Source organism: Papaver somniferum, chromosome 3 (assembly GCF_003573695.1).
Source record: "Papaver somniferum cultivar HN1 chromosome 3, ASM357369v1, whole genome shotgun sequence".
Taxonomy (NCBI): Eukaryota; Viridiplantae; Streptophyta; class Magnoliopsida; order Ranunculales; family Papaveraceae; genus Papaver; species Papaver somniferum.
Window position 1 is genome coordinate 139,155,579 of NC_039360.1, and position 72,089 is coordinate 139,227,667.

The following is a 72,089-nucleotide window of genomic DNA, read 5'->3' on the forward strand; positions in this document are numbered from 1 at the left end:
TATACCTGGATTAGCCCAGCTTATCGCTTCATTCACCCCCTTGCTGAAAAAGGAAGCAAGCTTTGTTTGGGCCACACAGCAACAAGAAGCCTTTTGAAAGATTCAGCAAATATTGTCATCACCGACCATTATGAAATCTCCCATACAAGGGAGGTCATTGTGCCTCTACACTGCTTCCAGCGATGCTGCTGTTGGCGCGCTCCTTGCTTAAGAAGATGATGAAGGGATTGAGCATACTATATACTATTTCAGTCGTACTTTAATAGGTGTTGAACTCAGGTATCCTAAGGCAGAAAAGGCGTGCCTATCCCTAATTCACGCCATTCAGAAATTCAGACACTATTTGCTGTCAAACAAAGTAGTGCTAATAGCCAAAGCTGATCCAGTCAAATTCTTGCTCTCAAAACCGGCCTTGATAGGCAGGCCGGCCAAATGGTTACTCCAAATGTCGGAGATTGACATAACATGCACTCCTCCGCAAGCTATTAAAGTACAAGCAGTAGCAGATCTACTAGTAGCATTCCCGGGAGAAGGTACTACTGCACTGCATGAAGATCTCCCTGGAGAGTTTCCATAAATTTCTTTTGTCAAAAAGTAAGCATGGATACTGTATTTCGACGGATATGCTACCCCTAGCAGTAATACTAGAGGAGCAAGTGTGGTTCTAGTGTCTCTAACTGGTGAAGTCTTTTCGCATTCTTTCAAGCTAGACTTTCCGTGCACCAACAATTCAGCAGAATATGAAGCTTTCCTCATAGGACTGTTGCTAGCCAAACAAGCAGGAGTCACATATCTAGAAGTAACAAGCGAATCTAAACTACTGGTCAACCAGATGAATGGAGTATACTCGCTCAAAGAGGTAACACTGGCCCCCTATAGATCTGAGACGCATAAGCTATTGAACTACTTCGCCGATGAAACTATAACCCATATCGGCCGTAATAACAACAAACACGTCGATTGCTTAGCTACATTAGCCTCAAAACTGCAATTCGAAGGTCTGGAAGATACTTTGACAATGAAGAGGCGGACCGTGGCGTCAACGTGGCTTTTACAATCCAAAGATACTAAAGCTAGCGATTGGAGAACTCCGATTATTCAAGAGCTTAATAGTTCGCTTTCCCAGGGAAAGGTTAGTCTCAAAACCCTACAAAACTTCTTCATGCTTCACGGAGTGTTGTACCATCAAAACCCCGATGGATCCCTGTCAAGATATCTCAGAGACGAAGAAGCACAGTTACAACTTAATCGTATTCATGGAAATATCTGTGGACAAACATTAGTGGTGACTCTCTACCGACGTCTTCAACGCCTTGGCTACTACTGGCCGGATTTGAAGACCCAATCTCGATCACTCCAAGGTTCTTGCTCCAGTTGTCAAGCATCACCGCATCAATTGGAGATCTTTAATGTTGGCTATGCTGGGGACTGGCGAGAACCATACATCAACCATCTTCACGACGGTGTGCTGCCTGCCAACAAGAAGGATGCAGCCAAGATGAAACAAAGGGACAAAAGATTCGTATTTCATGAAGAAATCCTATACAGAAAAAGTTTTGGAGGCAATCTTCTACGATGTTTAGAAAAATCTGAAATCCCGACTATATTAAAAGAGACGCATGAAGGCGAACACCAAAGAAAGAAGAATTTGTTCCTCCAAGTACAGCGAAAGGTGTTATTGTCCAACTATGGAGGATGCATCGACGTTCGTTCAGAAATGCCATGAATTTCAGACCCACGGGAACCTCATCCACGTGCCTTGTACCCCGCTTCATTCAGTAAGTAGTCCATGGCCTTTCTACAGCTGGGGACTTGATATTGTTGGGAAAATCAATCCACCATCATCAGAACAACATGAGTATATCATAACCGCGACGGAATACTTTACCAAATGGGTTGAAGCCATTCCTCTTCGGGGAACCACTGGAGCGACAATTGCGGCATTTATTAAGGAATACATCATTTTTCGGTTTGGCGTTCCTAAACACATCATTACTGATAACGGTACTCCTTTTGCTAACAAGCAAGTACAAGAATTGCTCGAGGAATACGGAATTAAGCAAGTCTTCTCTACTCCTTATTACTCGCAAGGGAATGGGCATGCCGAAAGCACCAACAAAACTCTGATTCGAATTCTTAGTCGAAGAGTGCACGATAATCCCAGGACGTGGCACAAACAACTACCAATGGCGTTGTGGGCATATCGGGCGGCGCCTATGAGCTCTACTGACGTTTCTCCTTATTCGCTTGTCTATGGTGCGGACGAAATTCTCCCAGCAGAGATTAAAATCCCATCATCTAGGATTGCAGCAGCAAGTGGAGTCCAATGGAATGAGGCCGAAGCATCAAGTTCCAAAATTGCAGAGTTAGATACTCTGGACTCCAGGAGAGTTAAAGCGGAAGAACACGCTCAAGTGTACATAAATAGGATCTCCAGAGCATACGATAAAGTTGTAAAACCACGAGTTTGTTCAATGGGAGATATAGTGTTAAAGACCGCTAAGCACACTCAGCAAGACATGTCCGCACCAAAGTTTTCTCCAAAATGGGAAGGTTCCTACGTGATCACCAAGGCTTATAATAGTGGCTACTACAAGATTGTCAAAGAGGATGGAGGTAAATTGAAGGCAATCATCAACGGAAAGTGGCTCAAGGCATACTACGCCTGACCATTATTCCATCCCTTGCTGTCTCACGACACGACAATCAGGCATTTTTCATTCTTCTCATATCTAAGTTATCAAGTTCTTAATTAGTTAAAGCATATTAATGTAAACTCCATTCGCTTACCAAAACCCAATGCAATTCATTTTCCAAAGTAGTGTTCAAAACCTAAGACAAAATAAGAACGATCAAGCATTCTCACACCTACTTATTCAAAACAAAAATATAAGTATGGCTCAGAAAAGGCCGTCCAATAAGTTGTAGTCCCTTGAAAGCATCATCTTCAGCCTATCCTAATACCTTTCAGTCCTACTTTTCAAGTCTTGGATCGCCTGCTCCACCTTCTCGGATTCCGCAGCCAAAGCCTTCTCCTCCTCCAATATAGCTTTCGTAGCGAGAACGACGTTGGAAATAATACCAGCTCGGTCAACTTTGATGATATCAAGACGCTGCCGCAGCCAACCCACGTTGAATTCCATGGATTCGCATGTAGATAACATGTTCTCCCACTTTTCAATAGTTGATTCAGCAACATCACGAATGGATGTATCTCCCATCTCTGCAACCATGGGCAGAAGGCAGTTCACCGTAGTGACCAAAGTCGACGAACAATGCCGCACCACATTCCTGGTAGCAATGTGGCCATACATTCTCCATATTTTTGTGTATAAAGGCACAAACTCCTTCCTTACTAAGAACTTACCAACAGTTCGGTAACTAGAAGATAAACACTTCATGTGAATATCAAATGGCAAGCCTGCATTGGGGTACTCGTACGAGGAGATACCCAAATTAGCGTCTTTTAGGTCTGCAGCAGTAGGTGTGTTTGATCTTGAAGGAAGAGGAGTAGCCAGATCATCATCATCAATCACCGTTAAACATGTTCCAACAGGGTACCTCTATAACAACAAGAATTTTTTTCACCTACAACCATGACAAATAAAAACTTATTCACCAGTGAAAGGCATACCGGTATGATCTTCTTAACTCGGAGGATCCGGACAGGGGACTTGTCACGGAACCCAGGGATTCGTCCACTCTGAAAATGGTGTTAGACATCAAAAAAAAAAGAGAGGAGATAATCAAAGTCATACTCTGGATACAAGCCGCCTGCGTTTAGTAGAAGAGTCTGGCTGAGTCGAAGAGGATCCACTTCTGCCTGACATAATGAAAGGATATGGATTCAGCAGGAGAGTCTTTGTTCCAAAACGAGGAGACTGTTTTAGTTTCACCTGTATATGTATATACACTGCAAAAACCCTAAGAGGAAGCATATGCTGAACGGCTGAAACAAGATTTATCCGATAGACGGGGATTCAACGCCGACCAAATCGTATTGAAACCCTAATTAAAACCGGGAGAAGACTGTTAGATAGTCAAAGGAGAATGCTTTCAGCCCAGCAAAGCTTACTGGCAGAGCATGCATGCTCGCTGGTATGACCATACTGAAATTAGCGTACCCGAAAGACACAATCGTGATCCGGCTATCAGACAACTGTCACTTCCCTGGTAATGTTTATTCACCTTAACTTGATCATTTTTTCTCTTGACTGTCACCATCTAGTGCTTACCCCACAACAATGACATTGTTACGTACTAAGCAGGGGACTTAATATTGATGGTGGTTTTTAGTTCAAGGGTAAAATCGTAAAATCCTGTATTTAATGCGTTGTCATCCTGCAAAGGAACAAAAGCCATTTGAAAATAATGAGTGCATAAACCTTTTCGCTCACAAATTTATTGAGTAATTCAGTATGTTTGTATATATATATATAAAATTCACTCATAATGGTGCATATAGCAACAATCCCAAATATTTTATGAGTTTTATTTTCCACCAGCATTATTCACTAATGCATTACCCGCCTAGTATTTTCCTATGCTATGTTCCCTAGCTGAATTCTCAATATTGACATGACATGACGATTAATGTTCACTTGCAGCGAAGTAACACAAATCTCCCGAAGTGTCAGTATTGAGATCTGCATGAAAACACTCACACAGGCTGCGCCAATATCTGGTAAAGAGATTTTCGTGTCAAACGCGCTTTTAATTAAAAGTTAGAACGATCGACGCGTTTAAATTCCTTAAGGAAAACCTAGACAGTCTTAAGGAGCAATCACGACCACACGATTTGGCCAGACAATTCAACAAGCTTAACTTCTTCCCAGCAGAACTAGGAAACCTCCATGATGTCCACCGGCGGGCCCACTAGCATCCCTGCCGATCGAAATCCCTTTAATTCACCCGCAACACCCTTGATCGTTAGAGAGAACCAGGGTGATCGCGCTGTTGAAAGAAAGCTCAAACGAACTAAGACCGACCATAACAGTCTCAAATTCATCACATCCGCCCAATTTAGCTAGCCTAGTTGGACGGTATAGATCTTCCTTCGAATGATCAAAGAGGTGTTGGCGTGGTCATCGGCGACCCATCTCCATCCCTGGTCGATCGACCTTCCCACGGCAAACCAAGAGTGCATCAAATCGTTTGCTCAAACTAGGGTGAACGTGTTGTTTCGGAAACCCTAAAGTTGCGTTGCGGCAGCATGCCACTGTCGCAAATCGATCACAACCGTCTATCTTCACCATCCAAATTGAATGGTTTAGATCAAATTTTAGGCAGCCCAATAGATGTCAGCATGCTCACTGGCAGCTCTCCTTTGCGTCTGGCCAATCGACCTGCTCAAACTAGCGCCCAGTGCTTTCAATCGATTAGCCAAAATAGGGTTGGTCGCACGGCTTCTAAACCCTAATCAACGATAGTAAGTAACTTCTGCAAATTATCTCGTCCATCCAACTTCGCTAGCCTAGTTGGATGGTCTAGATTTATTTTCAGGAGACCGACAGGGTGATGCCGCGATCACCGGACATCCCTCCTTCATAGGGAACGATGGCCAAGTCATGGATCGTTCATAGGGTTCCCAAGAGATCACCCAGAAGTGGACATTCATGCTACTTACATGATTCAACAACAGTCATTAACTGTCGCAAAACGTCTCAGTCACCATTCAACTTGGCTAGCCGATTTAAACGGTCCAGATTTAACTGGATCGACCAATAGGATTTTAGAATGGCTACCAGTCGCCACTCTCCTATAGAGCCTGATCGACCATCCCCTGGAATGCGTGCGTAGTTCATACCGACTCCTTGAAAAGGGTCGGTCACGCTCTTTTAAGACGTTCAACTCGCGACTAATTTGGACGAGCTCTAAAATAACGAAGCTTCCTGCACATCGATTATTTTTAGCAGCTTGTTTAAAAGCGATGCTTCATGTGCATCGATTATAAACGATGTTTTATAAATATTGATTCCACAAATAATTTTGTTATTTGACTTAAAAGCACTATGTGCTGCTTTTAGCGGCAAGTCTCGTGACTTGACCCATTTACTCGAGACATCAAACATGTTACAAACTGGGGGATGCTTACTGGGGTATTGGTCTGGTGGTTTACGGCGTGCGGCTTGCAACACGCCCATTATGAGAAAGTGTCAGGAAATGATGGATGGTTAACAACAATAAGGAAGTAGTGGGTGAAAGGGTGACTGGTCTTCCCACATAATGGAAACGTGATTGTCACCACCTTTTGCACAACCCCACTTCTCCACTACTTAACTGCCTCCACTTCATACGAGATCAAGGGTGCGCTCAATGACTTGTATAAATAGGTTTTTCAACCCATTTTCAAAGGAGAGGGTTATCAACACAAGTAGCCAGAAACCATATTTTGATACAAGTCATAAAACAGCCACACCTTCATAATTCAACATTCTGATCTCAAACACCTTCTTCGCTTCCCTCCCTAAGATCAACCCCATTCCTTCACTTTGTGACCGAATTGAATATGGAACGGCCATTTCTTGGTTTAGGCCAGAGTCTTACAGATTGATCTCTCGAATCTAAAAGTACTCATGTGCAGTACATTTGTTTAGAGTTTGAATTCGTTTCTCATCAACACACCCAAATTTACCAAAAACAGCAGAATTAGTTTTTACCCCAAAACAGGTATGTAAGCGGCCTGAAAAGGAGAAATAATTTTGCTAAGTAATGGTTTCATTCTGTTGACTACAAGATTAGATATAATCCTGTAATTTTTGTTACACAAAGAGATAAGTCTGAAGTCAACAGGTGATGAAAGGTTATTTTTCTTAGGGATGAGAGACATAAAAGTGTGATTCATTTCTTTAAAAAGATGTTTGTGCTCAAAGAAATTTTTAGCTGTTTCCCAAACATCTTCTTCAAAAGTTCAAGATTTTCTTACCATCCGGGCCAGGTGCAACCCCAGGATTTCATTTGTTTAATCGATTCCCTAATTTCATCTAGAGATATAGGTTTTAACAACATCGCATTATCCTCATCAGTGACACAAGGAGTTATACAGTTAATGAATTCTTTATTATGTGTAGGATATGATTGGTAGTAGTACCAATATCATTAAAGTGATAAACCAATATGTCTTATAGATGTTGTCTCTCTTTAAACCATCAACAATCACTAAGTTGCAAGGATTCCATGTGATTGAAATATGTTTTTTTGTTCATAGAAATACGGTAGAAACTAGTATTTCTATCATAGAATTTTATAATCAGTTCGAGACTTTCGTGCATTGAAATTCTCCTGCACTTTTTTCTAGTACTCAAGATCAAGTTCAACTTGTTTGATTGCATCTACATTCTGAATATATTGAGGTTGATTATTCAGATTATGGAGCTGTTCATTTAGTTATCGAACCTTGGAGTCTATATTTTCAAAATGCAAAATATTCCACAATCTAAGCTTATGCTTCACATTTCTAAGGTTGTTCTTAGCATAACCACTTTGAATTAAATATTTACAAGTTGGATCTCTACTCCTAATATTTAAAGTATTTATAGGGTTTAAAGCTATTATGGGATTGAAAGTATTTATAGTGTTTAAAGCTATTATGGGATTGGGGGTTAGTCACCAAAATAATTGGGATGGTTTGAGCCTATAAAATCAATATGAAATACATTGGCAGTATCATAGTGATTAAGCCATAAATCATTATATTCTTAGCGTAAGCCTCTTACATTTTTAGCATAAGCACTTTAAATTAAATCTTGGGGATCCTAATAAAGTGCCACACTTTCAATTTCATATTTAAGAAAGTGACATCATTTTTTTAGAATTTATTTAATGCCACATAATTAACCTTTTCCATCCTGTTTTTTATTTCTAAAATTGACATCCGTTAGTGCATAGGGGCAGTTATTCAGCTTAGTAAAAGACATCAACGCACTCAAATCGTCTCACTAAACTGAGTTAAATCAAGTCATCACGGAAACAACACTCAAGCTCGAGTTCAATGGGAGCAACAGAATCAAGTTCTCTCTTTATCACAGCAAACCCCAGTCTTATTAATTTATCTTCTTTCAATATCTCTGACTGACTCGGCTGATTAGGTTCTAGGCCACAGTTGCAAAGTCCTGAGCCATTTGCACGGCCTTTACCTAATGTTGCGCCATGTTTGGCGCTTCATTGCTTCCTTAGTCAATTATTCTATTTCCGCAGCTCATTCTCAACATTGTCAAATCCTGCAACTTATAACTAGCTTCAATAGCTCAACACCTTAGCCCGCACTTTCACAATAACCACTGCACCACCTCCATAAACTGCATCAACCTCTATTCAAATCCATGCTGCTAAATTAAGTTCATTATCTAGCACCACCAGTGTACATCTTCAACTCCAGTTGCTGCAACACTTCAACCTTATTCAGCATAGTTCAAGTTCATTTACTTCCAGCCAAAGTCACGGCTCCAATTCCAGCATTATGCGATTACACCAGCATCATTTTAGCTCATCTTGACTGCAACAACAAGCGCAACCCAGTCCTTCCAATCCCATCACTTGCAAAGCATTCATTCCATTCCATAGTCTCAGCACCTCAAACACATTCCATTTGAGTTTCACTTCAGCTGCAATATCAATCTGCACACAACCATTCCCATGCTCAGTTCAATTCCTGCAATTCTAGCTCAAACATTCTCCCAAATCCTTTTTTAGCTTCTGCAACAGCTGCTATATAGCCTTCTGCAAACTCACAACTTCAATCAGCATCTTTAATTATCAATACTTCCTTCACAACCGCCACTAACATACTTTCCCTAAACTCACAGTCCAGCAACAACTCAAACAAGCATCTATCCTGCACCAGTTCAGCCGTAATGAGCATCCACCATCTCCCTATAAATCATATCTCCTCCTTTAACTGCAGTTGTAATTCCCTCTCCTAAACATACATCTAGCTTCAGACATTCATCTTAAACTTAGCCATTACAACTTCTTAACTCAAGAGTAAACAACCACAAACAGAAACAAATTGTCTTCATCTGAACCCTAATTCTCTAATCTTCACCAAAATTTGCAAATCATATGTTGATTATCTTATTGTGGTTCTCACATCAGAAAACCCATCATTTATGGATCAGTAACACTACTAATTTTACGTGAACCCAAAGTAGAACAGAAACCCTGATTCTAAATATCTGATTCACCTTTAATTTGAGGTTAACTCGTCTCTTTTCTCAAATCAACTTTACCCCCATCAATAATTACTGGATTCTCCTCCACTTCTCTCGATCTAAGCCTCATAATCATCATCTTCATCCTCGATTCTCAAAGAGATCCTAACCCTAATTTATTATTCTTCAATTAACACAAACTCTGACCAAGAACATCTCTACAATCTCATCAATACTCTCTTGAAATCACCAGATTATAAAGTTCTTGTGCAAATTACAGTTCAATTCTTTGAGTATTGAAATCTGAAAAGAAAGGATATGAAGAGCAGGTGAAGAAGAAGAGAAAAAGAGAGTTGCTTTTCTCTCAAATATATTTTGCTGCGGCACCTGTACATGCAAATATGGACAGCCGAATGAACAAAGAAGGATAGTTAGGTAATTGCAGCGTGAAAAATTGACCAGGTCAGCCATAAATGACCAATCATAACGGAACTGGTAACGACAATGACATTCTGGAAAAAAAACGGTGTCACTTTATTAAACCGAAAACCAAAGTGTGGCATTTTGTTAAAATTCACTTAAGTTTTTACAAGTTGGATCTCTACTCCAACATTTAAAGTATTTATAGGTTTTAAAGCTATTATGGGACTGGGTTCGTCACCAAAATAATTGAGACTTATAAAATCAATATGAAATACTTTGACAGTAGTGATTAAGCCACAAACCATGATCCATAATCCTATCAAGTCTAACTCTAATGATGTTATCATTGAATTACCTGTTAGACCATGTGTAAGGTGTACTAGAGAAACCCAGATCATTTAAATTAGAACCAGTTATTGATTCTTGAATAAATGAAAATTCATAAGTAACAGAGAAACCCAAATCATTTAAATTAGAACTAGTTGTGACATTTAAAAGAACGTAATGCAAGAATTCACCGAGGAAGAAGTACGGCGTGAAAATTTGATAATTTAATTCAAGTGAGTCTTATTATATGGTTTTCAACAGACAAGTTGTTTAAAAATTTCTACTTAACTAAGTTCCTTTTAGTTCAAAGGATACCAACAAATTTTAATATTTAAATATTCGTTTGATTTTTTTAGATGTTGTTATATTTTTCTTTGATTTTTGTACATTTATTTTTCTCTCTGATATATACTATATTTTTTTATCAAGGAAAAAAAAAAAAACCTTCCTTAATAGGAATCTACCCCTCTGGCCTTCCTTCTGTGCGAAAGGTGACAATATTAAAACGTGAAACTTCTTAGGCCTTGGCCCTTGATTATTTCACCGGAAATTCCCCTTGCATGTCGTTTAAAAGAGAAAATAGCCATAAAGATATCAATGGACCTTGATTTCCCAACACTGAAACTAAACGATTATTCGGCCCAGATCATGAGTTTTAAGATATAACTCTTGCACGCTTTTAGTACTTAACGGGTGAAACCAATTAAAAGCGAGTTATCTTTTTTTTTTCCATTGTATTTTTAAATTTCATGTTTAATTAAATATTTATAAAGGAATAACAATAACTATATATGAAAACAACTTATATTTAAACTAAAACGAGGAAAATGAATTATCTTTTTGTGAAGAGTTTCGTGTATTTGTTGTGAATCCGACGGACACCCAAATCCAATGGGGCCCGTTTATTAGTTTTGAAGGTTTTGATTTCGCTAGTTTACCAATCACACCTGAAACCATTAGAACCTGAAACAGACTATTGTAACCACTTTTTGTTTCTGTTTTGATTCCAGTAGCACCAGGTGGAACCGAAATCATTGACACCCTTAAATTCAGATGGCCAAAAAAAATAAACTAGTATGTACACTTTTGTAATGTTGAAACCGAAACTTCTTTATAAAAGTAAAGATATCATCCATAATAATTGTTTGAAAATTTTTGTCTGAGTTTGGATGCTTGTCCTAGTAAAATAACAACACATTTTGTTACACAAGTTGTGTGGGCTGACATTGGGCTTCAAAATCATATATACACTATGTGAGGAGGCACATAACTCAAATCTTCTGCAATGGAATATTTGTGAAGAGAAATGTCTAGATCCATGTAGGGTACACTTCTATATATTTTCTCTAAATTCCTTCTCCAACTTTAACTTGTTAAACCAGTGAATAGTGGCGTGGCCTAACTGTTGGTAGAGGATGTCAAAGCCAATGTCTATAATTAGACATTCACACATATTGAATTAAAATGAAAATAAAATTTATACCTAAGCAAAAAAAATCGTTAAAAGAACGGTTGAAGATCAGTAATTTTTCTCCCTAACTTTGGGAAAAAAATTAATGTGTCTGAGGAAAGCTAGCTAATCAACAAGCTATGTTACAATTATTATTATTATTATTACGTAATGCATATTTGGTTTCGTGGAGGCAACTAATAACACAACAATTTTTATTTTATTTTAGACAACTAAATAGAGTAGCATAAAACCATGAAAATAAAGATCCCAAACTTACATCATTTTTTTATTTTTCTGGATTTGACTTGTCTATATTTGACTGACATCGCCTGGGTTATCTGGGAGTTAGACCCGACTTAACCGACTCAAAAATGCATGAATCAGTGAGTTGGTCCCTCAAGCCAGTAGTATTTTGTTTCCTGATACAAACAAGGCCAAATCAAGGATTAAGGTTGAGTCAAAAAACAGGTCAGATCTGATAAAAACCGAAAAACAAACTATTTGACATGTGTCGAGTTGGAATCTAAGTCGGCCAAAAAAAAAAGATTTTTTTTTTTTGCTTATTCACATGCTAAGTACATGTTACTAGAGTAACAAATGAAAAGAATCTTAGTTGAAAACACTGCTAATTAAGAGTATATCCACCAATTATCCCATTCTTGTACACAACATTGTTTCCATGATAGGGATTTCTATTTCTAGCTTTATCTATTTATCTTCTTTTTTGAACCCTACCAAACTTTGTGCTTTTGGCAAAATAGATTTCAGGGGGAAACCAAATCCTATTTTTGCTCATGGAACTGCATCATTGGGGTAAGCCGTAAGCTCATGCAGAAGCTTATATCAAAAAAAAAAAACATGATTGATAACTTGAAAGCGATTGATTCTTTTAATTAATTCCCAAAGATATAAGCACACAATGCAAGAAAATTCACATCCAAAACCGAAATTCATGTTGTAAACAGTAGCTAGCTTAGCTATGATGATCTCAAATGGAAACACGAGCTAACAGCTCAAAACCGAAATTACTAGGCTAGTTTGTTAGGTTTCCTATTCCGGAGCAACATTCTTGGAACCAGTGAAAAAGCAACAAGGGCATTCATGTCATTTGACACATGATCTGTCTGTACGGTTATTTTATTAGAAACAGTAGACTTTTCCAGAATTAAACTTACAAACTTTCGGAGGATAAATCCATTTAGTAATAATATTTATTCAACAACAAAATTAAAATTAATATTGTAGCAATTTTCTTAAACAGTAAATAAGTAAATTTTATTTTTCTAGTGAGTCTAGCCGCAACGAGAGGAGACAAATCAATTTCCAAACTTACCCTTTTGATGGATATGCAATAAATTAAATTCGAGGAATCAGAATATAATCGTAGATTTTATTTTGTTTCGCCAAAAATAAAAAATAAAAAGGTTTCTTCTTTTATCATTTGATAAAATCTTTTTGATTTTGGCGGACTTTTAATGCATTTACCAAAAAAGTAAAAGTAAATAAAATAAAAAATAAAAGGGTAAAATAGTCCATAAAAGATGGAAAAAAGAAAAGAAAACACAGCTTCTTCTTTTGTCTTCTCTTCTAACATCAAAAACCAGACTTTGTTTTTCTTTTCTCTCTCTATGCAAAAATCGAATCGAGCTCGAAAGAGAGCAATCGAGACGATCTATATTCTCAAAATTTTAAATTAAGGTTTTGATTAATTGATTGTGGGGTTTGTTTAGATTTTGCTTAGAGAGAGGGAGAAGTTCTGATTTTTTTTTTATTTTTTTTTTTATTTTTTTGATTTTGGGGTGAGGGTTTGGTGAAAAGTTTGAGATTGAATCCGATCATGATAGTCGTTAATAAATTTTATTAGTGATTATATACGGGTTTTTGATTTAATCAAGTGGGGTATTTGGAATTTTGATTAATCGATGTTGGATTATAGAGAAGTTTTGATTGGGGAGAAATCAAGGGTTAATTATTGATGATTTCAGTTGGGAGAAGAGGGGATGATAGGGAGGTATTAGGGTTAGGGTTTGGTGGTGGTAGTAGAAACGAAATGATGGAAGAGGAGAATGAACTTGAAGAAGGTGAAGCTTGTTTTTATCACCAGGAAGATGGTGGTAATGATAATGGTGATAATTTTGACCCAGATGTTGCTCTTTCATACCTAGTAAGACTTCGAATCTCTGAAATTTTGGATTTCTAATATAATTTGTTTAATTTTTAATGTTTTATAATTTCTTGTGTTTGTTTGTTCAAATTGCATGTGATGTCTTCATTTGAAGTAGTTAGATTCGTTTGATCAGTTAGTTTTGAACAGTAGCTGACAGTGTAGATGGTGAATTTTGGTTAATCAAATCGAGAATTGAAGAATTTAATGGGAACTGAGAGTTTGTTTCCTTGACTTTTTATAACTCTGGACCAAATTCTTGTTTAGAATTCATAAGAGTTTAAATTGATCGTTGATAACAAAATAGCAAATTTGGTTCTACTTGCTGGATTTTGAATTGGTTTGTTTATGATAACTTCCTTTGTTCATTAGTATTTTAAGTTTGAGTTATAGAACCATTGAGTTTTTCTGTGACATTACCTATTTTGATGTGTGCAAGTACGCCTATGAACCTCCTAGCACTGCTGTTTCCTTTATTGAAGGTGCACGTCTTTGTGTTTCAACTTAAGTATCTGAGATCACCGGGGAATTCACTTAAAATCTTGTATCACTGTATCTTACCCAAATTCAAGCATTTACAAAATGCGAGTCTAGTTTCTGCCTTTTCTAGTTAGAGTTCTCTTGCTAGTTTATATATGATAGGAGTGCGTGTACCGTGTTTGTTGGCAAACTTTTAATAGTTTTGTGTATACAGCCTGTTAGTATCACTGGGCTTTTCTTAGTATCGGGGACCTTAGGTCGCCCAAATATGGATCTCAAGCCTTTATACTTAGCTGTAACTATTCAATATAGGTTATGCTCACAGCTTAGTCAATCATATGGCTCTGTTAGGAAGGGAGATTATACTTTAATCTAGAATATGCAATAGGACTAACACCAATTAGGTTAATTGTTTAGGCAACTTATTTTCCTATCTACAATTAAATATTACTAAAAGCTTGATTCTTTTTCACTTAGGATGACAAAGTTCGAGATGTCTTGGGGCATTTTCAAAAGGATTTTGAAGGTGGGGTTTCTGCGGAGAATTTGGGTAAGTAGCACATGCCAAACTTGTAATCAAGTATATTATGATGACGTATTACTGTACTCCGAATATGATGGTCCGGAAAAAACACAATTGTTTTGGCAGGTGCAAAATTTGGTGGTTATGGTTCATTTTTGCCCACTCATCAGCGCTCTCCTTCCATCTGGACTCATCCAACTCCACAGAAAGTTCAGAACAATGGCACACCACCATCTCCAAACAATTTGCCCTTGGAGGTAATATCAGTGAATTTAGGACTTTTTGTATTGGATCTGGAGACTGAATTTCACTGAAACCTGTTCCACCACAATACAAATTCTACTTCACTGAAGTAGTGTGAGTTCTTTTACTGTACAGGGTACTCGTCAGAAATCCACAGTCCCATCAAGTGCGACTCTACCTGAGAAGCTAGGACAAGCCTCTACAAATGTTCTACCACCACTTATCTCAAGAGCCCCATCTGGCGAAAACTCATCCAAGAGAGATGCTCGCATATGTTCCATGGGCTCTGGGGAATTCACTTCCAAACAAGAAGCTGTCAACAGACTGAGCAATCCAACAGATCAGAAAACACTGAAAGTTCGGCTTAAAGTGGGTCCTCGCGATAGTATGACACAAACAATTTACAGTGACTTCGGCCTTGACATCTCTCCATCCTCTTCGCTCGAGGACAGTCCGGTTGAAAGTGGAGGGTTTTCTCCTGAATCTCAAAGCACACCTGAGAAATCACCCACAAGTATACTTCAGGTTAATATTAGACTAAACCACACAGCTTCTCGTCACATCTTTTATATTTGTCTGTTCAAGGGTTTTGATTTACCTTGTAATTATAACGGTCTATTAAAATTTGATGGACCAGCTGATGACGTCTTTCCCAGTTGCGGGTGGCTCTTTATTGTCTCCACTTTCTGATAGTCTTGTGAACTTGATGGAAAGGGATAATCTTCGGAAATACAGTAGGCCTGGCATTGCATGGAAAATTAAAGAAGAGGGATCTAGCTTGCTTGAAGATGAGCCTCATTTTACGAGAGGGGAGGAGAAAGTTTCCGGAGAAAAGAAAATGAAATCGCTTGAGAAAAGTGGTAGGCTCATGGGACTGAAGAACGGGCATAGTAAGGATGCAGGAAATGATATTAGTGCACTTTTAAAAAAAGAAATAGACATGGAGACCCCAGCAGGCAAGGAACTTGTGTCTAACCCATTGAAGCTTCCCATTCTTTCCAGTTCACAATCTGCTACTGACTCAGGAAACGGCACTTCTAGGACATATGATATGGCAAGGGAGGTCCATAAGTATACTTTGAAGGAAAAACCTTTTTCCTCTGATCATCCAAAGGATGAAGTGCGAGATTCATTGGGAAGGCAGGATGTGAACCGGGTTGGAAAGCGTAATGCAAATAGCTTGTTTGACGAAGTTTCCGAAGATAAAAACTTAAGATCTAGTAATGATGTCCCGGATCTCTTAAGGAAAGATCATAAGAAGAAATCCGACAAAAGTGATAACTCTGTGCCATGTGATGGTGTAAAGGGAAGGAAGGATGTTAGTGGTGAACCCACCGATCGAGCAAAGGAGAAGGTTAGCAGGAAAGCTACATCATTGGATCGTAATGGGACTAAAATGGCTCATGGGAAGGACCAGTTGTCATCTAAGGGAAGAAAGAAATCCAAGGGAAGTGAAAAGAACGGAAACCTGTCTAGGGACTTCCATAAAGAATGTTTAAAGGTTGGTTCTTCGGCTACATTAAAAGATAATCAGAAGATTGATGGTGATATTCAAACTGAAGCTAAGCTAGAGGGTAATACAGCACACAAGGATTTAGGTCAGAGCAGAGAAAGCCATAGAGATTACGCTGCGGATGTTAAAAAGGAACCTGCAGAGGGTTTGCTGGAAACACCTTTTAGAGATAGACCTAACGAAATTAAGTCCGAGGTCGGTGAGAAAGAAACCCACTCATATGCTGGAAAATCAAAAGAGAGACCAAGTGGTAAGAAGGTTGATGTCTTGGAGGCCAGTCCTAAGGGGGCTCCATCCGTTGCTTACCGTTCAACACTAAACGTTCCTGGTAGTGATCCAGTTCCTCCTGTGGTGCCTCCGCTAGTTATAGAAGAATGGGTTTGCTGTGACAAGTGTGAGAAGTGGCGTCTACTACCATTTGGTATGAACCCGAGCCAGCTACCCAAAAAGTGGTTGTGTACTATGCTCACGTGGCTGTAAGTTCTTTTTGCTCTTGTTTTTGAATAATTTTTAAGCTTACCTGGTTAGATATGTAATATGTTTGAGTTCAAGAACACTAATTCAACTCTTAAGAGCATATCTTGTTCTGAATGGCTTATGTTTCTCTTTTCTTTTAGGATCCTAATTGGTTAATTCTGTTGAAATTGGTCTGCAGGCCTGGAATGAACAAATGTACTTTCACTGAAGACGAAACAACCAGTGCACTGTATGCCACTGTACTTAATTCTCAGAATAATCCTCTCACTCGGCCGTCTATAGTTGCTTCAGGAGTGGCATTGTCTGAAGCGCAGAATCCTGACCTTATCCGCCAAGAGAACAGTGTCCATTCGATGCCTACTGTTGGAAATAAAAAACCAAAAGATAGATCCAATGCAGCAGGTAGTTATACGGGTCTGATACCTCCGTCAGATCTTACCAGAAAGGACCAACAGGCATCTAATAGAGGCAGGAGCTTAAATGAGGCAAACCTCATCTCCTTGGAGTCCAATCAAGGAAACAAAGGTGGGTTTCAGCAAGTAAGTAAATCAAGCGACTCAGGGGGTGAAAAACAAACACAGAGATCAAAGGAGAAGCGCAAACTGGATAGAGGTATTATTTATTTTGAGGGTATCTTTCCTTTGGATCTCGTTCTCCTTTATTTAGATAAGTGTTCATATTTCTTTGGATAAAATGTCTTGCAGGTGATTCTTTCAAGCATTTAAAAGTAAAAAGCAAACGGGAAACTGACAATGATGGATATAAAGCTGTTAAGAAACTAAAAGCTGAAGGCTTATCTAGTACTTGCGAGGATTGGAATTTGGATAATGGTGGTACTGGGAAGATGAATCCAAACTCAAACAATGGGTTACCAGAGAGGCTGAGCGAAAAGAATGTGGAGATACACGACGAATATCCAAAGGAGAAGCATATGCAGGTCTCTTTGGATGGTGGCATCCTGGATATGGGAAAATCTGGTACAAAGGATGTTGTTGGTAAGAAAAGAAAAGCTACAGATTGGCAGGAGAGTCAGTCCTATCCGCCAGAAACGATTCTACACCATACAAATCACCATGTCCAGGATAATAAAGCATCTGCAGTTAAAGAGATGACTAGTGAGAGTGAACGCAGGAAGGAAAAGAAGGCTAAAGTGCACAAGTCTGACAGAAAGGAGTCCAGAACTAGCAAAGGTGGTGATAGAACAGATAAAAAGGGGAAAACTTCCCGAATCGTCATGACAGGTGGTAGAGATCTAGTAGGGAATGCAAGAGAAGAGGAGAGTCGAGGGCCCATCAAGGACCAACAACTCGGATATGAAAGAGAGAAAACAATCTCTCACCGAACCCAGGATGGTGTAGATTCATTGAAAAGAGATATTGGATACGGACAATCATCTGCTGCTTCTACTTCAAGCTCTTCTAAGGTTTCAGGCTCCCAGAAAAGTAAAGCCAACTTCCCGGAGGTCAAGGGATCCCCTGTAGAGTCGGTTTCTTCTTCTCCTTTGAGAATTTCTAACACTGATAAGAGAAGGAAAGATGATGCAAGAAATAATTGTAGCCCTAAGAGATGCTCAGATGGCATAGGGGATGATGATAGCAATAGGTCAGGGACAGTAAGAAAGGATAAAGCTTCATCTGTTGTGCATCGTGAATCGGTGGAGTCATCTGTTCTTGGTTATCAGGGAAGGGATGCCAACCACGTGTCTGTTGGCAATGCAAGTCCTTCTTATAAACGCGACCATCGTCTGGGTGTTGGTGGTGTTGATTCCTTAGACCAACATAACCAGTATTCAGGTGAACCGACTGGTAAGGAGCACCGGTATGATGAGGTGAGAGTGAACAGCAATCACCGCTATGCTAATGGGTCTCTTCCAAAGAAGTCTGCAAAAACTTCCTCTTCGAGGTCTGAAGACCAGACAAAAGTTTCAAAATTTGATTTGGGTAAAGGTAAAAACAAAGTCCCCAATTTATTCAATGAGCAAGAGGAGTTGCATTCGTCAAACCACTCAAGGTATGTGGATATAGAAGTGAACAACCGCACACCTCATCAGGGGGAACCAAGAGACATAAATAGTAACCTCCAACACAAAACCGGTGTTCAGCCTTCAAAGGATGAGCTTAATTTATCGGACAAAAAATCTGCAGGAAAGTGGTCAAGTGAAGTTAGAAGAGAGAGATTGTCTAAAGTGGTAAGTCATGATGGAGATCTAAAATCCGATGTTGCATCCCTCAAGTTTGGCAGGTCTAATCCTAACCGACCGCAAAATCTGATGCAGGACCATGAAACTGAAAAAGTCACTAATCAGATTTATCCAGAAAGAGCTGAGCAAATAGACATAGTTTCTGGGAAAGGTAAGTCTCAACTGTTACCACATTCTGGAGATAAACAGGAAACACTTTCACGGTGTCCCAGACCGGTAGCTGGACCTTCAGGTGGAGGTGATGCATCTAAAGTGCCAAAACAACTGAGAAGGCCTGATAACCAAAATGGTACCCATCACAGTAGTTTGAAAAATTGCACAATTAATGGCTCTGTGAATGATCGTAATGCCCCTAGTCCAGCTCGAAAGGACCCCACAACTCAGGCTGCTTCAAATGCCTTGAGAGAAGCCAAGGACCTCAAGCACTCAGCTGATCGTGTTAAGGTGGTTATATTTATTTTGTTGTATTGATTGTTTTCGTTGCAGAACTTACAATAAGTTTTATGCCTGTTCTTTCTTCTGATGCTATGCTGGATTCTCTTTGTAGAACTTCGGGTCCATTCTTGAAACTACCGGGCTATACTTCCAGGCTGCGTTGAAGTTTCTTCATGGGGCCTCGCTTTATGAAGCTGCCAGCAATGACGGTGCTAAACATGCGGAGATGGCTCAGTCACTGGAGGTGTATAGCAGCACTGCTAAACTCTGCGCGTAAGTTACTGAAGCCTGGATTGTCATTGTGATGCAGTTGGCTTACGATTTCTTGTTTAGTTCGCTTCTCTGGTATAAGTGATAAGAATGTAGTGAAGTTGAATAGTAATTTTTAAGCCTCTTGTTCTGGATATATATTAATTCTACCTTCCTGACTTTGGGATTCTCTTAAATCCTCCACAGGTTTGTCGCTTACGAGTATGAAAGATGCAAGGAAATGGCTGCTGCTGCTCTAGCTTACAAGTGCATGGAGTTGGCGCACATGAGGGTTATTTATTTCAAACATTCGGGTGCAAACAAAGATCGAAATGAGTTGCTAACGGCTCTACAAATGGCTCCTCCAGGTAATTAGAAAGTGAAAGTCAACCAATTACTATACCCTGGGAAGAGCTCAATCTAGCTTATGCTTGTTTTATGTGTTTTATTCTTATGGCAAGCAGTTTTATTTATGTTATGTTTTCTTATCAGCTTTTGTAAGAGTGAAGTGAGTCGATTTTCTGATACAATTATTGGAAGGCATTAGTTCTGAATATACTTGTAGTGGATGTGACCTAATCAGTTTAGTTGGCTTTAGGTGAATCTCCATCATCATCTGCGTCGGATGTTGATAACTTAAACCAGGGAGCGCTGGACAAGCTTGCTTCAGGCAAGGGTGTGAACTCTCCCCATGTTGCTGGAAATCATGTCATCGTAGCTAAAAACCGCGCCAACTTTTTGCGATTGCTTAGTTTTGTAAGTCTACTGAAGTTCGTGTAGTTTAAGTTGGTGCACATTATATATGTGGTATATGTAAAACAGAGTGTAATGACAGTGTTCTTAATGCAGGCGGAGGATGTAAACCTTGCAATGGAGGCCTCGAGAAAGTCACATAGTGCTTTTGCAGCTGCGAAAGTTAGCATGGTAGAGGCAAAACATGAGGATGGTATCTCTTCCATAAAAAGGGTCCTCAATTTCAACTTCCATGATGTACAGGGGTTACTACGTCTTGTACGACTAGCTATGGAAGCCATTAGCCATTGAGGGTTTTCCCATGGGTTCTAGAAATTATCAGAATCTTATCTGCTTTGATGCGTGAGCATATCTGAAGGGGGCAAAAAAGGAATGTCAAGCTCAGATCTTTCCCTACAGTACAATACTTCTGAAAGAGGACGTTTATCCTGAGCATGGTTCCTACCTGTACATTTGCACAAATATGATTTCCTTGCAATTTTTTAGTAGGATTCTTTGTGAGCCTTTGGCTGGTTTTTGACATTGATAAAAGGGGGAGCATGTTGACCTGCAAGTTTCAAAGAATGGAAGAAGTAAAGTGTTGGGTTTCCTATGGGTTAGGGCTAATAGCACAAGTCTGAAAAGATGCAGAAACTGCAGTGTTTATTGCTCCGCTGGTGTTGAAGCTGAAGAAATCAAGAGATTAATAACATCTGTAAATGGGTTGAAAAGGTTAAATACCCAATATAGTTAGTTATAGTTGGTGCCATTGTTTTGGCCTTTCCGGGAAGGACATAAGAAAGGAAAGTTTTGTTCTCTTTTTGTATTTTTTGATTATGGGGGAGAGGAATAGGTGAACCTGAGGAAGAACAAACGATACTGGAAGAGGTTGCTACAAGTTCATCGAATAAATTTTGCTGTCCTGTTAAATTTATGCCTGTGCGTGTGAAATATTGGCTTCCCAATCATCTTGTTACAGATCCAGGAGGAAATGGCAGCATCAGGTATGTCTTTTTGTCCCTCTTATCTCATTATCACGTGCCTTCTATTAAGAATTTCTAGTCGTCATTTTTTTTCACCTGTTCAACCAGGACTTTGTTTTTCATTTGCAGGTAGGTTGTATCATACGCTTTGTCATCAAAATTGTAACGTTAAGTCTATTGTTGTTGATAACTGGGAGAGGTTAGTTGAGATATACACATACCAAACAAACATTACATGGAGGTTGCTTCATGGAAGAGTATCTTTACCTAGGAGGACTGCAGTTACTCCTTTACAAATAAAGGTACTTAAAACTCTTAACACATGTTGATGATGTTTTCTTTTTGTTATCGACTCAAATTTTGTGAAATCTTGGTAATTGGCTAATGACTTCTTGTCTCTTGGTGCAACTGTTTCAGGGACTGCATAATTTCCTTATAACTCTTTACCACCAGCTTCGCTAAAAGTAGCAGGCCTTTGGCGGGCATAAGCATTCCTGAGTTGTCATGGGGTTCCAAAAATTTGGTGGCCCCATTTTCTTCTTCTTATATATACTTCTACATGTAAATGTAGATAAACCTATAGGAAACCACAGTTGTTGATGCATCTTTTGACATTTTATAAGGAAAGATGATTAACAAGTTTAAGTCATTGAATTTGAAGGTTTCCAGTGACATTTTCTTTTCTTGAAGCGGATCTTCATGATCTTTTCTTAATAAGACTTGTCTAAGACGTCCCATTGATTGAGAAGGTTTTTCTCGACCTATCACACTGATCAAACTTCTTGGAGTTTCAGAGAGTTTTTGAAATTTAACTTTTTTGTCTGTGGAGGAATGAGTTTAACAAAGAAAAAGGGTATTCTAGTCTGAAAACGTAGATAATGTGTCTTGGTGAATCCCGACTGAGTTGTCAAGTTTGAAAAACGGGTCATGGCTCAGTTCACGGTGTCATGTGGTTGCACTTATATCTGTTGGGTGTAATTAGTTAAATTTTGGGTGCCTTTATAATTTCTGTTTTTCTTTTTTATTTGGACCGCTAGGATATGGACACGTGTCAACCTATTTTGAGTTGGGTTACTATCTTATCTATGTAAGGAATGCGGACATGTGTCAACCTATTTTGAGTTAGGGTTTGCCATCTTAAATATGTAAGGAACGCGGCGTGATGATTTCCAAATTAGAATTATCATATATTGTTAATAGAATTCTGCTCTTAGGATGATTTTCAAATTAGAGGTTATTTCCGGCTAAATTTGTGTTTCAAGAACAATTGGTGTCAGAGCCGTTCCTTCCTCGCACCATGGGAGGACAAGGAGTTCAAGCTACAAAGGACTTACAAGACACACAAAAGAAACAACAAGTTCACTTGGAAAAGGTGAATCAAGATGTCTTTGAAATGAAGGAACAACTTAATCGTATAGTTGTTCAACTAAAAAACTTGAATAACATAGATAGTGGTCAGGGTGAATCAGGTGCAATTACAGGATCTGTATCTCAGACAACAAAAGGAAGTAATGGTGCAGTTTTTAATCACCACACTAAGAATCAGGGTTTCAACATCTACAATTGATTTTCTAAGCTGGATTTTCCGGGATTCGATGGGAGCAATCCAAAGGGATGGATACAAAAGTGTGACAGATTTTTTCTCCTACATAATATCAAAGATGAGACTCAAACGGTGCAGATGGTAGCAACGCATATGGATATGGCTGAACATGGTTTCGGTTTTCCGTCATTTCCGGACCAAACCAGACCGATAAGGAAGAAACCGAACCAAACCATTTACTAATGGATTGGTTATGGTAAAAAAATTGAAAACCGACGTTACTGGTTCGGTTTTGGTTTGACCTAAAAAACGAACAAAAAACCAATGGAAAACCGATAAGTATAAGCCGTTGATTAAAATCAGATAGATTTAATCTACCCCGTCCATCTCACACTTTGAATATGGAATTTGGATCATGCAGAACTTGGAGTTTATGTATTTTGAATCTGTAATTTTTATGTTTTGAACTATGCTTATAAACTTGAGTTATGAACTACACTTGTATGTTAATTACATTCTGCAGGTAGGTTAAAAACATTCAACTGTGTTGTTTTTTTTCTAAAGATTTGAAATGTCAGTTTCAGAAAACTGACGTGCAGTCGGTTTTCCATTAACCCAATGGAACAAACCGAAACCGGCTAAAACCATTTAGAAACCGAACCAATGGTTAATGGATTGGTTTGGTTTAGATTTTTAGAAATCGATAATATTGCTTTCGGTTTTGGTTTGGCTAGAAACCGAGACGAAACCGACTATGAACAACCCTACATATGGATGGTAAAGCTGAGAGGTGGTTTTCTAACTTACAAAATTATGGATCTATCTTATCCTGGTTTGAATTAGCCGAACAAGCTTGTTTTCGTTTTGATAACCCAATTAATGATAATATTGTGGGTATGTTTAATAAGTTATCTCACACCACCACATTGGATGATTTTTTGATGAGTTTGAGGTTGCTAAATCTTTAATGATGAGTATACACCCAGAATTTCCTGAAAGCTACTATGTGATGAGTTTCTTTGGAGCATGCTTTTTCTGGCAAGGATGTAAGAACAATCTTTACCTAACCAACGAAAAATTACAAAGCCCACTATAAAAACCTTCTCAAATACTTTTTCAATGAGAAAACCAGCTTACCAGTCACTTTTTCATCCAAAACCAATACCATCCCACCAACAACTAACAAACCACCACGAATCACTCCTCCTAAGACCATCCCAACCTACCCTCCCATTAAGAAACTCACTCCTAAATAACTGAAGGTGAGAGCAAAAGGCATTTGTTATAATTGTGATGATATGTATAGATCAAGACATATCTATAAGAAGCATCAATTATTTTGGATAGTAGCAGGGGAAGGTGCTTAGGAGACCATGATAGAAGAAGTTGTTTCTGCCAGTTGAAGAAGTTGATTCTCCACTAAACAATGACATGGAAATATTTCTTCATGTACTTACGGGTAAGGCCAATGCTATCCAGCATGGCCGCTCATATTGTCATTATAAGCTAGCGATTCCAAAACCGTTATATCTCCTCGTATCACGTTATTAGATTAATAGGATTAGATTACAGTTGTACAACAACAAACTAATTACAATCAGATCTTTAAGCACATTAAATATTTAATATTCAGGCCAAAATTTAAGTTATGTTCTTCCTTCTCTGTCTTTAAAAGCTTTTTTTCTTCTTCATGGTGTAACTTCCCAACGCCTTTCTTTCGTCCTCTATAAATTCTTGACATAATCCAGTATCCGCAACAGATGGATGTATCGTATGTGCATATATATGGGTTGTAAGTTATAAGAAATCATGTTATTTTTACACACAGTTTACCGTATAATTTAATCTAGTCTAATGAAGGTTCATGATTCAGTTGAAATTTCATCTTCATCATCACTAAGTAACTAAAGATTCAAAGAATAAGAATCAGGATCTAACGATAGAAAATGATGCAAATCTTAACATGAGATTGAAGATTTTTTTAAAATCGATTTAAGTAGATTTAAATACCCTAACCTTCTAATCAGCCACAAATATCATATGATATATGCTACAAAAAAAAGCCACGCAGAGTCGGTTTTTCATGTCTCAGAGCGGGAATAAGAGGGGAATTCCTTCTCCTTTCAAAGATTCTGATCTAATTCGTTCATTATTCGAGGAAAATTATATTAGACCTGCTAAATGAAGTAATAATGAAATAAGGATTAAGTTTGAGGATCCAAAAGAAATTAGATACCTTTTTGCCAACTGTCATAAATTATTAAATTTATGAAAGAATCACAAGATATAAAGATCTATTCCATCGACGACTACCAACTTGCTAGCTTATAAACCAAATATACACTTTCGTACGGAGTAGCATAGCCCTACGGGTAATCTTAGTGGAGATACTATTAGAATCCTTGGTTTCCTAAAGAAGCAACCTATTTCCATACTAATTGACACTGGTAGTACTCACAATTTTTTGGATTGCTCATTAGCTAAGATCTTAAACTGTAATATCCATCTTACTGCTCAGTTATTGGTCACTGTGGATAATGGTGAAAAGACAGTCATTTATGGTATTTGAAAATCCTTACAATGGATAGTGCAAGGTCATGACTTCTCTGGAGTTCCCAGGTTACTTCTTTTAGGTGGCTGTGATATGGTGTTAGGGGCTGACTGGCTCAGACAACTGGGAGATGTGCGCTTCAACCTATCTAAATTTTGTATTTCCTTCAACCACAAAAGTAACACAATTACTCTCAATGGTATCTCTAAGTCTCTTACGTGTATACTGATCAGTCGCAAGGGGGTTCAAAAGATTTTCCTGAAAAATCCTCATGGAATTTGTGCTCAACTATTCTCTATTTCTCACATGCCACCACCCATGCCCATTCCACCTGAAATTACTTCAGTACTCCAAGATTTTCAGGATGTTTTTTTGTGAGCCAACACAATTGCCCCCTCATACAAGTCTTTATCATACTATCCCCCTCAAACCCAACTTTGCACCAGTTAATCAAAGACCTTACAAGTGTCTTATGTTCAAAAGAATGTTATTGAACAGTTGGTTCAAGAAATGCTTCACAATCCCTTTGCCTCTACAATTTTACTTGTGAAGAAGAACAACAATAGCCGGAGATTCTGTGTTGACTACAGAAAATTGAATGATATCACCACTAAATATATATTCCCAATCCCTATCATTGATGAAAATTTCGATGAACTACATGGTTCTGCAATTTTCACAAAAATTTATCTTAAACCAGGGTACTATCAAATTAGAGTTTATTTATCTGACATACACAAAACTGCATCTAGAACTCATCAGGGTCACTATGAGTTCATTATCATGCCATTTGGCCTCACAAATGCTCTTGCTACATTTCAAGCAATAATTAATGATATTTTTAAACTTTTCTTGAGGAAATTTGTTCCGGGCTTCTTTGATGATATCTTGATTTATAGCCCAAACATGGAGTCTACAACATTTACAACTAGTTCTCTCTGTTTTGAGACAACATCAGTTGCATGCCAAAATTTCCAAGTGTTGTTTTGCTCAATCATAATTGGAATGTCTTGGTCATATTATTACATCACAAGGTGTGTTAGCTGATCCTACTAAAATAAGTTGTATAACTTCTTGGAAAACCCCAATATCCATCAAGGAACTCAGAGGCTTCCTAATTCTTACTAGCTACTACAAAAAGTTTTTCAAGGGATATGACGCTATCAACAAGCCATTGGCTGAACTTTTGAAGAAGAATGCTTTCTCTTGGTTTGAAGCTGCAACTGAAGCTTTCAACAAGCTCAATTTGGAAATGACTAATACTCTAGTCTTAGCACTTCCAGATTTTTCCAAGAGCTTTGTCCTAGAAACTCATGCTTGTGATACTGGCATTGGAGTTGTTCTTATGCAGGAAGGGAGGCCCATAACTTTATCAACTTATGAAAAGGAGTTAATGGCGGTGGCATCAGCTATTACAAAATGGAGACATTATCTCCAAGGTCAACATTTCACTATTAAAACTGATCATGAGAGTAGCAAGTTTTTCTTTGTGCAAAAAATCACTACAGGGTTGCAACAAAAGTGGCTAATGAAGTTGTTGGGCTTTGACTATGACATTCAATACAAAAAAGGTGTTGAGAACAAAGTTGTTGATGCCTTATCCAGAAGAGCACATCCTAAAGCAAAATTCCACTTCATCACACTATAAACCTATTTGGATGCATGAGATTATTACTTTCTATGTCAATGATCCTAAAGCTCAACAACTTATCTCTAATTTCTTCCTATGCAGTTCCGAACTTCTCATATCAAGAGGAAATCCCCAGGTACAAATCCAGGCTATACATTGACACTAACAATGATGCCAGATCTTCTATTCTTTCTTCTTTACACTCATCAACAGTTGGTGGCTATTCAGGTATTCATGCAACTTATAACAAAGCCAAGACACATTTTTATTGTCCAAAAATGCAACATGACATTTTGTCTATGGCGACTTCTTGTGATGTATGTCACAAAAACAAACATAAAAATACTCAACCTGCCGGTCCTTTGCAGCCTCTACCTATCCCTGATCAAGTTTGGAAACATATTTCAACGGACTTTATTGAGGGACTTCCCAAGAGTGAGCACAAAGATGTTATTTTAGTGGCGGTTTATAGATTGACAAAGTACAATCATTTCATTGGACTTCAACATCCTTATATTACAGTCATTGTGGCCAAATCTTTCCTGCATCATGTATTTAAACTACATGGCTTACCCGCATCCATCATCTCTGACATGGACAATTTTTTTACCAGCAATTTCTGGCAAGACCTTTTTCAGCACTTAGGTACCAGCCTCAAGTTGAGTACTGCTCATCACCCTCAAACTAATGGTCAAACAGAGAGAGTTAATTCTTGCTTAGAGAATTATTTGAGGTGCATGACAGGATTTCAACCAAAATAATGGTTCAGCTACCTTGCTCTGGCAGGGTAGTGGTATAATACTAGTATTAAAATGACCCCTTTTAAAGCTTTGTATGGCTATGATGCTCCTCTCTTAGCCTTTCCAACTACTATTAATACTTTTATAGCTGCATTTGAGGAATAGTTACACCACAAGAATGCCATGATGGATATCCTCAAAGACTCTTTCTCTCTCTCTGCATCTCAATCCAGAATGAATTTTTTTGCAAACCAGAAGAGAACTGCAAGAAAATTTGAAGTGGGGAATCTGGTGTACCTCAAGTTATAACCCTGTAAACAAGTCTCTGTATCTCTCCGAAGAAACTTCAAACTTTCAACTAATTATTATGGCCCTTTTCCTATTATATCCAAAGTGGGTAATTTGGCTTATAAGCTGCAACTAGCTCCAGAGGTTAGAGTCCACCCTGTATTTCATGTCTCACAAATCAAAAGGAAGATTGGTTCAGCTTATATTTCCCCACCTACTCTTTCTTTAGTAGATCATGAAGGACATGTCATAGTTACTCCTATTTCAGTTATGGGATACATAACATCCACAAGAGGGGAGCACTATGTTGACCAAGTACTTAGTTATTGGTCTAACACTACTGCAGAAGAGGCTACATGGGAGGAGATTGCTAATGTCCGAGCTCATTTTCCAGCTTTTGTCCTTGAAGATAAGAACAATTTGAAGGGGTAGACAGTCTCAAGTGGTTGAACTTATAACTATTGGGTGTAATTAGTTAAACTTTGGTTGCCTTTATAATTTACCATTTTTTTTATTTTGACCGCTAGGATACGGACACGTGTCCGCATAGGATTGAACATGTTTTGAGTTAGGGTTTGCTATCTTAAATATGTAACAAATGTGGCTGAAAACAGTTATCATTAATTGTTGAATTTAATATAACTCTGTTCGTAGGATGATTTCCGAATCAGAGGTTACTTCCGACTAAATCTGTGTTTCAGTTTGTTCAATATAGAACACACGGTCACTGGGCGTGACTGTTATAATGCGTTTGACAGATGGGAGCATGTTTCGGGCCAAAGCCGCGTTGATTAGGTAAAAAGACGCGTTAACGTACGTAAAAACAGTTATAACTATATTAATGATGTTGTCAATTTTTTTATATTTTGTTACTTTATTCTTTTACTTTTTAAATCTTTATTATAATTTTCAATCTATAATTCTAAAAATAAAAAGTCATGTAAGAGATTATTTTATTTTATTTTTTTTATAAAAACAGTTATAATGGGCGTGAAAACGGGAAAAGTAGTCTAATAAACTCATGCTAAAATGTTATTTACAAGAAAAAAAATCTAAAATAAAATTTTAGAAAAACGGTTATAACGTGCGTGAAAATAATGATAACGGATCTAAATAACACCGTTATTTTTTATATGGATACGGGCATCGGCGATCCTCACGAGCACACTACATAGGTATGACCGTTTTAGCTGCTGCTTTCTCGGAAAACCTTGCTTCTTATAGAGTGGAAAAATATCCTAAATTATTATTTCTTCTAGTTAAATAGTAAATGTGGCAAAAGTGTAATCAATTTGGGAGATTGTAATACTTGTTTGTTGCATAAGGATCCTTTCAGCTTCAGTCAAAGGGGTGGGGACTAAAAAAGTTATGCACACATGTACATGGTCGTATTCCATAAGCAAATGAACAAATAGAGTATAATGGAAATGAAACGAGTTTCCTCTGCCATTCAAACTGAATGCTTGAGGACTGATTTTTAGTTATTCTTCTTGTTCAATCCCTCTCCATGTTCTCTGAAATTCTCTTGCTAGCATCCATCAATTAGTTATTCTTCTGGTAATCATCATTGGTAGTTATATCATTTATACAACTTATTACTTTTTTAGTACTTCCTTTGATCTAAATCAGTTCTTATACAAGTTTTACTTCACTAAATGCAAGTTTAAAAAAACATTCAACAATCTCCAGATCAAAAATAAAAAATTCATTAAGTTCCATTCAGAAAGTTTCAACACAAGCATTCATCATTACATCCCGACTTTACATTCTAACAGTTACATTACCACAACTTCTGAACAATCTAGCATTTGCTCTTACCAAAAAAACCTGAACTATTTTCTCCATTTCCTAATCCACCACTAGTGGATAATTGATTTTTTACCACTTCCTGGGCTTTTCAAAAACAACTGTTATTGGGCTGAAGTACTTACCCATGCTGTCATTCACAGTTGTTTTATAAAAATAAATAAAAAGAAATTAAACTTGTTGCAATATCAGTTGTTTTATAGAGGCGAATTTTTGGTGGTCTCTGGTAGCTTTTGTCTGAGTTGTAAAACGACTGTGAGGAAAAGAAGATTCTATGATGCATGTTTTTGGCGGGATTTTTCGCGCCAGAAGCAATGGTTAGATGATGAGCCTAAATGGATCAACGGTGACAGATGAGAATCCTCGTTTCTATCGACTCTATATATCTCTTCTCTCTCACCTTTATCTTTTACGTTTCTATCACTTGTTCTTACACAGGAAAGAAAACTCAGAGACAAAAAGAAAAATCAAAGATAGAAAAATGATTTCAGATTGAAAAAAACCCTGACTAACAAGTGATTCAAAACCCTATTTCTCTTCTATATCCGTAAACCCCTGTTCTCAAAACCCTATTTTTGTTCTGTGTCTATAAACCCCTTTTCTCAAACCCTAGTTCTATTCGTATCTTCAAAATCCCTTTTCTTCATAACCCTATTTTCGATTTCAATTCTCATCAGGTAAAGTTATGGTTTTAGAAGTCAATTTTTTTGTTTTGTTTTCAATTTCTTTGATGTTAGGGTTTGAATCTAATTTTTGTGTGTGTTCTTTTTTTTGAATGTAGAAGTCCTTCAGGTGCAGATTAATCTTCAGGTATAACAACTCCTTCACTTTGATTCTATTTGATTTGAATTTGGTAGAGGTTAATTTCGTGATAGATTGTCCAGTTCCTGTCTTCAATTTCTCTATTAGGGTTTTAATTGAAGTTCCTTTGTTTTTAATGTTGTGTAGAAGAGGTGCAGTAATTTCTCAAAGATCTTCAGGTATAACATCTCGATCAAAGATTTGTTTTAATTTTTCTATGGTTTCAGAATCTTGAATAGCTTTTCATACTTTACTTTGATTCGTGTTTAGTGTGTTATCATGATGTTCTTATAGTTGAATTAGGATCTTTTTCATGTTCTTACAGTTGGCTTTTGATTTTGTGACGAAACCTCATGTTCTACTTTGAGGTAGTTGTGTTCAAGTTATGAAATTGTGTTTGTATATCATGGATTGATTTATATTGGTGTTCTTCTTCATTCTATCATGATTTGTTACGATTTAGTTGCATGGATAGAAAGATTATTTGCAGATGTGTAAGAAGTGATTGTTTGTAGTTTAGTTTTGTACTTAATATGCTTTTGATAAGTTGCTTTGAACCACTGTTGCATTGTTTAAATGTATATGGTTAGATATCAATCTCTTACATGTAGGTTTTGTGTCATGATATTGTGTACCACTGCTGCAGTTTTTGTATTGTTGCTTATTATGGGTTTTTTTGATCAGATAATATGGCTAGGGGACCTAGAAGTAGCAGCATATCTCGTCGGTCTGGAACTCCTACCACAAATCAACCTACATGGACTCCTTTGGTTGATACACGAAGTTCTCCATCTACTAACGGTTCAGACAGTCATGGAAGAAGTCTGAATTCAAGTGGAGGGTCTGGGTCTCATCCATCGTCTCAGCGTGAACATTCTCCTAGTGGAAGTTTAGAGCCGTGGCATGAGGCTTTATGTCAGACAAATAGTGATAGTAAACCTGAAATTAGTGAAGAAAACATGATTGGTAATGTAGCTGTTTTATCTTGCTTCCCTAAATATGTTACTTATTTCAAGTTTTCTTAGAATTTTAATGATTTTGTATTGTTTTGTATAGGTGATGATCAGTGTCTGTCAATTGATTTTAATGACATAGGCCAACCTATAGGACCTACCAAAAAGACGTATGCCACCAAGCTGGGGAAAATAACCATAAATCTCATCCCACCATCTATTAAAAGTTGGAAGCAAGTTCCTCTGCCATTGAAGGAAGAAATCTGGAGGAGTCTCTCCAATGCATACATGGTTCCTGAATATCTCAAGGCCAAAGCTTTGAAAATGGCAAATCTGTTATGGAAGAATGCCAAGACTAAACTAAGGGCGATATGTGATGACTGTTCCAGTTTTGCTGAAATGAGAAAAAGGATACCCAAAAATTTGAAAAAAGAGGACTGGGATGCCTTCGTTGATATTGTGAGTAAAGGCGAAGATAAGGAGGTTAGGGAAAGAATGAAGAGAGCAAGGTCAAAGCTAAAAGCTGCACACAGTACCAGTAGGCGTGGTATTGCACAATGCCGACATGAAATAGAACAAGCAAGTCCTACTAGTAAGGTATTAAGGGTTGACCTGTATCTGGATACACATGTGTACCAAGAAATGTCTGAAGAGGACCGTCTACAGTTCGATCCCCTATCTTATGAAGTAACATCAAGAGATTATGTTGTAAGTTCTATGTTCAATGAATAAATTAGATTCACTAGTTCCACTATTTTTTATCGTCTTATGCATAATGTTGGGTATATTGTGTAGCAAAAGGTGAGGGAGTTGAATGAAACAGATGAGTTTAGAGGCGAGACTGATCTAGATAAGGATGCAGTTGCGAAGGTGGGTTGAGCTGATTATATATTGTTGTTTTGGAGATGAATTTATATTGTTGTATCGTATAATAAAATTGTTACTAACTAATTTTATATATCTGATGATAGGTACTTGGCCGTAATGGAAGGGGTGTTGTTCGAAGCTTTGGAGGTGGGGTCTCAAAGACTGAGTTACGTGCATCTGCAGTTAGTAGAGAGCTGTTGCGTAAGGAGAAATTGAAGACTGCTGCTGTAGAAAATCATGTCTGTATTCTTGAGGAGACTGTTGAGGATCTAAGAGCCTTAAGTGTCAGCCCTGGCACCAACAATGCTAATAATACTCAGGTCATATATTCTTAGCACCTTTAGTTAGCACTAGAAAACAATGAATGAACATCAGTCTGAATTAAACTAAAATGATTAACTTAGAACAATTAGTTTGGATTGTTTCTTATTATTGGATGTTTTTCTGTTTATAGCCAATGAATGTGGATGGTCAAAGAGTCCAGTATGTTGTATTAAGGAATATGCGCAAGGGTGCAGTTGCATTCGGACGTATTGATAGGAGTGCTGATGAAAATGATGATTTTTATTTTCTCGTCCTCATTGATGAAGTAGTGATACACACTGAGCCGCTCTGCGTTGGAGAAGGAACTCTTTCTAGTGTGAAACATGGTGACAAGATTTTGTGTCCCAAGCACTCTGTTGGACCTTGGCCAGTAGTACTTGATGCAGATTTTTGAAGTTGAAGGTTTCTGGTAGTTTAAGTGAATATTTTGGAGCTTTTTGGGACTTTTGGGGTATACAAAGGGATGTTGTGAAGTATATGGGGAACATGTAACTATCTTGAAGAAATATATGGATATGGTGTAAGTATTTTGGGACAGTTGATACGGTGCGAGTATTTTGGGATCTAACTTGTGGTTTTGAGTCTCTTCTCTTCTTTTGTAGTCTCTTCTCTTCTTTTGTAAAGAAGAAATTCAAAACTCAATCTTAATTATCGGATAATTTACAAGTTTAATGGTTTATTATGTAGCTTCAGCAGGTTTTATAGCCCTGCTATTATCTAATGAAATATTCTGATGGTCACTTATAACTTGTTCAATGTCAGGAACTTCTGTAAATGTGCTTGTACTTTAAATTGCAGTTTTCAGATTATAAGTTACTGAAAATCCAGTAGTTGCAGTTTGTATTTAAGTTTGACTTGTAGATTACAAATGCATTCATATATCAATTTCAGTGCTGTTTATAAATTACTGAAATCCAGTAGTTGCAGTTTGTATCTTAGTTTGGCTTTATAGATTACAGATCCCATTATTTGTAGTATGTCCAGTGATCTCAAAATTTGAGTATCAGATGGACTGATTGTAGTTGGACATTATAAATTTAGATAGAAAATTCTCAAACTTAAAGTGATTGTAGTTGTTCACTGTAACTATGAGCTTTAGTTTCTTCTTAATGTGAAACTACAATCAGTCTTAAGGTGTTGGCCAATTTCAGTTACGATTAGGTACTAGCCAATTTCAGTTGCAATCAATTTGACAATTTCCCCAACATGATCCGATATCATCCCACATGGAAAGGAGATTCAGCCCAGTCAGGTGATGCTGAGTCATCTGACTCAAGTTAGACTATTATAGTCATAGTCAGGTTTTGAAACAAATCTGTAAAGAAAAACTAGACCTTATCTCGTCTTTCTCTCTCATTCTCATCTGAGAAACATTTTCTTCTCATTCTCTCTTAGATTTTGAAGATAATCAACGACACCTACTTGAGAGAAATTTATTAGGGTTGCTTATTTACTAGTCAGGTTCTGATTTCAGAGAATTTATGAAGGCTCAACAACTCAGAGCACAGTATAAGATCTCAAATCTCCTGCTCTTACATTAGAGTATGTACTTGAGTTCAAGATTATTAGGGCATCTACTTAGTTCAACTTTATAATTAGTTATAGCTTAATTGATTTTTATTTCAGTTGGAAACCCTTGTTAAATTCTGAGTTAATTAGGTATTTGAACTGATTTGATGTTTTTTAAATTTGGGGGTTCTGTCAAATTAAAATTGTTCTTTTACTTCTCTTCTCTTTGCCAGTTCATGGCTAGGATAATATGAGCGGAATTCTTAGGATGATTTAGATCCTGCTTCTATGTATCCTGTTTTTGGGTTAAAACTACTCCACTAGGTGAAAATAGATTTCTAATTCTTAATTGATTTCACTTGGAAACCCTTGATAAATTCCGAGTTAATTAGACTTTTGAACTGATTTTATATGTTTCTTAAATATGGGGGTTCTGTCAAATTAAATAATCTGACTAGAATTTGTATTTGTATATGTCACTGGGTTCTGCTTTATGTTCTTTTCTTACTATCTTGCTCAATTACAGTAATAGAACTGATTGCTTTTGTCATTTATTTGTAGATGTCAGGACGTCGTATAAATCCTCCTTGTAAAGAATGGTTCACTGCACGTAAGGGTTCACCGAGGTTTACTGAAGGTGTTAAATCTTTCATTCAATTTACAGCTGACAGTCTTGGGGAAAATATAAATCAATTTCATTGTCATTGCATGAAATCTCAGAATTATAATAGTCGTCCAAAAACTCTTGATGAAATACATGGGGATATTTTTGATCATGGGTTCGATGTAACATACCGAATATGGATCCATCATGGTGAGAAACCTCGTGAGAATAATTCTACTGTTAGAGCTTTCGCGTTACCCACTAATAATGTTGTGAGTGAAGCTTCTTTTCCGAGAATGGTTGACTTGTTCTTAGACACACTAGATCGCACTGAGCTTGGTAACCATGAAAATGGTGCTATTGATGAAGATGGTTCAAATGCTAATGTTGAAGATGGTTCTGGTGCTAATGTAGAAGGTGGTGCTGGTGCTAGTGTTGAAGATGGTTTCGATGCCGATTTCAGAAAGAGGATGTTGGATGCATTACAACCCCTGTATCCAGATTGTGGTGGTTAACATACAAAACTGTCGACAGTGATTGAGTTGCTTAGTTTGAAAACAAGGTATCAGTGTTCCAATATTTTTTTTTACAGAATTATTAAAATTTATGAAAACTATTTTATCGGAAGGGAACACGTTACCATCTACATGTGTTAAAGCTAAGGGTATGCTCAAGCCATTTCACTTGCCGGTCGAGATTATCCATGCTTGCTCTAATGATTGCATACTTTATCGAAAGAAGTATGCTGATTATGAAGAGTGTCCTAAATGTCATGCAAGTATATGGCAAGTACCTCCTGAAGGGAGTGATCCAAATGCTAGAAAAGTACCAGTGAAGAAACTAAGGTTTTTCCCAATTACTGAAAGGTTACAGCGTTGGTATGGTACTCCGTGGATTGCTGAGCAGATGTACTATCACTCTAATGTTGAAGAAAGTATTACACACATGCGACATCCTGTGGATTCTTCTTCTTGGAAGTCAATTGATAGGAAGTGTCCTGAGTTTGCTGCTGAGAAACGTAATGTGCGTCTAGGACTAGCCACTGATGGTTTTAATCCTTTTGGAATGATGACTACACACAGTACTTGACCCATCATGGTTTTTCCTTTTAACCTTCCCCCATCAGTATGCACGTCAAAAGATTTTACACGGTTAGCACTACTTATTCCTGGTCCAAGTGGTCCCAATGGCAACATTGATGTTTATTTGCAGCCCTTAATTGATGAGTTAATTGAGTTATGGTTAAAAGGAAAGCTAACGTATGATGCGCACACAAAGACTTCCTTTACAATGAAAGCAATTTTAATGTGGTGTATACATGACTATCCGGCTTATGCGTATATGTCTGGTCTGCGAACATCTGGAAAATTTGGTTGTCCGGCATGTGGTGAAGATACTGAGGCTCTGAGGCTGAAATGGGGTAATAAGTTTGCATACATGGGTCATAGAAGATTTTTAAGAGATCGGTCTCACCCTTACAGACGTGAAACCGACAAGTTCAATGGATTTAAGGAAGATATGGGTGCACCAATTCGTTTTAGTGGCATTGAATTGTTTGATAGGACAGCAACACAAAACAAGGAATTCAGGAAGATGGTAAAGCGGTCACTAGTTGATTCTCCGTATTCGAAGAGATCAACTCTATACAATCTGCCATATTGGAAGGTAAGTGAATATGTGGTTATTTTCCGGCATTTGATAACTTTAATCATTATGTTCTTGTTATTTATAAGTTTTGCTAACTTGGTTAATCTTAACTTTAGTTTCTGCAACTTCGTCATAATGTGGATGTGATGCATGTAGAAAAGAACTTTGCAGAGAACATGTTTGGGACTTTCATGAACCACAAGGATAAGTCTAAGGATGGGGATCCAGCGCGCAAGGATTTGGAAATGCTGAACTTAAAACCTGACTCGTGGTTGACAGAAACAAATGGTAAAGTAGAACGCCCCCCATCTCCTTATTGCTTGCCTAAGAATGAAAGAGAACTAGTCTGTAAAACTTTTAGCAAACTGAAATTTCCTATTGGTTATAGTGGAAATTGGAAAAACAAAGTGGATATGAAAGAGTTACAATTTAAGTGTTTGAAGTCCCACGACTACCACATGCTTATGCAGGGTTTGATGCCAATTTTTCTAATGTATTATTTCAAAGATCATAAGCTTTTGCGTGAGGCAATACGTCAATTGTCATTGTTTTTCAAAGTTCTTTGTTCTAAGGTTATTGATCGTGAAGCGCTTCGTCTAATGCACGAACGTGTTGTGGAGTCTTTATGTGTGTTTGAGATGTACTTCCCACCGGCTTTTTTTGTTACGATGACTCATCTTGTCGTACATTTGGCCGAAGAGGCACTAACATTGGGACCAGTTCAATTTAGGTGGATGTACCTTTTGAGAGGTATACTTCTTTAATTGTTGATACTTTCAGTTTCTTTATTACTTTATGAACTTATATATACCTTACATATATAATTGTGTTACTAATTGCATGTGCAGGATGATGAGAACATACAAGGTTTATGGTCGGAACAAAAACTATATTGAAGGGTCTATAACTGCACAATATGAGGTCGATGAAGGAGCGCGCCATTGGATGGAGTTCATTCCTGAGGGTAAGCAAAAGTTTTATAAGTGTCATGGAAAGATAGCATTGCACGGTGAGGTTTACAAAGGTCCAGAACCGCCTAATTCACAAGGAAAACCATACCAATTAACTTCCTTACAACATCAACAAGTTCGTCTTTGGGTATTGAGACATTCAGAAGAAAATATTGAATGGGAAGAGTAAGTAGAATCCTTAACTTTGTCTCTGAACAATTTCTTTACACCATTTTGACCATATAATTTGTATAGTGTGAAGTAACCCTGTCATGTATAATTGTCTTTATTGTTTCACAGGAAATACAAGCCATACAGTAGTACTTTTAACCGAAGATCAAGGAGCAAGCGTCAGGATTACATTCCCTGGTTAAGAGATCAACTTCTAGGCACTCTCATGACATATTTTCATAGGCTCGTACTTGGCCCTCCCTTCAAGACAGTTTTCTATAGAGCGTATTCGGTGAATGGTTATCTGTTTTATACATCAGAGGCAGAGCAATATATGACTACACAAAACAGTGGAGTGACCATGGATGCCTTCACCAGCTTTAGAGCAAGCGCCAAAGATACCAACTTGGTGGGCGATGATACTTCTTACTTTGGCATTGTGAAAAAGATACTTGAACTCGATTATGAAGATTTCACAGAAGTTGTTTTTCTCTGTGATTGGGTCCTGGTCGAAGACAAAACAACTGGATCATATGTGGATGCAGATACAAACTCGAGGTTCGTCAACTTCGAAAAGTTTAAGAGAAACTCTAAAGAAGTTGACGAACCGTTCATCCATGCTTCTCAAGCTGCCTAAGTCTTTTATTGCGCTGATGAGACTAGAAAGCATTGGCATCTTGTATTAGAATCTCCCAAGAGATCCGGCCTAAAGGTGAATGCTTATGAAGATCCATATGTGTTTGCTGCATCCATGAATCAACCTTCTTTCTTCAACATCTTTAGATGACGACGAGTATTGGATGGAGATTAGGTAATATCTCTCGACTGAATGCTTGCAGCACTTATACTTGTTTATATGATTTCAACCTGCTACCTTGATTGAAGTTATTTTTTGAGTCTGTGTATACTTGTTCCAACAAAGAAAAGAAAGATGTCCATGTAGGTTCTTACTTTCTGGTCCTTTAACTGGTAATTAACATTTTCATTCATTTATTTCATTATTTGTGAAAGCTTTACATCTTCTATTACTTTGGTTAGTGACCATCAGATCTGTTGTTGTATAACTTAGTTGCACTTGTTTTTGCAGAGTGAAGGTGGTGCAGCTGTCTGGGTTCCTGCACCAGGGAGAGAGATTTCTGGAATACATGCTGGTTCTTTCTACAACCTGCCTCAGGGACAACACATAGCATTTTCTCCATCTCAAACTGGGCATCCAGCCTTTGCTGGGATATATCACCCAACACAGATAATGGGAGGAGCACCTGTTCACCCTCTGCTTCAGCAGTCTCAAACCATGGCTGGAGCTGTTGAAATGGTAGGACCTCCTGCAGGTGTTTATCAACAGCAGCCTCAATGCACACAGGTGAATTGTACCAATACTTACTGAAATAGAAAGAAGTTTCGTTATATTTTTTGAGTTCAGAATGCTCAAGTATAATTATAACTTAGAATGGTGTGAATTCAGTACCCATGTAAAACTTTTCGTGGTTTTTGACCTAACTATCAGCTCGATTAATATAAATCGAGTTACTGTTGTAAACACATTTTGAATTTGGATTGAATGGTGAATGTTTTATTATCAAATGAGCATCTATTAAAGTTCATTTTAGTGAATTTCAAACTTTATGCCAGTCAGAAATGTGAATCAGATTTTATAAATTGTAATAAATTTCAAATTTCAGGCCAGTCAGATGAAAGCCTAGTCAGACTGGGATTCAGACGAATCTGACTTTTAAAAAGTATTCAGCCCATATAAACTACTTCTGGAAACAGGCGATTAACTTTTATATTTTCTAATTTAAAACTTTAGAAACCACTGTTAATGTCAGTGTTATCAATTGACTGTCAGCGAAAGTAGTATTTTTAAAGATATCAACTTCTGTGAGACACAGTCGTTTTGGAAAAAACCACTAATATATTACAACTGATGATCACAATCATTTTTGATGATATTACCTCTTGTATAGCCAGTGGTTTAACTTCCATTTTTCACTAGTGCACCAAAAACATCTTCTTCAATACCAAACTTCTAAAACTGAAACAAACAGTACTACTTACCAAAACAATACCCAGAATTCCTCTTGCTATATATATCAAAATCACCATCAAACTAGAAAAGTAACCGGCCGAAGTAAGGAGAAGGAAAACAAAGTACTTACCAACATCTGCAACAAAATTAAGAAGAGTAGGAGCAATATCAAGCATCATAAAAGCAGTTTTGTTAAAAACTTGTTGATCGTTTTCAATATTTACTCAAAATCTGAAAAATCTAGCCTTTTCCGACACCTTCGAAGAGACTACAAAAGCCTTCTTCATCAGTTCTCCATCCCTCCTCTTCATATCTCTCATTGTCATCATTGTCAGATGGTGTCGGTGAAGTACCACTTGAAGATGCAGAATTTTCACTATATGTATCTTCTTCAGTCTCCTCCTCCTCAGTCTCAGCATCATGCATCGCTGCATCTCCTCTTTCAGGCTCACCCTATTGCATGGTCCTTGCTAAGATCTTTGGATTATCAAGATCATACTCAAAGAGGCTCCTCAATTTCCTCTCCTGGTACCTCTCCATCATCCTCTTATCTTCTGCAGCATCTGAATCAAGATCACTGGTGTCAACGTCCTCCACATCATACTCAAAACCTTCATCAGAAACATCAGAATCACTTTCTGTTGCACTTCCATATCTCGGTGCTTTGGAATGCTTCTCATCCATTCTTCATCTTTCCTCTCTCTTCTTGCGAGATACTTTGGCTTCCATGCAGCATACAAGCTTTCAACCCTCTCTTCTTCTCTCTGACGCTGTCTCTCTTGCTTTTCTCTCTGACGAATTATCTCATGCTCACGATGATCAAGTTCGGCTTAGATGTCAGTTCTCAATCTCTGTAACTCTTCAGTTCTTAATGAAAATGCAAGAGCCTTGGCTTGTTTATAATTAGATGAAGATGATGGTTCAACCGGAAGTCTACTAGCACCGGCATTTGGAGGATTTTGATTAGCCATTACCTAAATTTCTTTTCACTCTCTCAATGTTTTCCTTTTCTGAACAAAGTTCAAAAGAAATTTACCTTAGCTATGATAATCTTTCGGCTAAACCTCCCTTTAAAGACCAAATTGTGCCCATTAAATCCCATTTATGGCGCTTGGTTAAGCATCATGTCGCTTTGTTTACAATGCCCATTCAAAACCATGCGTATTCTCTTCACCCTCATCATCATAATTACCCTACCAATACCTATTTTTAACACCTAAAAATTACCATAACCATTACTTCTTTAGGAACTACCATTAAGGGGGGTATTGGTAGGTCACCAAATTTTGATGTAGTTTTTTGGGTTCTAATTAAAACTTTGTTTTTTATGCAGATTAGAAGAATGCAACATCAATTGAGAGGCACCATTGCGGTTTGGGGCATATCTGTCAGATGGGTTACTATCTCAACCATCAAACCTAAGCCTACTACCAAAATGCAACTTCCCAATCAAAACCATCAATCACCGTATCATCTTTCCCTCCATTTCTATCTCCACCACCCATTATGCAATTTCATTACTATTATTACATTTGGTAGTTTGTACCATCAAACATATGTGAATCTAAAAAAAGACAAACCCATTAATGATCCACCAACCCCAAACTTCGCCATGTTTACGTACCAACCTATTATATCCCAGGAAAGCTTACATTGGATCATTGGACTTGTCTTTACTTGTTTCTCTTATCACCAAACTCACGTGCATACATATATCTTCACACTGATAAAGTATGGGAACGAAAGTGACATTTCGTATGATAAACCTTATCCCAAACACAGTCATAGCAGTGTAAGAACAACTAATTTACACCAAATTTCTCCTGAAAGTTTCCCAAATTTTATTCAACAGTCTTCTCATTCCCTTTTTAAGGTCAAAAACATAAACAAATAAAACCCTTTTTCCATTTCTCCATCCACATTGTCTGTGATCAATACCAGTATAGTACCAAAAAGATATTCCTTCCTATACAATTACATATTATATTGGTTATTTGTAACTCTCATCTCAATCAGTCTCTATTCATATATATCCAGTTCTCTTACCTAATGGAATTCCCAAATTTCCCAGAAAACTATCAAAAGTTAGACCAAGATATTCAAAACCTGTCTACTCAAATGGCGGAGAAATTAACTTTACCATCCACCCTTCTAAACCAGTGTTCATTGACAAAAAAGTTGTTCTAGCCGAGTCTGATAATAATTGGAAATGGTGTATGGTGGGATATTTATGCTGTGAAACCCTGGTTCCTACCTCTTCCATCCGCTTCTATATCTGTAATCAGTATCCTCTAGCTCAATCTCCTATTGTTACAACATTTAGTGGATTGCAAAACAAAGTCCTTATTCGATTCTTAGCTGAAGATGATTTCAATAGAATTAACTCTCAGAGACCTTGGTTTGTTTGTGGATATCTAATGGTGTTAAAAGTTGTTTCAACAGAGGGCTGGCAAGCAAATCATCACCTATACTTCACCGAAGAACTAATGTGGTTCATTCTGTGTAATATCCCTAAAGCATGCACCGAATTTGAAGATCTTCAGAAACTCACTTTCAACATGGGATAACTCATTGAAGATCTAGATCCTTATGGTAATCATCCTTTAAAGAAGAATATCAAGGTGTGTGTCATAATTCCAGTGCAGAAAGCTTTACTAGTAGGTATCCCCCTCTTCGCCAGTGGAAGAACTCAACCATTCCTGATCGAATGCAGATACATCAAAGTTCCAAGATACTTCTGTACTTCTTGTCGTGTGCTTGATCATAAAGTTCAAAACTGTCCAGCTTGGAAATTAAAACAGAAAACAATTAAAGAAGTTGCGTCTTCTAGCAGTAAATACGTTCTTCCTGCTGTCTCAAGACTCATGATGCCACCAGTACCAAAAAATAAATAAGATGTATCTACCCCCACTGCAATTTTGGATATTGTTATGCAACAAACTGAGATTGTGCCAGATACTCAAGTAGAATCTATTGATACTCCTATATGCAATAAATGAAAAGCTGAGGATAGTGATCAGAAGATGGATAATATCAACCAAAAGGGTTAATCAAACATGTTTCATTTGGGACCTTTCGTCAATCGATCCACAATATTGAAGATTTTTTATGTTGGACCGATTCAACAAAACTTAACTCAGCAGAACAATGGTTTACCAATTATCTTCAAACAGGTTACCACCCAGAATGTCACTGTTGAAGCTTCTATCACTGAATCTGAACCGACTACGAGTGGTCCAATTCGAACATCTACTCCTCAAGAAGAATCAAAACTGCTGCTATCCTCAGTACAACACCAATTATCACCAGAGGAACTCTTATTTCAGCTAAGAAAAATGCCCTATCTAACCTCAAAAGGAAAATTAATCCTAGACCTGATTTGAGAAAACGAACTAGAGCAAACTCCAGCTTATCTAGTCTAGTTGTTATTCCAGAAGAACGTGATAACTCTGAACCTGATTATGCCCAACTTTGTCCTCCTATCACCAAATTGGGAGAATTACCTGCTATCAACCTCTCCAACTGTTCTCTCAATACCCAACCTTTGATTGATTCTTATGGGAGCTAAAATGTACCTGCTGATTCTTCTCCAAACAATAATGGTGTCCGTAATAATTCTCATCTCAATGCTGCTACTTCTAGTCTCGATTCCACCCAAAATTCTTCTCAAAGTGGTGGTGCTACCAGTGCTTCTCTTGGTGGTGGATCCGACTCCACCACTCAGGTAAATTCAACTTCTTCACCCCCTTTAATTGACAATTCCAACAATGTTAGAAATCAATTCCCTGTCAATAATATCAATCTGATTGCTTGGAACATTAGAGGTTTTGGAAAAAATCTGCTAATAAGTAGCTTAGCTTACTATGTAGGAATGTTAACCCTGACATCATCTTTCTCTCTGAGACAAAAATGAACAAAGATATGACTACTAGGAAGCTAAAAAATATGGGATTCCCTTGCACTTTTAATGTTTCTAGTGTTGGTAGAAGTGGTGGTCTGGCTTGGAAAAAGGAAATTCAACTTAACATTGTTTCATACAGTATGAGGGGCATCCATGTTACATCCACTGACATCATTCATTCCAAAACTTGTCATATCCATTTTATGTATGGTGAACCTAATAGTAGTTTGAGACAAGCTTTCTGGGAACAACAATGCCAACAATCTAATGCTCCCTTAGATGAACTAGTTTTCTTTATAGGTGACTTTAATGTTCTTCTAGGGGCTGAAGATAAAAATGGTGGGCTAGAGGTTGATGATTCTTATTTCTTAAATATTAGAAATTTCTGTTATGTTTTCAACTTGCATGATCCTATTTTTTTGGTCCTAGATTTACTTGGTCTAATATGCAACAAGGTCCTAATTTAATTCTTGAAAGATTAGATAGATGTCTCTTAAATCAAATTGCTGAAGACCTTTTCCCCAAACTGTGTGTTAATAATCTACCTAGAGACTATTCTGATCACTTCCCCATTATATTGGTTTCAATTATGAGGAAGTTTGCATGCCCAGACCTTTTCAGTTTATGGCTATGTGGATTGAAGATCCTACATGCAGAGATATCATTGCTATCTCTTGGTCTGTGAATATTGTAGGCTCTCTTACCTATAAATTAAAAGCTAAGCTTTTAAATACTCAAAGAGTTCTTAGGGACTGGAATAAATCTTCTTTTAGTAATATTCAAAAAAATATATCTACCATTAGAAAGGAATTGTCTGAGGTTCAGGTTTTTAATCCTACTGATACTAGTACTACCTCTAGACTCAAAGCTAGATTGGAATACCTCTACAACCTAGAGGAACTATATTGGAAGGATAAGTCCAGGGAGGTTTGGCTCATGGAAGGTGACAGAAATTCACCTTATTTTCAATAGAGTTACTCTCTTTAGGAGAAAAATAAATGCCATTAGCTGGATAAAATACTTCACTAATACTGTTCTAACTGATAGAGATAGTACTGGAACTTCTTTTATAAATTATTTCAAAAACCTGTATTCTTCTCACTCTCAATAGTTCTTGATCTCCCCATAAAATTTTCTCCTGAAGACAACTCCCTCCTGAACTTACCTATAACTGCAGAGGAAATAAAGAATGTTGTCTTTCAAATGGGGGGGAAAAAGGCTTCAGGTCCTGATGGTTTTACTGGTTTGTTTTACCAAAAAAAATTAGGATAGGTCACATTGCTAAAGTTTTTAATCATACTAATATGGCGCTCATCCCAAAAGTCCCTCTTGCTAAACTTGTTTCCCAGTATAGGCCAATAGGGCTTTGTAATTTCATCTATAAAATAGTTTCCAAAACTCTGGCTAATAAACTTAAACCTTTTATGAATAACATTATTTCTCAAAACCAAAGTGCCTTTATTCCTAAGAGGGGTATTTCTGATAATATTCTGCTGGCTAATGAGGCAATATTTGTTGTCAATCACTGTGGCAAAATTGAAGGCATTGCTGCCATTAAACTTGACATGTCCAAAGCTTATGATAAGCTAGAATGGTCTTTTCTTGAAAGTGTTCTGACTAGAATGGGTCTCTCAAACCACTGGATCAATCTCATTAACCAGTGTGTTTCTACTGTTTCCTATTCTGTTCTTCTCAATGGTAGCCCTACAGGTTATTTTCAACCTGAAAGAAGTCTCAGACAGGGGGACCTTCTTTCCCCCATATCTCTACATCATCTGCTCTGAAGCTCTTTCCTCTTACATTGATAGCCTTCAAAAGAAAGGAATCTTAGAAGGCATCAAGGTTTGTAAAGATGCTCCTGAAATGACACATCTGTTGTTTGCTGATTGAAAAAGCGTGGGTCTAACAACCACACCTAACAATTCGTTTGGCAATCTGAGAGGACTTACTCCAATACACTTTCTAGAGAATCAACTACACAATCAGACTCAATCTAGATAAAAGTATATCAAAGTGTTTAATATCTCTAACTCTTAATTCAATCCGCAATCAGCAAATAGAAATCTGCGAGCCCGATTGAATATAAGAGGAATTACTTGAACGGTACCAAATACCAATGTTCAAGTGTCAATCAATGTAAATCAACAACCCAAGGTTGGATATTCTAATTGATTGATCTTAACACACAACTTGTGATATTTCAATTATATAACAAAATATAATGCGGAAAAGAAATCACAGACACCAGAATTTTGTTAACGAGGAAACCGCAAATGCAGAAAACCCCCGACCTAGTCCAGATTGAACACCACACTGTATTAAGCCGTTACAGACACTAGCCTACTACCAATTAACTTCGGACCGGACTGTCGTTGAACCCTAATCAATCTCACACTGATTCAAGGTACAGTTGCGCTCCTTATGCTCTGATCCCAGCAGGATACTACGCACTTGATTCCCTTAGCTGATCTCACCCAAAACTAAGAGTTGCTACAACCCAAAGTCGAAGACTTGATAAAAAAATCTGTCTCACACAGAAAAGTCTACAAGATTGAATAAATCTTTCTCCCACAGAAATACTCAAGAGTTTTTGTTCCGTCTTTTGATAAATCAAGGTGAACAGGAACCAATTGGAAGAACATCCTAGTATTATCAAACACCTCACAATAAACTTAATCGACTAGCGAAACAAGTTATTGTGGAATCACAAACGATTAGACGAAGGTGTTTGTGATTACTTTTATATCTTGCCTATCAGAGATATAAATCTCAAGCCAATTTTACAATTGCACTCAATCACGATAGAAACAACAAGATCAGATCACGCAACTACAAAGAGAATATTTGGGTCTGGCTTCACAATCCCAATGAAGTCTTCAAGTTGTTAACCTACAGGGTCTCAAGAAGAAACCTAAGGTTAAAGGAGAATCGACTCTAGTTATGCAACTAGTAACACACAGGAGGTGTGGGGATTAGGTTTCCCAGTTGCTAGAGTTCTCATTTATATAGTTTTCAAATCATGGTTTTCAATCCAAGTTACCTTGGTAACAAAGTATTCAATAATCACTGTTAGATGAAAAACCATATTCAACCAAGCTAATATCTTTCAACTGTTAGATCGAACTTAGCTTGTTACACACAAATGAAATGTACCCTCATTTAGGTTTATGTAACCGTACCCAAACGTGTACACCATGTTGGTTCATAAATAGTTAACCGAGGTTAGCCATATGATTACTCTCATATCAACCTTATTCATCTTAACTATAACTAGTTCAAATGACTCAAATGAAACTAGTTAAAGAGTTTTACAATTGCTATATTCTCACGGATTTATACAAGAACACAATTGAAGCAAAATCGGTTTTGATTCATCGAATCAATTCATGAACATTATAGCCACGATTTGAAAAGATTGCATTCCTTATTATATAAATGTTTAAGTTCATGTACAACCGATTTTAGAAAGTAACCACTTAATTATGCGTACGGGTATGCGTACTTAAGTAACCGGATTTGAGTTTGTTTTAGTTTTCAAACTCAGCAAAAATTCACGGACGTGAACTTTCCGCCAGTATGCATACGGGTACGCGTACTTTAGGTAACCAGATGAGTTTGGTTTTCAAACTCAGCAGAAATTCACGGACGTGAACTTCCGCCAGTATGCGTACGGGTATGCATACTTACCCAGTCTCCTACAAATTTTTTGTATACACACAAGGATGCATACTTTAGGCTCCCAGTTCTGGACTTATACACTAATGTGCGAACACACTATGCTTATATCCAAAGATGGTTACGAGATTCTAAACTCTTTATTTCAATCATTGAAACATTCTTCTATAATGACAATAGTCGTTTTCACACACTATTAGTATCAAAGCAATTTTCAAGATATTGAAATAATCATTATCGAAACATTCCAAGTCTTACACCAAATGATTATATCACACAAACCATGTAAGATGTTACTCGGAAATTTTCTCATGATATAAGATGAACTTGGTCGAAGCGAAAGCTTACCAACACATATTTCGAGAAATATGTAAGCGAGATATACTCAGCTCGAGATCTCAAATGTGTATAGAGAAAACTATATCGTAACACGACTTATGTCTCAATATAGGAGATAAAGTAGAAATAGACTTTCCAAGTGATAGATGAGTTTAAGTCTCCACATACCTTTTGTCGATGAAGTTCCACAAGCTCTCCTTAGTAGTTCTTTGTCTTCAAGTGATAAGCGCCGTGAAGTCTAAGCTCAACTACACAACCTATGTCCTAGTCCGAGACATCTATAAATAGGCTAGAAATCAAGACTTAAAGTTTTGGTCACTAACATTGACAAACATGCTTGAGATAGCAATGCATGCGAGTTCGACCGAGCAGTGCTCTAACAATCTCCCCCTTCGTCAATTTTAGCAACAAAACTATCAATACATATGGATTACAAAATAAATAAAAATTGTAGCTTCTCATCGAAATGCTTGATCTCCTTGGCATCTTCAACGCGACTCCAAATCTTCGTCACTTCCAAGTACTCCATGATCCTAAAAGTTGTATGTTCAGCATCATAGTTGTTGAAGATCCGTAGCGATAACAACGAGAAAACAAATGCTCTCAATCATAGTTATACAGTGTCATAGTATTTTTACACAACATCAAAGTTTAATTGTATCACAACTTTAACAACAATACTATGGTGATATGTATCACCCCCCCTTAGTCAATACTTCATCTCGACATGAAAACCACTCCCCCTTACATAATGATCCGTAAACCAAATGTATTTGTAGTATCACACTACACATTAATTTTTTCCCTTTTTGTTAATATAAATTGGCAAAGGTACGAAAACTAGTGGGATCCTCATGAAATTTTCATAGAGATACTTCATGACCAAAAGAGAATACCATATCAACTTATTTATATGTCATCATAAAGACGAAGATAAATGCATTCATCAAGGAGTTTATAAAGATACAAGATAACCCTTATAATATTACACAACCGCACTCCCCACAAAGATTTGGAAATTAAACACAAGTTCAAAAAGAACTCTCCCCCATAAAATGTCATTCCCGAAAGAACAACAAAGACGACCTTACTTTCACAAGAAAAGAAGGATTTCTTTGGACATAACCAAATCACATGAAAACATGAATTTGAATCCAAAGTATTCAATTCAATTATTCATAAAGGAATTCATGATTAATCCAATTGAAGTGCACAATTAAATTAAACACAAGAAAACTCATAATTAATTCAATTGGAATTACACAACTAAATTAACCACACGAACGTGATCAATTCAATTGGTCATGCTCTTCATAAGAAAACTTACGGAGCAACAACTAAACTGACCACAAGAGAATGATCAATTCAATTGGTCATGCTCAAACATAAGAAAACTTATGGATCAACACAGTATATGCACCAAAATTTGGATCAGATATCGACCAATACTGCGGAATAGAAAAGGATTCATTCTATTTTCCATCACTATTTGCACAATGACATACAATAGACTTAATCCTTGTTAAAAAAAGTTTTATCCTTTCTTCGATCAAAACAATGACATAAAAGGCTTTAACTTTTGTAATGTCAAAATTTCATTCTATCTTCTATCAATACTTTCATGCCGACATAATAAAGATAACTTTTGAACAAGTATGGGATAGTAACAGGTTCACGGACGTAAAAAACATATCCCATAACACTTTGCAATATATAAAATCATAAAGATTAAAATTGCAAAAATCATCTTCCAAATAACTTAGAATTTAAATAAATAAATCTAAAAAACATTGAAGATGAAAATCGTTGGACATAGCACGATAATTGCTATTCCAAACTCTAGTAATCCTTCTCTAAAACAAGAATAAATTCACATAAGAAGTTTCCTAGGCATCAAGACAACCTCGTAATGCACATATAATATAATTTGTCCTTAGAGGGTAGAATCAATCTTTTTCGCCCGGATTTATACCAAGAATATCTACCAAAGGCGTATAAAAAGATTTTCTTAACAAGGAAGAACATACGAAGTCTTTAACGACCATGTGTTAGAGCACTGCTCGGTCGAACTCGCATGCGTTGCTATCTCAAGCATGTTTGTCAATGTTAGTGATCAAAACTATAAGTCTTGATTTCTAGTCTACTATTAGCTAAGTCTCGGACTAGGATAGAAAGTGTAGTTGAGCTCAAGACTCCAAGGCGATCATCACCCAAAGACGAAGAACTACTCAAGGAACTGGTGGAACTTCATTGACTAAAAGGTATGTGGAGACTTGAACTTATCTATCACTCAAAAGTATATCTACTTTATCTCATATCTTGAGACAAAAGTCGTTTTGCTATATAGACTTTGATTATACACATTTGCTATTTCGAGCCGAGTTTATCTCGCTTATCTATTTCTCGAAATATGTATTGGTAAGCTTTCGCTTTGGCCAAGTTCATCTTTACTAGTGACGAAAGTCATGTTAAGTTTCAATCACTTGAAAATGGCTTTCACGAAAAATGGTTTGTGAACAACAACTATATAACGTCCTCTAAGAATGTTTGAATGATTGAAATGAAAGTTTAGATTATATAACCATTGTTGGATATAAGCATTTTGTGATAACACATACATGTATAAGTCCTTATTTCTTGAATCAAAGTATGCGTACTTTGTTGATCAGGAATACCAGAACAGAGTCCGCAAACCCAGTCCGCGTACTGTCGGAGGTTCTCTTCCCGAGAAAATCTGTTGGAGTTTGTGAACTATTTACAAACATATTCTGGGTACTTAAGTCCGCGTACCAGTCCGCGTACTTAAGTTGGTTATTTTCTAAAAATGATTATTCGTGAACTTAAACTTATATAAACTAAGGAATGCAAGTTTGCAAACCGTGGATATAAAGTTCATGAATCGATTCGAGTGAATCAAATCGTTTTTGTTCCAAATGTGTCTATTATAAAGATCTAAGCAATTCAACAACTCTCTAACTAGTTCATTTGAGTCATTTGAACTAGTTGTGGTAAAGAAGAATATGGTTGATATGAAAGTGCTCATATGGCTAACCATTTGGTTAACTACCGTTGAACCAACTAGATGTACATGTTTGGATACGGTTACACAAACCTAGATAAACGTGCATTTCATTTGTGTGTAACAAGCTAAGTTTCGATCTAACGGTTGAAAGATATTAGCTTGAATCTAATCAGGTTTTCATCTAACAGTGAAAATATTGAATGTTTTGTTACTAAGCTAACATTGATTGCAAACCCTGATTTGAAAGACTATATAAGGGATAACTCTAGCAATTGGGAAACCTAATCCCCACACCTCCTGTGTGATACTAGTTGTATTAGATAGAGTCGATTATCCTTTAACCTTAGGTTTCTACCGAGACCCTGTAGGTTAACGACTTGAATACTTCATTGGGATTGTGAATCCAGACCGATACTACTTTCTCGTAGTTGTGTGATCTGATCTTGTTGTTTCTATCGTACTAAGTACAATCATAAGGATTGACTTGAGATTGATTTCTCCGATAGGCTAGATATAAAAATAGTCACAAACATCTTCGTCTCATCGTTTGTGATTCCACAATATCTAGTTTCGCCATCATATGATTTAGATTATTGTGAGGTGATTGATAATACTAAGTTGTTCTTCGGGAATATAAGTCTGGTTTATCAATTGGTTCCTGTTCACCTTGATTTATCAAAATACGAAACAAAAACTCGTATGTATTTCTGTGGGAGACAGATTTATCTATTACCGTAGACTTTTTTTTTGTGATACAGATTTGTTTATTAAAGTCTTCGACTTTGGGTCGTAGCAACTCTTAGTTGTGGGTGAGATCAGCTAAGGGAATCAAGTGTGTAGTATCCTGCTGGGATCAGAGACGTAGGAGCGCAACTGTACCTTGGATTAGTGTGAGATTGATTGGGGTTCAACTACAGTCCAGACCGAAGTTAGTTTGTATTAGTCTAGTGTCTGTAGCGTCTTAATACAATGTGTGTTCAATCTGGACTAGGTCTCGGGGTTTTTCTGCATTTGCGGTTTCCTCGTTAACAAAACTTCTGGTGTTTGTGTTATTTCTTTTCCGCATTATATTTTGTTATATAATTGAAATATCAAAGGTTGTGAGTTTGAATCAATCAATTGGGAAATCCAACCTTTGGTTGTTGATTGAAATTGATTGATACTTGAACATTGGTCTTTGGTACCGTTCAAGTGATTTCTCTCGTATTCAATTAAACTCGCATATTTCTATTTGCTTGAGTAAGTATTGAATCGAGAAAGAGAGATATAACTCTTTGATATACTTTCATTAAGATTGAGTCTGACTGTCTAGTTGATTCTCTTAAAAGTATATTGGAGTTAGTCCATACAGATTGCTAATCGAAATATTGGGTGTGGTTGTTAGACCCCCACTTTTTCAATTGGTATCAGAGCAGGCAAACACGTGTAAAGACCTTATCAGTCTTTGTTTGTAGCAATCTGAGTCTGTGGATATAATCTCATCTCTGGCATATACGCATACCAAAATGCCTTCCAAAGCTTTTAACTATGTTAAATGTCTTGAGGTCACCTCAAAGGATTACTCCTTAGCTGATTATTTCGAATCCCGAGGTGAAAAAAGGATCTATCAAATGTTGATATTTGTTCCTCTAAAGAGACAGTTGACACTATCGCAAAAGCTGAAAAGGAGCTCACCAGAATCTCAAAAAATTCAACTGAGAATATTGATTTTCATAATCATGCTCAGCTCATTGATGAATTTGAAAAGTTTCTTGGTCAAGAACGTGAACTCTATAATATTATCGAGTCCTTCTCTAACAATATCGAAAAACTTCTTCAAGAAACTTCTCTGCAATGTAAAAAGATTAGTATTCTTGAGGATATTGTCAAGAAAGATTCAATTAGAAAAAAACGTTTGATCAAGATGCATTCATCAGAAATAAACAACTATCGTTTTGAAAAAGAAACTTGTTGCATCTCTGCAACTTTCCCAAGAGCAGTGTAACGCCTTGAATAAGGAAAACTCTATTTTGATGATTAAGTCATCCTCTACACCTTCTCCGAATACTCACAAGGTTTTACCTCGTGTAAAGAAAAATTCCTACAATGAAGCACCTATTGAGAATCACTTGCAAAATGTGCATGTGAAGGATGAAGGTTTGGATCAAGGCAATCATGTCTCAATTTCACGATGTTGTTCATTCTGTGGTAAAAAGAATCACTATGCTATCCATTGTTTTGCTAGGAGGAAACAAATTTCTAATCTCCATAATTTGCTTCTTTCTACTGTCAATGGAGTAAATCGTCTAAGGACATCTACAATGAATCTCTTGCCGACAGAAAACCAGAAATATTATGATCTCTCCTCAAGAAATCACCACAGGTTGCATGCTCCTCATTACGGTATAAAATCATGTGCCACTAATAAAGACTTTCTCTGTGTTCATAAGAACAAGTTTGGTAAGTCTAGATCAAGAAATTGGAAATTCTCCAAATTCCCTTTTCTGGAACCTATTTCTAGAGGTCCTAGACTCGGTCCTCAGAAAAATCCTTCAGATGGATTTTTGAAAGGATTTATGACTAATCCATCTGGATTACATTATAATCAATGGAAAAAGGGGAATATACAAGCAAAACGGTCAAAGAACCTGTACAATCCTCTTCCCATGTTTCGTAGTGAGATCATTTCTCACTCATTTACCTAACTTTAGGTAATATCATCCTTGAATCTATCTTGAGAGGTACAAGTATGATGACTATGGGAGTCTCAATATTTGTTGTATGTTTCTTTATGTCGTTTTCTGTTGTCAATCAATCAGAGTTATGAAAGTTGTTTTATGACTCAGGCTCTAATTCTAAGAATTTTTAAACAATATTTGACAAACATTGTGTTTTTCCTCTTACTGGATTTAGTTCAAACCCATCCCTCTCTTGTGAACAGTCCGTGAACTTCCGTGTCCTACTCCTGTGAGTTCATAGGTTTTTCAAAATAAGAGTTTCCTTCTCCTGTTTACAAACACATATATACTCTCTTTATTGTGTTATTCCATCCCTATCAAAAAATATATATGGAGAACTCTGCAAAGTCTCAAGAGATAGTACATCTTGATATGGAGAAAGACACTCAAGGACGTGAGTCAATTCAAGAGATGGTTCCAAAGAAGATGCTTGAAAAAAGGATCACAACTCCTGGATTGATGATTCTGTCAAGGATTTAACTCATTTTCAGAACGATTCAAAGGTCGAGTTTGCGAATCTTCAACTGCAAATAAATCAACTCTTAGATGGTCAGGCCAGAATTCTTGCTAATCAGAATATTCTGATATGGAATCAAAAGAAGCTCATCATGGACTGTGTCAAGGCTAGACAGATTGCTCGGGTTGTTGATCGAAAAGTTAGCGTTCTAACTCACGAACATGGTGTGTCTACAGTCAAGAGAGTAAAGGAAATCAGTGATACCTTCTTTGACGGATTCATTGAAAGGTATGAGGTTCTCAATAAACTGTGATGTTTAGTAAATCTTCTTATGAGAATTTTATTCTTGTGTTTTTAGGAAGAAATAACTAGAGTTTGGAATAACCATTATTGTGATTACACATAGTTATGTCCAACGTTTTCATCTTTATTGTTTTTAGATTTATTTGTTTAAATTTTAAAAAATTGTTTGGAAGATGATTTTTGCAGTATTAATCTTTATGGTTTTATATATTGCAAACTTGTTATGGGATATGTGTGTTTGCGTCCGTGAACTATGATTGTCTCATACTTTGTCAAAAGTTAAGTCTTTCATATGTCGATATGCATGTATTAATAAAAGAATGAATGAGCTTTTGACATTACAAAAGTTTTAAGCCTATTATGTGATTATGCAAATATTGATGGAAGATGGGATGAACTTTTGTTTACAAGGATTATGTCTATTGTATGTCATTGTGCAAATAGTGATGGGAAATAGAATGAATCCTTGTCTATTCCGCAGTATTGATCTTCCCTGATCCATATTTTATGTATATACTGTGCGGCTCCGTAAGTTCTCTTATGTCGAGCATGACCAATTGAATTGATCACACTCTTGTGGTAATTTAGTTGTGTATTCCGATTGAATTAATCATGGGTTTTCGTGTGGTTAATTTAATTGAGTATTTTTGGATTCAAATTCATATTCGTATGTGATTTGTTATGTCCAAATAAATCATTCTTTTCTTGTGAAAGTAAGGTCGCTCTTGTTGTTCTTTCGGGAATGAAATTTTATGGGGGAGAGTTCTTAATTGAACTTGTGCTTAATTGCCAAATCTTTGTAAGGAGTGCGGCTGTGGAATATTATAGGGGTTATCTTGTATCTTTATAAACTCCTTGATGAATGCATTTAGCTTCGGCTATATGATGGCATCTAAAAAGTTGATATGTGCTTGCTTTTGGTCATGAAATGTCTCTATGGAAATTTCATCAGGATCTCATTAGTTTTCGTACCTTGGATAATTTTATTGAAAAAAGGGGGAGAACTAATGTGTAATTCACACTACAAATACATATAGTTTTCGGATCATTATGTAAGGGGGGTGGTTTCCATGTGAGATGGAGTATTGACCAAGGGGGAGTGATACATATCACCATAGTATTGTTGTCGCAGTTGTGGTACAATTGAACTTTGATGTTGTATAATAATACTATGACACTCTATAACAATGATTGAGAATTCTTGTTTTCTCATTGTTATGACTACGGATTTTCAACAATGGTGATACCAAACTTACAACCTTTGGGATCATTGGAGTACTTGGAAGTGACGAAGATTTCGAGTAATGTTGAAGAACCAAGAAGATCAGGCATGTGGAAGAGAAGCTACAAAAGTTTGTTTATCTGTTTTTGTATTCCATATGTATTGATAGTTTTGTCACTAAAATTGACAAAGGGGGAGATTGTTAGAGCACTGCTCGGTCGAACTCGCATGCGTTGCTATCTCAAGCATGTTTGTCAATGTTAGTGATCAAAACTATAAGTCTTAAATTCTAGTCTACTATTATCTACGTCTTGGACTAGGATAGAAAGTGTAGTTGAGCTCAAGACTCCATGGAGATCATCATACAAAGACGAAGAACTACTCAAGGAACTGGTGGAACTTCATCGACTAAAAGGTATGTGCAGACTTGAACTTATCTATCACTCAAAAGTCAATCTACTCTATCTCCTATCTTGAGACAAAAGTCATTTTGCTATATAGACTTTGATTATAAACATTTGCTATTTCGAGCCGGGTTTATCTCGCTTATCTACTTCTCGAAATATGTGTTGATAAGCTTTCGCTTTGGCCAAGTTCATCTTTACTAGTGACGAAAGTCATTTATGTTTCAATCACTTGAAAATGGCTTTGACGAAAAATGGTTTGTGAACAACAACTATATAACGTCCTCTAAGAATGTCTCAATGATTGAAATGAGAGTTTAGATTATATAACCATTGTTGGATATAAGCATTGTGTGATAACTCATACATGTATAAGTCCTTATTTCTTGAACCAAAGTATGCGTACTTTGTTGATCAGGAAAACCGGAACAGAGTCCGCGAACCCAGTCCGCGTACTGTCGGGGGTTCTCTTCCCGAGAAAATTTGCTGGAGTTTGTGAACTATTTACAAACTTATTTCGGGTACTGAAGTCCGCGTACCAGTCCGCGTACTTAAGTTGGATATTTTCTAAAAACGATTACTCGTGAGCTTAAACTTATATAAACTAAGGAATGCATGTTTGCAAACCGTGGCTATAAAGTTCATGAATCGATTCGAGTGAATCAAATCGTTTTTGTTTCAATTGTGTCTATTATAAAGATCTAAGCAATTGAACAACTCTCTAACTAGTTCATTTGAGTCATTTGAACTAGTTGTGGTAAAGAAGAATATGGTTGATATGAAAGTGCTCATATGGCTAACCATTTGGTTAACTAATGATAAGCACGAAAGGGCTACATTTTATACCCATATTTATATTAGCTAGGACTCAATATTTTGACTAATGACACTATTTTAGTGCTTTTGCAGAAAGTAAAAGTGAATTCGATCATCCAACGAATAAACATCAAAATGTGAGACTTAATGATGAAGCAAGTCGATGTCAGCACACTAATGCTACCTAAGATTGGTCAAGAGTGACTTTATTATTGTTAGCATAAGAATGGAAGAATATCACCTCCATGACCACATGCAAATGAAGAAAAAGGAAAGATTAATATATCTTGTCCTTACATAAGTTCTCTTTCTATATTTATATAAAGAATCTGAAGGAATATTTGAAGCCAACTGACGTCATTTTCCAAATACAATTAAGGTGGGACCCAGCACATGCAAGAAAATATCATGCTTTCTAAATGAAATTCATATACCATGGAAAGTGGAGACTCGGTGATACTTTACAATGTCTCGTCATATTATGACACGCGACACAACATCATTGGGTGAATTTATATTTTCATAACATGTGGCAGACTTTTATTGGGAGGTGATGTGGCGACGAAGAAGAAAAACGTGAATTCATTTGTGAGCTATATTTATGTGTTGTTTCAAAATATACGAGGGGGCGCCCGGCCACAGAGCGAGGGGAGAAACAAGAGAAGGATTTTGGAGTTTTTTTTCTTCGATTCTTCGTTTTTCTTTAGCTAAAGTTTGGTTTTAATATGTTTATGGTTTTTGAGAAAGCCATGTCTAGCTAGAGTTATGTTAGGGTTTGGGTAGAAACCAATTTAATTGTGTAAACTCTACATTTATATGCTCAATAATGATTTAAATGACTAGTAGTTTTTCTTCATATAGCTTGGTATTTTATTGTTCATGTGATTTTCTTGATTATTTATGCTTTTGAATTGATATTTCGTGCTTTGGTTAAATCCCTAGACGTGGTATGCAAGGATAGATAGGTAATGCTTTAGAATCACTACTCATGAAGCGAAGAAAACTAGAGCGGAGAAACAATATTTGAAAATGCATGGAATAGATTTTTAAAGATTAGTAAAGTTTGCATAATTAATTGGTGGAAACCGAAAATCCTAACAACCTTCTATCATTCTGTTTTTCGTTAAAATTATTTATTGTTTCATTTTGTTTCAAATTTCTGAAAACTCATTAAACATTATCTATTTGATTATTTGGTCTTGGTATTAGTTAGAAGTAGTATTTTCACACTCCCCGTGGGAACGACCTGTACTTGCCATTGTTCTACTAGTGAGACACTGTGCACTTGCAATATTTTATTGTAAGTTTCCGAACCTACCAACTACCATTGAACCAACTAGATGTACATGTTTGGGTACACTTACACAAACCTAGTTAAACGTGCATTTCATTTGTGTGTAACAAGCTAAGTTTCGATCTAACGGTTGAAAGATATTAGCTTGAATCTAATCAGGTTTTCATCTGTGAATATTGAATGCTTTGTTACTAAGCTAACATTGATTGCAAACCCTGATTTGAAAGACTATATAATGGAGAACTCTAGCAACTGGGAAACCTAATCCCCACACCTCCTGTGTGATACTAGTTGTATTATCTAGAGTCGGTTCTCCTTTAACCTTAGGTTTCTACCGAGACCTTGTAGGTTAACGACTTGAATACTTCATTGGGATTGTGAAGCCAGACCGATACTACTTTCCCGTAGTTGTGTAATTTGATCTTGCTGTTTTTATCGTACTAAGTACAATCGTAAGGATTTACTTGAGATTGATTTCTCCGATAGGAAAGATATAAAAGTAGTCACAAACGTCTTCATCTCATCGTTTTTGATTCCACAATATCTAGTTTCGCCATCATACGATTTAGATTATTGTGAGGTGATTGATAATACTAAGCTGTTCTTCGGGAATATAAGTCTGGTTTATAAATTGGCTTCTATTCACCTTGATTTATCAAAAGACGGAACAAAAACTCGTAGGTATTTATGTGGGAGACAGATTTATCTATTACCGTAGACTTTTCTGTGTGATACAGATTTTTATTAAAGTCTTCGACTTTGGATCGTAGAAACTCTTAGTTGTGGGTGAGATCAGCTAAGGTAATCAAGTGTGTAGTATCCTGTTGGGATCAGAGACGTAGGAGCGCAACTGTACCTTGGATCAGTGTGAGATTGATTGGGGTTCAACTACAGTACAAATCGAAGTTAGTTTGTAGTAGGATAGTGTCTGTAGCGGCTTAATACAGTGTGTATTCAATCTGGACTAGGTCCCGGGGGTTTTTCCGCATTTGTGGTTTCCTCGTTAACAAAACTTCTGGTGCCTATGTTATTTCTTTTCCGCATTATATTTTGTTATATAATTGAAATATCATAGGTTATGCGTTTGAATCAATCAATTGGGAAATCCAACCTTTGGTTGTTGATTGAAATTGATTGATACTTGAACATTGGTCTTTGGTACCGTTCAAGTGATTTCTCTCGTATTCAATTAGACTCGCATATTTCTATTTGCTTGAGTAAGTATTGAATCGAGAAAGAGAGATATAACTCTTTGATATACTTTCATTAAGGTTGAGTCTGACTGTCTAGTTGATTCTCTTAAAAGTATATTGGAATGAGTCCATACAGATTGGTAATCGAAATATTGGGTGTGGTTGTTAGACCCCGCTTTTTCACCTGCACCATAGTTCACATAAAATGATTGTGAACATTCAAGAATCCCATAGTAATGCGTACTACTGCCCATTCTTGAACTTGCTTCTTTGTGATTCACCAACAACATTCTTGTTAAAGCTACAAATGATCTTAGAAGAGTAGTAATCCATGAATCCAAGTGCCCAAGTCCAAGAGAAGTGGAACAAGTGCGACGAAACGGAGCAAAACACTAAAAAACAAGAGACAGAACAAATACCAATCTTAACTCATCCAAATTCAAGAATTCTCAACTCCATTTCGAAGAGAATTCAAAGAGGAAGAGAATACAAAGAATGAGGTCATTCGGAGTTCGGACGAAGAAGATACGGCCAAAACAAGTTTACCGAATATCGACGTCTACAGGAAAGTATGCATAAGGGTATGCAAACGGATTTTCAGTATGCAAACTGGTATGCAAACGAATTTCCCTGGATTTTATTATAAAAGCTCATTTGTAAACATGTATGCACACTGGTATGCATACCTGAAGTGTACCATGAAGGCCAAAACATCTCGAACAACTATTTTCAAACGGAACATTTAAGAACCTTAAACACAAATCAAGTTAGGTAGACATGAATGATACACAAGGTACATAGATCATCATAAAACTTTATCAAGTTTAGAGACATACCTTTTTGGAAGAATCCGATCGAATTCTACAACGTTACCAAACATTCAAAATCATACCCAACATAATATGTGTGCCCCAATTCTTGTGCTTCCCTCACCGTATACATAACATGGCATTCCTTGGTGAGGATGCACTTACAACACAATCAAGTTGTGTTGAGGTGAACAATGTCTTGCTTACCACAAGTGACTTTTGGATTATCATGAAAGAGATCGCTTTTAGAACCTTTCACATCCAAGTCCATCTTTCCAAAGAACTTATTAAGTTCCAACATCATGGATACTGCTTTCTCCATAGTCATGGAATTTTCTGGGAGATCATTCCTTTTCACACTCAAAACATCATTGACTTTCTTTGGTATCCACTTCTGAGTGCGTTTAGGAACAATTGGAACCTTTTTATCATTACTCTCTTCTAGAATTCTAGAATGAGAACTGGATTGATTATTCTTTTGCAAGTTAGTCTTTCTCCAATTGGGAGCATCGGATATTATCTTCGTCTTTACAAATTTATTCTTTTGATAATCATTATAATTGTGAAAAGACTTCGTATGACGTTTATAGGCGAATCTAGGATTATCACAGCACTGATTCCTTTGCCTAAAGGTTGGACGTTTACAACCCGTAATGTCAAGAGTGTTATCCTTAACATATGATCCCGGTTTAGTCACTTCTTTTGACAGCCAAACAAGAACAACATGAAGTTTTTCATTCCTTATACGAAAACGACATCTCCTTTCCAAGTGACCTTTGTTTCCACAATAATGACAAATATAAGGAACGTTCTTACCCGGATTCATGTGTGCTGGTTTTGGAGGATGATATACTTTGATCTTTTGAACCTTAACTACCGGTGAAGGTATTTCACTTTGCCATCAGTGGAAACCTTTTGGTGAGAAGAATCACTAGCCTTGACAAATTTTACCTATTTGCTAATACTTGGAGCATCTATTCCTTTATAACCCAATCCTCGTGTATCACGATGATTTTTACTTGCTCCTAGCATAGTGGTTAACTTGCTTGAACTAGTATTAAACCTTTTCAAGTCATCTTCCAACATCTTGATTTTATCAAGAGCAGCAGCTAAATCAGCCTCAAGACGTTTTTCTCGAGCAAGAAAAGCGCTTTCTCTGTCATCAAAACTAACTTGTTGAGAGTTAATCCTTGCTTTAGATTCTGCAAGTTTCTCTTCCAACGAAAAGTACTTTTGATAAAGATTATCACATTCAAGTGACTTCATACGTAGTTCCTCATAATCCTTGAGGATCGATTCGTTAGAACGATTCGAAACATAAACACCTGCGTAACATCTTCTCAATTGCTTGTTTTTTCGACAGAGAGGAGTCAGAAGAGGTGTGACATGAGAAGTTTTCATCTTCTTCTTTTCCAACGAATTCCTCATCAACCTCTCTATCAATATCTAAATCACCTTCATCAGAAAGTTCATCCAACTGTTCTTCTAGGAGTGTTTCCCAGTTATCAACAGTTTTTACATTAAGAGAATGTTTAGATATTGACATAGATGTGGCAGTTCTCTCAGGTGAATCCAAGCTTTTAAAAACATCTGGTAATTTCTGACCCGGTATGTTATTAGAGATAGACTCGTCCACAATAATCAGATTGATACAAACACAGACTTATGAGGTCTTAAACGTGTTTGCCTGCTCTGATCCCAACTGAAAAGGCGGGGGTCTAATAACCACACCCAACAATTCGCTTGGCAATCTGAGAGGACTTACTCCAATGCACTTTCTAGAAAATCAACTAGACAGTCAGACTCAATCTAGATAAAAGTATATCAAAGAGTTTAATATCTCTAACTCTTAATTCAATCCGCAATCAACAAATAGAAATCTGCGAGCCCGATTGAATATAAGAGGAATTACTTGAACGGTACCAAAGACCAATGTTCAAGTGTCAATCAATGTAAAGCAACAACCCAAGGTTGGATATTCTAATTGATTGATCTTAACGCACAACCTGTGATGTTTCAATTATATATCAAAATATAATGCGGAAAAGAAATAACACAGACACCAGAATTTTGTTAAGTGAGGAAACCGCAAATGCAGAAAAATCCCGGGACCTAGTCCAGATTGAACACCACACTGTATTAAGCCGCTACATACACTAGCCTACTACCAATTAACTTTGGACTGGACTGCAGTTGAACCATAATCAATCTCACACTGATTCAAGGTACAGTTGCGCTCCTTACGTCTCTGATCCCAGCAGGATACTACGCACTTGATTCCCTTAGATGATCTCACCCACAACTAAGAGTTGCTACGACCCAAAGTCGAGGACTTGATAAACAAATCTGTCTCACACAGAAAAGTCTATAGGATTGAATAAATCTGTCTCCCACAATACCCAAGAGTTTTTGTTCCGTCTTTTGATAAATCAAGGTGAACGGGAACCAATTGATAAACCAGACTTATATTCCCGAAGAACAACCTAGTATTATCAAACACCTCACAATAAACTTAACCGACTAGCGAAACAAGTTATTGTAGAATCACAAACGATGAGGCGAATGTGTTTGTGATTACTTTTCTATCTTGCCTATCGGAGATATAAATCTCAAGCCAATTTTACAATTCAACTCAATCACGATAGAAACAGCAAGATCAGATCACGCAACTACAAAGAGAATAGTTGGGTCTGGCTTCACAATCCCAATGAAGTCTTCAAGTCATTAACCTTCAGGGTCTCGAGAAGAAACCTAAGGTTAAAGGAGAATCGATTCTAGTTATGCAACTAGTAATACATATGAGGTGTGGGGATTAGTTTTCCCAGTTGCTATAGTTCTCCTTTATATAGTTTTCAAATTAGAGTTTGCAATCCAAGTTACCTTGGTAACAAAGCATTCAATAATCACTGTTAGATGAAAAACCTGATTCAACTAAGATAATATCTTTCAACCGTTAGATCGAACTTAGCATGTTACACACAAATGAAATGTACCCTCATTAGGTTTATGTAACCGTACCCAAACATGTACACCATGTTGGTTCACAAATAGTTAACCGAGGTTAGCCATATGATTACTCTCATATCAACCTTATTCATCTTAACCATAACTAGTTCAAATGACTCAAATGAAACTAGTTAAAGAGTTGTTTAATTGCTATATTCTCATGGAGTTATACAAGAACACAATTGAAGCAAAATCGGTTTGATTCAATCGAATCAATTCATGAACATTATATCCACGGTTTGCAAAGATTGCATTCATTATTATATAAATGATTAAGTTCATGTACAACTGATTTGAGTTTGTTTTAGTTTTCAAACTCAACAGAGATTCACGGACGTGAACTTTCCGCCAGTATGCGTACGGGTACACGTACTTTAGGTAACCGGATGATTTTAGTTTTGGTTTTTGAAACTCAGCAGAAATTCACGGAAGTGAACTTCCGCCAGTATGCGTACTGGTACGCATACTTACCCAGTCTCCTACAACTTTTTGTATACACACAAGTATGCATACTTTAGGCTCCCGGTTTTGGACTTATACACTAATGTGCGAACACACTATGCTTATATCCAAAGATGGTTACAAGATTCTAAACTCTTTATTTCAATCATTGAAACATTCTTCTATAATGATAATAGCCGTTTTCACACACTATTAGCATCAAAGCAATTTTCAAGATATCGAAATAATCATTATCGAAACATTCCAAGTCTTACACCAAATGATTGTATCACACAAACCATGTAAGATGTTACTCGATAATTTTCTCATGATATAATATGAACTTGGTCAAAGCGAAAGCTTACCAACACATATTTCGAGAAATATGTAAGTGAGATATACTCAGCTCGAAATCTCAAATGTGTATAGAGAAAACTATATCGTAACACGTCTTATGTCTCAATATAGGAGATAAAGTAGAAATAGACTTTCCAAGTGATAGATGAGTTTAAGTCTCCACATACCTTTTGTCGATGAAGTTCCACAAGCTCTCCTTAGTAGTTCTTCGTCTTCAAGTGATAAGCACCGTGAAGTCTAAGCTCAACTACACAACCTATGTCCTAGTCCGAGACATCTATAAATATGCTAGAAACCAATACTTATAGTTTTGATCACTAACATTGACAAACATGCTTGAGATAGAAACACATGCGAGTTCGACCGAGCAGTGCTTTAACATTGATGATTCCCTCTTATTTTCTAAAGCTACTACCCATAACTTTCAAATTATAAAAGATTATCTCCAAAAGTACTGTTTAGCTTCTGGGAAAGAAATAAATTTTGATAAATCTGGTATCTTATTCAGTAGGAAAATTCCTGAACATAGGAAAGCTATTTTGGCTAACATTCTACATATTAATAACAGAGACTTGGGAGAAAAATATCTTGGCACTCCTACTGTGTTTCAAGCTTCTAAAATTCAAACCCATATGGGTATTCTCCAAGCTGTGGATGCCAGAATTACTATCTGGCTACACAAGCTCATGTCTCAAGCTGCTAGAACTACTTTGATTAAACAAATTGTCCAGGCTATCCCCCTTTTGAAAATGGGAGCCTTTCTTATTCCTAAACATCGGTGTAAACAGATGGACTTCCACCTTGTAAATTTTGGTGGGGATAAACCTTAGATCCTAAAGACAGGAAATTAATTGCATCTTCTAGGATGAGACATTCTCTATTCCCCTAAGGATGAAGGTGGCCTAAGCTTTAGAAAGGTTGAGTTAATTAACCTGGTTATGCTAGATAGCAATGCCTGGTGTTAGAGCATACCTCGGTTGAACCCACCAAGCGTTGGTATGTGAAGTTTGGTTGTCATATTTTAGTGAATCAAAACCCATTTAAAGAGTCGCTTGATTATTTACTAGAGTAAACTTCGTATAGGTTAACTAGAAAGTTACTAGGATATAAGACTTATAAGTATTACATAAAGACTTGAAGAATGTGAAGAAGTAAAGAGCTACAACGACGACATCATCCTTCCTCTTGAGGTTAGAAATATTTTACTTGAACTGTTTCATTCCTAACGTATCTTTCAAGTCGTGCATATTGAAAACATAACTGCGAAGCTGTGAATGATTATACTCTAGTTAGACATAGTATTAAGGAATTACAATACGAAGTATAACGTCTATCTTTTGAACTTCGTATATAACACATCGACATAATCATATGAATTTTATTGCGATTATGTGTATGGGTATGGGTACAGATTTCGTCCTAGGAAATAATGTTTTACATTCGTTTAAAGGAAGTACAATTAATAATCTTGTTTTATGAATCAAAAGGGAAATCGCTAGGCTTATTGGTATTGTTATTCACTGCAAATATTTGGATTACCAATATGTGTGTTTAGTATAACCGCTCATAACTTGTTTTTTTATCTTGGTAAAACTATTCACAATACCTGACTTTTGTATTGGTATGACTTTTATTAGTGAAACCGATCTTAAGTAATCACCTGAGATGGTATGATTGATATTTGTAATTGGTGTGACCATTCATGGTCATTGGGTAACCGGTCCTAGAACTTGGTTGGGACTAATCACAAGATGTGTAATAGATCCTTGTAGTAGGTTAACAAGTTTTAGTAATTGGTGTGACCGATCCTATAAATTGTGCAACCGATCACAAGTAAGTACCATAAATAAGTGGTAGCCGATCCTGGTACTTAGTTAACAAGATGTGTAATCGATCCTTGTAGTAGTTATATATAATATTAAGGAATTACAATACGAAGTATAACGTCTCTCTTTTGAACTTCGTATCTAATACATCGACATAATCGTATGAATGTTATTGTGATTATGTGTATGGGTGAATATTTCGTCCTAGGAAACAATGTTTTTCATTCGTTTAAGGAAGTACAATTCATAAACTTGTTTTATGAATCCAAAGGGAAATTGCTAGGCTTATTGGTATTTTTATTCATTGCAAATCTTTGGATTACCAATATGTGTGTTTAGTATAAACCGCTCATAACATGTTTATATATCTTGGTAAAACTATTCACAATGCATGACTTTTGTGTTGGTATGACTTTTATTAGTGAAACCGATCTTAAGTAATCACTTGAGATGGTATGATCGATATTTGTAATTGGTGTGACCATTCCTAGTCGTTGGGTAACCGATCCTAGAACTTGGTTGGGACTAATCACAAGATGTGTAATCGATCTTTGTAGTAGGTTAACAAGTTTTAGTGATTGGTGTGACCGATCCTATAAATTGTGCAACCGATCACAAGTAAGTACCATAAATAAGTGGTAGCCGATCCTGGTACTTAGATAACAATATTTTGGAAACTAATGTGACCGATCCTAGGAACCACCTGAGGTAGAACCGAAACTTTTTTTGGTAGAACCATTAAACCCATGAATGGTGATTGAATGTTTTTGATCAATCACATAGTTCTTGGAAATCAGATGAACCAATTTTAAACTCGTTTGGAAGTGTGGAAAATAGGTTCCAAGATTGTAAATATAAAAAGGATTTACAAAGTAAAGATGTCGACATACTTTGAACATGTGCAGTAATTCTTATCTTTTATTGTTCAAAGATATTCCTTAATAACTAAAGAAGAATCCCGGATCGAAATAAATTGAGAATCTTTTAATTAAGGTTTTTAGTTTTATATGCTTTTAATTTCCAACAATTAAAATGCATATCTTTATAAAATAAAAAGTTGGTAATGTGCATTTACTAATTGGAGATTTTCTACTGAGATTTCGGTCAATATTTGGACAGAGCGTTTCCAGGAATTATGAAAACCGAATTTGGAAATATATTGCATATCTTGAGAATTTTATTTGGTTTTGGAAATTCCTTGGTGTCCAAACATCCTTGGTCTATAAATATTGAAGTTTTCATTTCGAGCAAACTAATCCTTAGATCCAACAAAACTACCTAGTTATGTTGTTACTGGCGGAGCCGTCTATTCAGAGAGGAAAGTACCCTAATTAGTCGAAATATCTTACGACCGCTCGTTTTAAAGACTTATTTGGGATTGGGAATCTCTACGAGTACCGTTGGTGGGTGTAGATGGGGAAAAACGAGTTGCTGGTTTTTATGGAATTGAGGAGACGACCCTGCGGAGGATACTCCTTGAACCGAGTGAACTGTCAAACCTCACACAGATGTACTAAAAGAAGGGAGTGCTTTGAATTCGAGATATTAATCTGTAGTACTCTGGCCTAAACCAAGACAATGGTCGTTCCAGAGTAAATTCGGTCACAAGAGAGGATGGGTCGATCTGTAGGAAGAAAACTAAGAAATGTGTGAGATCAATGGTGATTGAAGATTGTAGGTGTGTTGCGTGTTCTGAAATAAGATAAGTCTCGAATGATTGAATTTGCTCTGTTGAGAGTAATTGCTCCGATGTTGAGTTGTTAATCTCTTGTTGTCTGTTCGACGTGAGATTGTCCTGTTTTTCAATCATGATTCAGATACTTATTTATATTGCTAGAATTGTAATACTCCTTGATCCCATGAAGTGTGACAGTTGCTGGAGTCAAAGAGTGGGGAAGTGGAAATCGTGTTAAAACCAGTTGCTCATCGTGCAGAGACTTGGTTGATTTTCTACCCACTACTTTGCTAACTCCTTCAACTGATTGCACGAGTTGCTCACATTCTCATCGTGTGTATGAACACACGTGTCGTAGACTGCCAGACCAAATCCCTAGTTAATATCCCCCATGTAACACGATTGATGTCTCATGAAAACCGGCCCTGGTTGGTCACGGGACCACGCGATGATCGTTTTATGAAGTTCCAAAATTGTTTGGAAGAGTTTGAACCTAATATGACCAAATTAGGTCAAATGATGAAAATATGTGGGACCGGCCTCTTGCAAGCCAAAGAGCCAACCTTGGTCGGTCAAGGTAGTATGATCGCGTCACCAAAGTGTTTGTGTCTCAGTCCTGAGAGTTTTGATATTTTCTGAGGTGCGTTTGAGCAATCATTTGGGAAAATATGAAGAAATCAGGGATTTTTGCTGAAACTGAGGAAACTTCATGAGATGAAGGAAAAATAATAATAAAAATGACGGAATCATGAAGTGTGGGACCGTATATGGCCAAGACATGGCCGTCCAACCAATGAGCCCGTCCCGTAGCATTTTCCTAATTTTATTATATTTTTTCATGATTTTATGGAAATATCATAAAATCAAGGAGTTTGTTGAAACTAAAGAGTTTTGTTGAAATCAAGGAGTTTCCTTGAAGTGAAGGAGATTCCATGAGATGAAGGAAACAAATAATATTAATAATAATAAAATAAGGCGTGTGGTACCGGCTTGGGGATCGTCGGCCGGCTAGGACCCGGTCCCGTGAGCTCTCCCTAATTTTATGTATTATTTTCATGATTTGAAGGAAATTTCATAATTTGAAGGAAACATCATGAAATCAAGGAATTTCATGGGATGAAGGAAACATAAATAATAATAATAATAAAGAATAAGGGGCGTGTAGGACCGGCTAGGGCATGACCGGACGGTTAGGGCCCAGTCCCACGAGTTTCCCTAATTTTATATTATTTTTCATGGCTTTAAGGAAAAATCATGAAATTAAGGAGTTTTCATGAGATTAGGGAAATAATAATAAAATAATGAGGAATCATGAGGTGTGGGACCGGCCATGACTAGGGCATAGCCGGCCGTTCGGCTAGTAGACACAGTCCCACAACACCTTTCCCAATTTTATATTATTTCCTTGATGCGAAGGAAACACCATGAAACTGAGGAGTTTCCTTTAAACGAAGGATATTTGTTCAAATGAAGGGATTTTCATGAGATCAAGGAAAATAATGAAAATATGATAGAATATAAAATTGAGCATGGGACTGGCCATGGCACGACCGGCCGGCCGGTGGGCCCAGTCCCCCAGGACCTTGATTAATATTTTATTGTTTATTATTTTGTTCCTAGTTTGCATATGTTCATCGTTCCTTCGTATTTTGGAATGCTCGTTCGTGCATTCAGATGCTCGTTAGTGGATTATTGCTAAGTACACTTGCACCATTTTGGTCGGGGCTTACTCGATAGTGGCTCAGATGCCGGTGCGTTGAATATTTATTGCTAACCCATGGAATTCTGCTGGGAAAAACCATGAATTGAAGTAATGAAATATTATGGAAAATGTAGAATATTTTCCAGGGATTCAGTTAATGAATCTAATGATTTAGGAATAATTAATCGATGGCTCTATACTAGTACGATCGTCTAGGAGCAATAATTATTCAGGAATTGAGTGATATGAGCTTGTTGAAGCGTCATATTTCTTTTTATATAGTCAGGGAAAACATTGTTACATCCTGAAGACGTTATTGCTGTATACTAGCAGGCAAGCTGCCTAGGAGCCGTCCAATCTTTCGATTCTATATATAAATAATTACTGAAATTGCTCAGTATTCATAAGATATGCTATTGCCTCAGCTGAGAGACTACACATCTACATATACTCTGAGAGACAGTATTCTCAGTCAGAGATTCTTGTGGCATGAGCTTTCACGCTTTCGATGAGAGACATGAGCCTCAATACTCATCTGATTGCTGGATCAAGAGCATGTACAATTATGGGTTTACGATTTTAGCCTTTGTCGAAAATCCACCATCTACATTAAGTCCCCTTCTTAGTGAGGGACAGTGATGTTCCTCAGTCAGCACTGGATGGTGATTTTCCAGTTATGGACGAAATAAGTAATTGAACTTAGTCGTAAGATAAGATGTTACCGGATTTTCGATTGCGCGAGCGAACCACGGCTTGAACGAAGATCCCAGTGGCATGATAGAGCACCGTCTAATGAGCATAAATTGGTGTAGAACCGCTGAGTGATGACGGAACCTTGGTCGATTTAGGATTCACGAGTCGGGCGCATGAAAAGAAATCCTTGTTTTAGGAATAGACGCTCGTTCGTTCCTTGGTTTAAGGAACAAACAAAACAGACCTGAGTCTAATGATATAAAATTTTGTCTATGAGCTTTCACGAAAACCGAAATTTTATTTTTTAAATATGTGAGAAATCACAAAGTGGGATAAACTCTTGTTTCAAAGGTGGATACTCGTATGAGAGAAAAGTTTCTTTTTTTTGAATAGACGTGCGTCTGTTAGTAATAAAATTTTGTTTATGAGCTTTCATGAAAAAATTTATCTTCGAGCTTTCAGAAATCTTTGAAAATATACTCTCGCTTCAAAGACAGATGCTCGTGCGAGGGAGCAAATATATATAGATATATTTTTCAAATTTACGTGAGTTTCACGTTAAATATTTATATATTTTGTAAAATCATGTTTTGATTTTGAACAACTGTTGAAAGTAGACAATTATACATGGTTAAATAATGTCTGTATGTGAGTTTTCATAATTGTAGAATGGACGTCTGTCCAATTTTTGAAAAACCAGTGGATGTTAAAATTTACTTGGGTTGTTCACGGTTTTGTAAAAATCAAGTCATGATTTTGAATAATGAATTTTGCTCGTCTTTGCAGGTTTGAAGGAACGAGCAAGTTTTCGAAATTCTGACGTTATAATCACTACAGCTAGTGAAATTGTAAATAGGTAAGAGTTGGATTGTTACCATTTCTGTTGCGTGTTTGTTATTGGTATATCCATGACTCCATGTATTTCGCCTAAGATAGTGGTGACTTATGGTTACAACCACCCTTATGGCTCTTCCGGCGAACGCTCCAGAAATATCAAGTCAAAGATGAAGACTTCTGCAGATGTTCATGCCGAGGTGAATCAACCTTTCAGAGATGCTGGAAAGCTGGTACTTTGTATGTCTCTCGATCATCTGGGAGTCGTCCCTTATCAGTAGAAGCACCACCGACTTCAGCAAATGAGACTATCGGCTGAAGATGAAGTCAGGCTTTGTGTTGATGGTGTAGATCCTAGATTCTTCACCAATATCTCCCAGCTCGCTTATTTGTGCGCGGCAGTGTAAAATCATCTCAGACGAGCTTGTTGTAAAACACTCTTGTTGTGTCTTTGGACCATTTGCTTGTGTGTTGAACAGTTGGTGAATGATTCCAATGTCATTGACTCATTTGAGATAAAGACCCCTTGATTGATACATGAGCATGGTGCTTGCAGCCATCTTGTTTTTGTCAGTCGTAGAAACATCACTTCTGAAACCCTGTCATGGGACCATGACTGAGGTTGCTCTCAAGAGGGGGTGGTGTAATGACCATGGTTTCATGTCCCGGTGGTAGCATTCATTTTATGATGAATGATTTGCACATGAGAGTCTGGTACCACGGGTCTTGGACTGTGAAACTGATCGTCATGATCAGTGGACCGTCAGTGCCCAGTATTTTGTTAAATCTTTCCTTTTCGTTTTCTCTTCTTCTGGCAAGACTTGGATAGAGGACCCGGGTATAAAAATTGATGTAAAGACCTAGGTGGTCGAAATTGGAGGTACCTTGATAAAGTACTTAGGAGAAAGACCTGGTGGACACCGATCGACTGTGGAAGTTATGAATCCCGTCTAAGAATTGATGCTTGCATGTTGTATGCTCTGGAAGCTGTAGGGACCTCATACGACGTCGGAATTCGATGCTTGACCCCAACTTTTGAAGCTAAGAGACTGAGTTATCACATGAGAAAATAATCTCTCAATTTGGAGTTGTAGAGCTCAGCCAACGAAACGTGCACATTTGTAATTTGTAATCCCGTACAAATTTTTTCAGATTTCGTAGACCTGACGGTAAAGGCCATATCTTTCAGTTCGTATGTCCGATTGATGCACCCTTTTGGTATGTTGTATAAGAGACATATACTAACATCTTTTGTTGAGGAAGTATTGTCCCATTCATCACTTATTGGTACGTTTTTGTAAACCAATGGTCTGAAGTATGTTGTATCTCATTTGTAGAGGCGATGAGAACATCTTGTAGAAGACTTGAGATTGTGCCTGCCTGTTGTGAAAGCTTCAGAAAGACTTTCATGTCTACACACCTTGATATGAATCAATAGTGCTTGGAGAAGTCTGATCTATCGAGTAACACTTCAGAGAACGAATAGTTAATGAAGCTGCCTGAGACCGTCGTTGATGCTGGATCACGATAGAATTTTCTCCAGAAATGCTTGTTGATGCTGATACTATGGTCGGAGTTGCTCCAGAGACCGAAAAGGATAGATCCATGATTATCGACATAGTCTTTACTCCCTCATCCA

At 37.0% G+C, this 72,089-nt stretch overlaps 3 protein-coding genes across 4 annotated transcripts; all 3 read left to right on the forward strand.

Annotated features, from left to right (window-relative positions):
- Positions 1-12,942: 12,942 nt before the first annotated feature.
- Positions 12,943-22,099, forward strand: LOC113357518. 2 transcript variants are annotated; one of them, XM_026600942.1, is made up of 14 exons: positions 12,943-13,516; positions 14,474-14,546; positions 14,646-14,776; positions 14,898-15,287; positions 15,400-16,751; positions 16,931-17,364; positions 17,457-18,940; positions 19,028-19,396; positions 19,500-19,660; positions 19,844-20,004; positions 20,235-20,392; positions 20,486-21,372; positions 21,481-21,653; positions 21,769-22,099. In XM_026600942.1, exons 1-12 carry the CDS (start codon positions 13,328-13,330, stop codon positions 20,678-20,680), a joined length of 5,097 nt encoding a protein of 1,698 aa, XP_026456727.1. In that variant the 5' UTR covers positions 12,943-13,327; the 3' UTR covers positions 20,681-21,372; positions 21,481-21,653; positions 21,769-22,099. The 2 variants fall into 2 exon arrangements, with proteins under 2 accessions (XP_026456727.1, XP_026456726.1); XM_026600941.1 differs by having other exon boundaries at positions 17,457-19,396.
- Positions 22,100-30,105: 8,006 nt separating this feature from the next.
- Positions 30,106-33,292, forward strand: LOC113357519. Its single transcript, XM_026600943.1, has 8 exons — positions 30,106-30,586; positions 30,691-30,719; positions 30,858-30,889; positions 31,395-31,676; positions 31,767-32,371; positions 32,459-32,533; positions 32,635-32,850; positions 32,985-33,292. Exons 4-8 carry the CDS (start codon positions 31,400-31,402, stop codon positions 33,246-33,248), a joined length of 1,437 nt encoding a protein of 478 aa, XP_026456728.1. The 5' UTR covers positions 30,106-30,586; positions 30,691-30,719; positions 30,858-30,889; positions 31,395-31,399; the 3' UTR covers positions 33,249-33,292.
- An 895-nt stretch (positions 33,293-34,187) lies between these two features.
- On the forward strand, positions 34,188-39,343 carry LOC113357520. The gene is made up of 6 exons (XM_026600945.1): positions 34,188-34,396; positions 34,925-36,632; positions 36,731-37,364; positions 37,463-37,750; positions 37,865-38,546; positions 38,823-39,343. Exons 2-4 carry the CDS (start codon positions 36,063-36,065, stop codon positions 37,465-37,467), a joined length of 1,209 nt encoding a protein of 402 aa, XP_026456730.1. The 5' UTR covers positions 34,188-34,396; positions 34,925-36,062; the 3' UTR covers positions 37,468-37,750; positions 37,865-38,546; positions 38,823-39,343.
- The last annotated feature ends 32,746 nt before the right edge of the window (positions 39,344-72,089 follow it).

What these genes read in the sequence shown, in the direction of transcription:
- LOC113357518 (XM_026600941.1), top strand. Translation starts at nt 13,328, where the DNA reads ATGATTTCAGTTGGGAGAAGAGGGGATGATAGGGAGGTATTAGGGTTA. An exon ending in TGTACTATGCTCACGTGGCT is followed by an intron (nt 16,752 to 16,930) that starts GTAAGTTCTTTT and finishes ATTGGTCTGCAG; the next exon opens with GCCTGGAATGAACAAATGTA. An exon ending in GAAGCGCAAACTGGATAGAG is followed by an intron (nt 17,365 to 17,456) that starts GTATTATTTATT and finishes AATGTCTTGCAG; the next exon opens with GTGATTCTTTCAAGCATTTA.
- LOC113357519 (XM_026600943.1), top strand. Translation starts at nt 31,400, where the DNA reads ATGGCTAGGGGACCTAGAAGTAGCAGCATATCTCGTCGGTCTGGAACT. An exon ending in TAGTGAAGAAAACATGATTG is followed by an intron (nt 31,677 to 31,766) that starts GTAATGTAGCTG and finishes TGTTTTGTATAG; the next exon opens with GTGATGATCAGTGTCTGTCA. An exon ending in TAACATCAAGAGATTATGTT is followed by an intron (nt 32,372 to 32,458) that starts GTAAGTTCTATG and finishes TATATTGTGTAG; the next exon opens with CAAAAGGTGAGGGAGTTGAA.
- LOC113357520 (XM_026600945.1), top strand. Translation starts at nt 36,063, where the DNA reads ATGGTTTTTCCTTTTAACCTTCCCCCATCAGTATGCACGTCAAAAGAT. An exon ending in ACAATCTGCCATATTGGAAG is followed by an intron (nt 36,633 to 36,730) that starts GTAAGTGAATAT and finishes TCTTAACTTTAG; the next exon opens with TTTCTGCAACTTCGTCATAA.